Source organism: Nicotiana tabacum, chromosome 6 (assembly GCF_000715075.1).
Source record: "Nicotiana tabacum cultivar K326 chromosome 6, ASM71507v2, whole genome shotgun sequence".
Classification (NCBI taxonomy): Eukaryota; Viridiplantae; Streptophyta; class Magnoliopsida; order Solanales; family Solanaceae; genus Nicotiana; species Nicotiana tabacum.
Genome location: NC_134085.1, coordinates 205,769,743 through 205,841,586, shown reverse-complemented (window position 1 = coordinate 205,841,586; position 71,844 = coordinate 205,769,743). Strand labels below are relative to the sequence as shown.

General features: G+C 37.4%; 4 protein-coding genes across 6 annotated transcripts in view; all 4 read left to right on the top strand.

Annotated features, from left to right (window-relative positions):
* The window catches only part of LOC107792658 (uncharacterized), a 4,252-nt gene extending 1,753 nt beyond the window's left edge, over positions 1-2,499 (top strand). For both annotated transcript variants that reach the window (XM_016614893.2, XM_016614894.2), the window contains exons 3-5: positions 55-198; positions 490-563; positions 637-2,499. In XM_016614893.2, the coding sequence (XP_016470379.1) occupies positions 55-198; positions 490-563; positions 637-772 (354 nt within the window). In that variant the 3' untranslated portion in view covers positions 773-2,499. The remainder of the gene's footprint in view (positions 1-54; positions 199-489; positions 564-636) is intronic.
* Positions 2,500-16,562: 14,063 nt separating this feature from the next.
* LOC107792661 (nudix hydrolase 18, mitochondrial) lies at positions 16,563-18,644 on the top strand. The gene is made up of 4 exons (XM_016614899.2): positions 16,563-16,948; positions 17,165-17,285; positions 17,399-17,617; positions 17,730-18,644. The coding sequence occupies exons 1-4, from the start codon at positions 16,863-16,865 to the stop codon at positions 18,168-18,170; spliced, it is 867 nt and encodes a 288-aa protein (XP_016470385.1). The 5' UTR covers positions 16,563-16,862; the 3' UTR covers positions 18,171-18,644.
* A 9,535-nt stretch (positions 18,645-28,179) lies between these two features.
* LOC107792659 (uncharacterized) lies at positions 28,180-30,813 on the top strand. Of its 2 annotated transcripts, XM_016614896.2 has the most exons (8): positions 28,180-28,419; positions 28,495-28,714; positions 28,816-29,008; positions 29,423-29,493; positions 29,581-29,658; positions 29,938-30,025; positions 30,163-30,218; positions 30,502-30,813. In XM_016614896.2, exons 1-8 carry the CDS (start codon positions 28,354-28,356, stop codon positions 30,573-30,575), a joined length of 846 nt encoding a protein of 281 aa, XP_016470382.1. In that variant the 5' UTR covers positions 28,180-28,353; the 3' UTR covers positions 30,576-30,813. The 2 variants fall into 2 exon arrangements, with proteins under 2 accessions (XP_016470382.1, XP_016470383.1); XM_016614897.2 differs by lacking the exons at positions 29,938-30,025; positions 30,163-30,218.
* Positions 30,814-32,399: 1,586 nt separating this feature from the next.
* On the top strand, positions 32,400-41,947 carry LOC107792662 (uncharacterized). Its single transcript, XM_075256533.1, has 11 exons — positions 32,400-32,874; positions 33,086-33,154; positions 33,344-33,439; positions 33,570-33,694; positions 36,153-36,348; positions 37,705-37,880; positions 38,649-38,778; positions 39,118-39,278; positions 40,221-40,297; positions 41,332-41,383; positions 41,709-41,947. Exons 1-11 carry the CDS (start codon positions 32,578-32,580, stop codon positions 41,932-41,934), a joined length of 1,605 nt encoding a protein of 534 aa, XP_075112634.1. The 5' UTR covers positions 32,400-32,577; the 3' UTR covers positions 41,935-41,947.
* Positions 41,948-71,844: the final 29,897 nt, after the last annotated feature.

Sequence of the window (71,844 nt, the reverse complement as noted above, 5' to 3'; positions counted from 1 at the left end):
TTTAAAGCATTTTAACATCATATTTGTCCTGATAGCAGTTAACTTTGCTGTTAGGAGGAGGATAATGAAACCACACAGACTGGTAGTGAAATTGCAAAGGCTACAGAAGAAGAAACTGCTGCTGCCACACTGGCATCTGAACAGATGGAGCTGGAGATTGCTAATATTCTGGAAAAGATCAACCGTTTCACTAACCTGGTATGATTTAAATTCTTAATTGCACATAACTAGGCAAATAACTAGGACAGTGACATAGCATAGAAAGAAGAGATGGTTGAAACCCCAGCCTAATGAAGCAAATGATGGACTTATATGTCGTTAATAACAAAGTTTGGTATTTGAGTTTGAAACCCCAGCCTAATGAAGCAAATGATGGACTTATATGTCGTTAATAACAAAGTTTGGTATTTGAGTTTGGCTCATACTCTTTGATATAGCTGTGAATGTCTATATTGGTTGACACACAATTCTTGTTATCACCCTGAGAAGGTCTCTGAACTGCTGGAATCAGGGAAGTCCATGCTGAAGGAACTGAGTAATGAGTTTGAAGAGCGGATTATTTTGTAAGTGCGGAGGTAGAAAATTAACTAATTAGGACAAGGTTGGTTACAAATGCTGAAGCATATTTATTTGCAGAGTACACAAGGAACAAATGGAAAAGTGGCAAGAAGAGATTAAGGAACTGCGCTTGCTTGATACTTCAAATGAGGAGGCTGATGCTCTTTTGGGAAATGCTAAATACCTACTTCAGAATGTCCAGGGTGAATCCTGAGCTATCTGCATTATGCTAAAGCTTCTCAATAGGCAAGCCGTTCACGTTATGCTGGGTAATTGACATTTGTTTTTGCATTGCTAGTGGTTTTGTCACCTAGATTGGTACTTATGTTCTTACTAAAAGAACAATAACAGAGCCTTACATGATCGACAAGAGGAGAAAAAGAATTCATTTGAAGAACCGTACATTTAGTTGCTAACTGATGTAAAGCTACTTAACACTTCCCCTATGACAAACTTCTATAGTTTTCTGACTGAGAAGTCTACAAAAAGTATTGCAAATTGGAAAAGGTGAGCTTTTGATGCACATATCCATTGAATTTCTCAATACTCTTCATTTTGTTATTTTGCTCTCCAATCTATAGTTTCTTTTTGATATATCTGCTGTGAGCCTGCTCCATAAGTTGTTCATAGCAAGCTGATTTTCTTCTTAATGTTTCTTCCCATCTATTACTTTAATCACCTTATTTAATCCAAGGCATTATATGATCCAAGGCCTTATATTTAATCACCTTATTTAATCACCTTATATGATCCAAGGCCGAAGCTCTCTTTAAATCGCCTTATTTCATTTTATATGATCCAAGGACCAAGCTCTCTTAGAGATTTGTAAATATCAACCTTAATTCAATTACTTTTATGGAATAGCACATATAAATTATTTTCATCATGCTCTCAGATAGAAAGCAGAGTGGGGTTAGGAAGTTGGGAGCTTCCGTATAAACTACAAAGTGCACTTTTTCTATTTGAGGCCTAAAAACTAGTTACATCAGTAGGAACACAAGGAGAAAAAACCATATGCAGTAGTAGATATATATATATATAATTCTCTGCTTTCAGCGAGAACCTAAAATTGTCACTTGTCAGTTCCAATTTTCATTCCATTTGCTTTAATTCTTTGCAAAAAGTTGTCAAACATGGATAAGACTGATCCAACCATCTAATCAAAATTAGAGAAAACACGAGAAGAAGAAACGGATTAAACATGGAAGCAATTGAATAAAGAGGAAAACTGAGATAAACTCTTCTAAAAGGATCACAACCATCTAATATCTTCACTGAAGTCATATTTACATAGAAACAAAACCTAAAGCCCTCTCAAAAGGGAGAGGAATAGAGATGATAGAACCTAAGTCTATGTCGGCCTCTAGAAAATGAAAAACACCATGTTTGAGTCGATACTTCTAAGAGTCGCCTACGGAGATGGGTTGGCCGGAGATTAGTCCAAGGCGTGATCTAGAGTGTTGCCTGGTCATGACCTCCCTTGCTAGAACTGGCCAGTCAATTACGTTTCTCTCAGACTCTTCCTCCTTAATCTTCTTCACTTGGCTGTGCATAAGATGATGACAATCAGCCTCTTGGTTTTGCTCCAAGAATCCGTCTTCTTTCTTTGCCATGCTGTTGTTCTTCTTCTCCATATGAACCCACAAAAATAGGTTGTCTTCAGTCTTCCTCACATAACAATCACTGAAATGGTTGCCTATATATAAATTTAGATTTGGTGAGTTTGGCACCCAACCGCAACTCCCAAGAGTTTCTTTCTTTCTTTATATATTCTTTTCATTTTGTGGTGGGGACGCGGGGTTGGGAAGTTTGTTCGTGATTCAGAGTCTTAGGAAGGGAGGGAAGTGAATCAAGAGGTTGGTGGAAATTGAAAAGTTCTTTGTCAGATTGGATAGATACAGAGTTTGAGACTTAATGAGAATGGAGACAACTGTTTAAGACCATATCCATATACATGAATTTCTGACCGAAAATCAAGTAACTCCAACCTTACGCGTTAGGTAATACCACACGTACACGTACACGTGAAATATTAGATTACATCATTCGCATCACGAGGAAGGTAACGATTAGCTATTTAGCTTTCATGCCTTATGACTCTTTCCTTTCAGACAATAGAACATTAACCTCTATTCTAGAAGTCAAAAGATACATGCACTAAGTTGATAACACATGTTTGAGGTTAAATGGTACATGAATATTGATAAGATAATGGATTTAATTTTTATATAAATGTAAAAATTTACACAGTTTAGTGCGTTACTTATTTCTTTTCTTAGATTATTAGCTTAATTGTTATTATACACAGGTAGCTTTAGTTAAATTTTTATGTAACTTGATAGTTAAAAATTTATTATACTTCTCCTTTAAAAAACATTATGTAAATCCTATGATAATTATGTATGGGTCAAAATCTGATCAAAGGAATTTTGCTTAAGGAAAAGCAACCAAGAAGCAATCGAGTCGAAGTCGCGTATAGGAAATGATATGCCGGCAAGTGATTTGGCTATGGTCGAGGTCGAGCACTCAATTCGGTCTGAATTGCCAATTCAACACTTAGATATTCTATGGGATATTCCAGGAATTTAGGTACTCCGGTTAAGGACCGCTGGGTAAGGAAAGTGTTGGGTATAAATATCATGAGAAAGTGTGACACAAGGGGGGCAACACATACGCACACAACGAGATTTACATTCCTAAAAGGATAAGGATGCTCCAAAACCTCAAGCTCCTGACCGAAAAAGAAGATGAGAGCTTAGAATCTCGATATGTATCTTTAATTCTAGTTTATCAAACGGACGGAGGGCGGTCTTGTTTGAACATGGTGATTCTTTTCCTTTATGTATTTCTCATTATCATTTGATATTATTGGAGCAATTATCTGTTTCTTACAGTGGGAGAGTCAATCGTTGTTGTAATCAAAATTTGTATTTAGTTGTGCTTGTTCATTCCTATCATTTATCTCAGATCTGAAATTAATTATCTTTGGCTAAATATTGCCCAAGTCTTTTTATTGAAATGGTTTAACTAAGAAGGCTTAACACTTTTTAGTCAAACAATTTGGCGCCGTCTGTGGGGAATTTTTCTAGCCAAAATTTTAGTTTCCTCTAGATCTAATGTCAGTCAGAGTTCCACTTCCCGGTTGTCGTCGCCTCGCCCTATCATTACAAACACCAACTTGAGAAATCTGTAGGCAAGCTTTTGAAATAACCGAACCAACCAAGGACAGATCTTTGCATGAAATCAAAGTTATATTTGATATCTATACGAATGCCACGTCTTGCTGTAGTAATGGGTTTGGTACGTCGTAAGTATGAGTTGTCAAATTAGGATTATGGACACTACGCACTAAGCTCGCCTACAATCTTACTGGCTATATTTACGTTAGACGCTAATCTATACTTTATGCACACTGCCCCCTCTCTTGGGAAGGGACGATAGTCTATTGTGTAATTCTTTGAAATAACAAGTTTGTCCTGCCCGTATATACGGAGTATAACTTATGTTTCCCTCATTCTTGTGCACCTGGGATTAGATTGGACCGGGACTCGAGCTCGAGATCCCAAAGGGCGAAGTAAGTTGTCAGCCCATAAAATGCCCAAACTTGACTAACAGCGAAGCTAAGCGCGAGGCTGAGACCAAATCCAAAGCCAGCATCTGAGTACGGGGCGAAACGAGTCGTTCTACAGTGCCCCTCTCTCCACGCCAACCAATCGGGTCAAGGTAACAAACGATTCAATTTGGATTTAACTTGTTATTTTTCTTTTGTGATGAGGATATGAACATGAACGTTCTCCTAGATGCGCGAACAAGGAACAAATGCCATCAAAACAACGTACCATGAAAACATTCCGTACCATACCATCCTGCAGGCAACGGTCGAGTAAAGCTCCCCCCTCCCCAACAAGTTGGTGCTTAACGCCATAAAGAGAAAGACCTGTGTAGACTAGGACCGGGTCACCGGCTCGAAAAACATGCGAATCTCTCCAACATGCAGATAGAACATAAGTGCATAAAACTCACCTACGCGCTCGCCAAATCAACTATGCAACTGTACAACTATCTAAAATTTGATCTCGTCCATATATCAAAACGTCCCGAAGCTTGAGCAAAACATTCATCGCCCCGCCCGTCAACTACTCCTCTAAGCCGAGCAATGAAGGGACTAGACAGACTGGGACTCCTCGAATGTATGCACGTATCGAATAGAAACATGTAATATTCTCCAATGAATAAACAAAACTGTATGACATTCCTACACGACACAAAATTTGCACATCACGCCAACGCAAAGGCAATATGTATTCAACCTCATTCGAATCATTCTACATTCGACCTCGCTCGAATTAGCAGGTCAAATTCAACCTCGCTCGAATTAACTTACATTCGACCTCATTCGAATCGTCCTACATTCGACCTCGCTCGAATTAACTTGACAAAATTCGACTTCGTTCGAATTAACTTACATTCGACCTCGTTTGAATCGTTCTACATTCGACCTCACTCGAATTAAAAAGACAAAATTCGACCTCGCTCGAATTAAAAAGACAAAATTTGACCTCGCTCGAATTAACAAAACAAAATTCGACCTCGCTCAAATTAGCATGTTAAATATGACCTCACACGAGTTAACTACCAAAAGTCAGGGACTTATTGCGAGAAAATCCAAGAAATTCGAAAAGAAAAAAGAAGGAAAGGCCAAGGTCATACAATCAAGGACAAACCAACTATTTTATTCAAAGAAAAAATAGCGTCTAATAAAGGACCAAAAAGGGGCCCCCACCTAACCAAATAAAAAAAACTAAATACAGGAGGAGAAATTAAATACAAGAGCTTCATTCAGCATTATCCCCGTCCACGCCACCATCTCTCTCTCTGTCTGGTTCATCAGCTTCACCTCCACCATCACCCTCTCTATCAGAATGTTCCTCACCAAATGGAAGCCCATCCTCAGCCTTATCAGCTCCACCAACCTCTGGTGTCGCGGGATCATAACCACAGGCAAGCCGGGACTCACGCGTTTTAGCTCGAGCCTCTTTGAAAGCGACCTCAGAGACATTCCCCGCTGCCAACAAGCCCTTATATATATCCCGCTGAGCCTCATCGTGAACCCATATCTCGTACAAAGGGCGAGGAACGTAGACAGAGGCAGGCGCAGGAGGAGTCGAGGCGAACAATTGCGCCTTCTCCGCCTCGAGAGCCGTAATTTGATCACCCAGCCCAAGACGTCCCTCTCAAGCTCACCAATCTGCTTATCAAGTCGTGCCTCCCTCAAAACGCCCGTCTCCATTTCAGTGGCACGTTCAGACCTGAGAACGCGGATAGTACCTTCCAGCGCTGCGGCCTTCACCAAGGCTGCTACTCGGGCTCCTTCAACCCTCTCCAGCTCGGTCGTCTTACCTTCCAATTCGGTCACCTTTTTCCAACAATTCAACACTTAAGCCGGCGACCCTAATGTCACTCTGCTCAAGCTCCACCCCTAGGGCCACTACCTTCGCCTGAAGATCAACACACTCAGCTGCAACACCCTTGCCCACCTCGATCTCTCTTCCTTAGCCCTAAGCAGCCCCTCGAGTTCGCTGCATCTGCTCATGGACTGCATCAGATCCTCGTCCTTTCATTCCAACTCCTCCCAAAGGGACTGAGGGTTGCCTCCCGCCCTGAGCATGCATCTCGCGGCACTTGTCACAGAATAAGTGGTATTTTGAAACCATCTTCTGAAAAACGGCAGCCCGCCTCTCCTTGCAGCGGATACTCCTCGTCTCCAAAATAAAGGTCTGAAAAAAAAGAGAACGGAAAGAGAAAATTAGCAAGAGTAGGAGGCGTAAAGCGAAGAAAGCGATAGACTCACCCTCAAATCCATTCCGACTATGCCCTGTGATAGGCCGGCATCACTGATTTCCTGAAGGGACCTGCTTTCAGTAGCAGAACAAAAAAGGGAAAATTGAGGCACCAGGCTCACCGTGTCCTCCAACAAGTCACACTCGGGGGCAATCTCGATCACACGAGAGGAATCATCCGTCCCTGCCTCCACCCGAGGGAATCCCGCCTCAAACATGCTTATGTCCTCGAGGTCAATATTCGAACCGAATTTGTAGTCATCTACGACTACGCCATTTGCCCTCTCGCTGGATGAAGAGGGAGCACGGGCCTGATGCGAAACCGATGGACCACATGGAACAATCGCAGCGGCCTCCGAGTTTTGCCCTTCTACCATGGTAGATTCTCCCACGCCAGAAACGGGCACCACCTCCACGCCTAAAGGTAATACGGTCTCCTCATCTAAATTGGCATCACCGGCAGACTCAGGCATTGCCAACACGGGTTCGCTCCTCGAAGGCCCCCTGGCCCTGGATACCCCATCGGCCCTTATTCTTCGCCTTTTTAACGAAGCCTCTTCGTCGTCGTCCTGAGATGACTCGTCCACCAAATGAATCACGGGAAGCGGGGCCTTAGCCTGACGACCATCTTTACGGCGGCCAAGCACGGGAGGGGCCGTAGTCTGTAAAGCAGCGGCAGTCTGAGCAATCTCACGTGCAGCCGCAATCGGTGCAGGTCCGGTCGAGACACTCGACTGGCGGAAAGCAGGTACTGGAGCCCTCGCCCTCCTCGTTCCCCGTCGACCTACTAAAGAAGGAAGCTTAAATCAAAGAGGAAAACACAACAAAGGGAAAAACAACTTAAAGCAAGACGAGATGGCTCACCAACGGAAGGTCTACGCCCGAATCTCTCGTGGAACGGCGATTATGCACGAATCTCCATTGTGTAGGGCAAAACCTGGCTCACACACTCACGAATATCAGCGACTAGCGTGGGAAGTGCCTTCTCGGTTGTGAAATAGAAGGAAAAAAAAACAATCAATTCACCGAAAGGGGACAACGAGAAGCCACTTTCTAAAAAATATATATATATCTACAAAAAGACATTTACGGGCAAAATTCCACTCCTTCGAAAATCCGTTAGGATTCGACACCACATGTTCCGTCCTCACAAAGAAGAAGTTCTCCTAAAAACGACAATTGGTCTTGTCGTCCATCTTCACCACCAATCCCTTGGTCCCGCGGTGACGAAGATGTATCATAGTACTCCTGTAAAAACTAGGTACGAAGAGGTGAAACAAGTGGCTAAGAGAAACCCCCCGGTCAGCCAGTTCCGCGTACTTGGTGAGCATGAGGAAAAGTTTGTATATATATGGGGAGAGATGATCCGGGCACACTCCGTAATAATGGCAAAAGTCTTCATCCAGGTAAGGAAGGGGAAGTGAGTAACCAATGACAAATGGGTACGTATAAACGCGCAGTACCCCGGGTGATGTACCTGCACGAAGTCATTATCCGCAGGAACGAGTTCAACATGATCAGGAATCCTCCACTTGGCCTTAGGCGCAGCAAGTTCCGCAATGTCCATTACGGAAACAATAGGCTTAGGATCGGCGTCGAGTAAATGCTTGAAATCAATCCTGGCTTTCCCGGAGCGTGGAATTATCTCATCTACGTTGAGAAAATTCTCATCTTCCACAGTGGTCGTCCCTTCTTCATGGGAGGGCACATCGTTTACAATGCAACGTCACCGGCGACTCTATCGGAAGTAGAAGGTGCACTAGCCATATTTCTTCGGTTATGTAGGTAATAGGAGTTAAGATAGAGGGAGTAACAGTGGCAAGGAACTTCGAAAGAAGAAAGATGGAAACATAAGAATCTGAGGAAGGAGGAAAGAGAATCCTAGAGTCTTTTGAATAATATGTAGAAAACACAACAAACCCCAAATGAAAAGTTCTCTCCTCTATTTATAAAGATACAAACATCCTGAGCGGGAAAACCAAACGCCACCACGTTAATTCCAAAGCAGAGGAAGCACGGGAAACGACGTAACGTATAAGGAACGTGCGCCATAATGACGCATGACAGATTGACGTCATTTCAAACTGGCAGAGCGGTCAGGTACGACTCCCCAAGCATCACATCGCCATCTCTCTATGAAGGGTCACCCTTCGGCCAATGTGCTCAGATTTCTCAAAAGGTGCAACTGGCGAAGTTCGCCCACCAAGCTCGCCCAAAGGCAACCTCAATGGGCGGAGGGATTAACTGTATAGGTCAAAATCTGATCAAAGGAATTCTACATAAGGAAGAGCAACTGAGCCGAAGTCGCGTATAGGAAATGATATACCGACAAGTGATTTGGCTATGGTCGAGGTCGAGCACTCAATTCGGTCTGAACGGCCAATTCAACACTTAGATATTCTAGAGAAATATTCTATAGGATAATCCAAGAACTTAGGTACTCCGGTTAAGGACCGTTGGGTAAGGAAAGTGTTGGGTATAAATATCATGAGAAAGTGTGACACAAGGGGGGGTAGCACATACGCATACAACGAGATTTACATTCTAAAAGGATAAGGATGCTCCCAAACCTCAAGCTCCTGACCGAAAAAGAAGATGAGAGCTTAGAATCTCGATATGCATCTTTAATTCTAGTTTATCAAACAGACGGAGGGCGATTTTGTTTGAACATGGTGACTCTTTTCCTTTATGTATTCCTCATTATCATTTGATATTATTGGAGCAATTATCTATTTCTTACATTGGGAGAGTCAATTGATGTTGCATTCAAAATTTGTGTTTAGTTGTGCTTGTTCATTCCTATCATTTATCTCTGTCACACCCTTTTTCTACCCCTCCAAAAGATAATGTGTGTTATGGATTGTGGGTTAAAAAGTTTTTTTCAATTAAAGTGACAAATTTGAAATAGGGATTATTTTGTTATTCAGAGTCGCCACTTGGATTGATTTTTGGGTGTTCCAAGTCACCTTTTATTTGATCCCTATTCAAAGGAAAGTTTGACTCTTTTATTATTGATTTGCGAAAACAAAGTACGGGTAAGGAACTCTGTTAACCGGGGAGAAGGTGTAAGGCATTCCCCGAGTCCCGTGGTTCTAGCACGGTCTCTTTATTGACTATATTTGGCTTATACTATTTTTTGGATAACTTGTGTTTTATTGGTTCTCATCTTTTATTTATGTCCGCTTTATGGCTTGATTAAAATTATGAAGAAAAAAAAAGTTATCTTGAAATAAGTTACGCGTTCTAATACTTATTTTGTTACATATCACAATTATGCCACAGAGACCATACACATAGTCATGATATTTAATTATTTAAAGCGCACCTAAATAAACTAACGCACTTGAAGTATTTTCCTAAACTAATTTAAGATTATTGTAAGGCCAAAAGTTATGGAATTGTTTGTGAAAAAAGTGTATGATTTTAGATATTTGAATAAATAAATTATCATATACCATTACCCTACATCCCAACAATTGAAGCCTAAACTTATTAGTGTCCAAATCTTCCAAACTTTTAGCAAGTTTAAATACTATATTTTCAGAAACATGATTAAACATATAACATTTAAGGATTGATTTACATTATTATTTATAAAGTTTAAAGATAAATAAATAAAATCACATAAAATAAGATAAAAAAAGGGAAGAATAAACCTTTTAATGCAAGATTTCCAATTAAATGAGTCTCCAAGAATATGTACAATTACTCAGACGAACGCCGAACAAGCATAAGCAAAGATGATCATCAAAGCCGGTGAACAAAGCTCCAACGGAATCCTCGACCTCGACTGTTAACACCACTCTTTGGCGTGTAAAAAGGAATGTTTTGAAGTATTTTTTGTTGGGTTTTGGGGTGTTGAATTGCTGGAAATTTTCGAAAGAAAGAGGAAGAAAGAATAACACGAGTAGAAATTGTCGTAGCGTAGAAGAAGAAAAAAATTTGTTTCTCTCAATTCACCCCTCTCTTTTCTCTCCTTTCTCCCTCTTCTTCTTAGAATTTCTCTTCTATTTATAGCAAAAATTTCGAAATTTTTCAGTTTTTTTTTATAAAAAAAATATTTTATTATTTTTTAATTAAAAGAAATCCCACCTTTATTTACTTTTATTTTTTAAATTCCAACTTTAATTACTTTTATCTTATTTAAATCTCACTTTTTTTACTTTTAAAAGAGGATTCCACTTACTTTACTTTTCTTAAAAAAACAATCCACTTTCTTTTGCTTTTCTTATAAAAATTCTACTTTCTTTTACTTTAATTTTTTTTTAATTTTCAGGTACCTTTTTATTTATTTTTTAATTCCAACTTTCTTTACTTTTTATTTTTTAAAAAATTTCACAAAACTTTACTTTTAATTTTCCACTTTCGTTTACTTTTTAAAAGAGAATTCCACCCACTTTTACTTTTATTTTTTTTTATTCCATATTTCCCTTTTTCTTATTTTTTATATCTCACCCGAAAATTAAAAAAAAAATATTTTTTGGGATTTTTTTTTATTATTTTAAAAATAAAAAAATAAAATAAAATAATAGTAATAGTAATAATTCACCTTTTAAATTTTTGTATTTTTACCCTATAATAAAAAGTGTAACAAAGCTAAAAATTGTAGGTTAAAACCCCTAAAATATTTACATAGAAGAAGTGACAAAAAATTAAATATTGTCAAAAATTAGGTGCTCACAATCTCAGATCTGAAATTAATTATCTTCGGCTAAACTTTGCCCCAAGTCTTTTTATTGAAATGGTTTAACTAAGAAGGCTTAACAGTTTTAGTCAAACATTTTATGCTAAGTGTTACACATAAAATATGAAAATTACTAAGCTAATTGTTTGACCAAAAAATATTAAACTTTTTGATTAAATCAATTAATGATGAGAAGGGAAAAATCTTAGTCAAGCATAATCAAGTTCAAATCTAAAAAATGTATATCGAGATAATGAATGAAAAATAGGAATGGTTTAGATTTCTTGATATTACAATCCCATCTTTGATAAGAAGAAAGAAATATCAATTTTCATCCTTCACAAGAGGAAATTGTAAGAAAAAGAGTTGAGAGGAAAAGTCCCGCTCCCTTTTTCCGAGAATCCCCCTTCTATATATAGTTCTTGGAACTTTACTGTATTTTTTGATCAACGTACACTCACGCGACGGTCTTTTCGTCGTTATTCGAGTATCGTTTTTACTTGACATACACTGTCGATGATTGAACTGAGGTTGGTCATGGTGCTTTTCACCATTTCGCCGCTTAGGCGAGGTCCCATGTTGGTCGACCATTGTGGTCAGATTTTGACCCATACACTAACTATAATACTCCGTATTCTCTTTTATTTGGTGAAAGGCACCCTAATCCTTTGGACTGGATGATGCTCAGATTTCTTTCCCTTTCTCATCTATAATTTCAAAATGCATGTACCGTTTACTTCATATGTGAACGTGGAAAAGAACCTTAAAAGGTGAAAAGAACAAAAAAGTAGTCTATGTTTTACTTTGATTTATGTACTTATAATGAGGTAATACGTGTATTTGGCTGGTGACATGGCTCTAAGATGGATTTGAGACGTTTATGCGGTTGGGTTTGCTGCGGCTTGTGGGCGAGCTCTTTTCAATTGCGTCAAGCTTCCATTATTGTGAGTTGTGACCGGTAATTATCGGCCGATAGTATGTGAATGCAGACGACAATTGACTTTTTCAATTATCTCATTTTTTAAAAATTTCGTTTACTTTAACCAAATTAACTGCCCACTCCGTCCCAATTAACGTGGGGCATGAGTTTTAAAAAAGAAAAAACATTTGAAATTTATAGTTTAAAACAAGTCATAAATATTTATGTAGCTATAAATCATTTTATTATGGATAAAATGAGAAATTTTTAAAATTAAATTATTTTTAAATAAAAAAATGACATTCTTTTTGGATAGGCTAAAATATTTGGACAGAGAAATCAAGTAGGAAATTTTACATGCTATAATTAAATAATGCACCCTATTTATTATAAACCAGAATACTTTGAAAATATTATTATTTATAGGTTCTTTTTATATTTTATAGCAAAATACAAATATATATAACTGATCCCTCAACGTTTCCACCAATCCTCTCTCTCTTCTCCCTCAACTCTCTCTCCTTATTCCCTCTCTCGACAAGGCAGCCGTCCAAATCTGGCGTTAGATCCAGGTCCAGGCAATGGTGGCGACTTCGTGATTTCAGATCTAGTAGTGGGCGGTGATGGGTCTGGTTTGATAGTTGTGATTTGCGAAGATGACTTAGGGTGGTGATGTATGGAGAAAGACGGATTTTCTATCTTCTAGGAGTGGACCAAAATAGAAGCCCATCTTGAATTCATTAGGGAGAAATTCAAAAATAGCCAGATTTACAAGTGGTCATTCAATACTGGAAATTCATATACAGGTGCTCCAATCTCCAGTATATTATGCTGGATCGGTCCCTGTTGCAGTAAAATAGTGACTATTTTTCAATGACTTTACAAATACTGGCTATTTTTAAATAATCAGTCCGAAAACTGGTTAGCTTGTGCTATTTTAACAATTCCTTTAGCATGTGTACCACAACAGAAGCCCAAAGTCCTTTTGACGGCGCAGTTTTTCTAGGCTACATTCGCCAAAAGACAAAAACAGAACGATTAGTAAGTTTAGTTGGGCTTCTACTAGTCGTATGTTCTAGAAACAAAACAGATCATAATCGGCAGAGGCCGATTTGTAGGCATTTACACGGGCACGTGAACCCATGGTCTTTCCGTCAAACTAGATATTTTATATATATATTTTTAGAATTGATCTAGTATTATCGGCTGGCATCCATGCTCCAAAGAGGCTAAATGGTGCACTTGGTTAAATGTTGAGTTATTTACCTAGAGGATTAGGGATCAAATCCCACTTAATACTTCTTTGTTTCTCCTTTTAAGTGGTGCACCCATGTTATTAAAATCCTAAATCCGCCTCCGATAATCGGCGCAAATGATTTAACAATGGGTAACTGTTGACTTAGGTCCTCTAAGAAAATGTGGGCCGAATAGTGGCAAGGTCAATATTTAATTGATTGAGTGCACTTCCCTTTCTCTTAATTCACTTCGAGAAGAGAGGGAGTTATCAACCTTTCCAGAAAGTGTGAAACACACAATTAAAAAGTCAGAGAAATTCGAATAGAGCCCTTTTCAAAAGGAAAATTCGATTAGAAAATGGTTAGCACCCCCATAATTCGCATCTAAGAAGTCAGAAGAAATTCGAAGAGAGCCCTTTCCAAAAGAGAGATTCGATTGTAAAGCAGTGATTAACATCACCATCAAATTCCACATGAGATAGCTTTTATTATTGATATTAACGAATCCAAAGCTGAGCATTGATTCTTTATGGATTGATACTACACCAAGGGTAGAAAAAACGACACATCATGTGCCAACTGCAAAGCTGATGAAATATCAAAAACCCTTTACGGCTTTACCTATTCAGTCTTCACTATTCCCTACATACATGAGTCATGATAATCAGTGGCGGAGCTAGAGTACTTATAGTTTCAGTCGAATCCAGTAGCTTTAATCCAACTTTTATATTTCACTTAAGCAATACGTTGAATATGTACAGATTGTATTGTTAATTAATAGTAACTTAATTTGTATGCTTCAAATCCTTTTGACAAGTTGCTTGTGACTTAAAAGAGGAAGCTAAGTCCACAAGAGACACCTTTTGGCCTTTATGTTGGCGGTCTTGTCCTTTCAAGCTAAGTCAGCATCGTGTTCTTGTTTATTATGCAGTCAAGTTGTCTTCTGTGTCCAACTTGCTATACGTTATTTGCGTGTTTTTAGTTATGGTCTTATCCTCACGCTTTGCATGCAATAAACCAATTTTCTGTGTGCCCAACGTGTTAATTTTATCTCCTTTACTACTTAATTTCATCATTGGCTACGTACTCAAAGTTATCAACAAGGTAATTTCTGACTTAAAATGTCGTTTTCCCCCTAGTTTAATTAGGATACTTAAATGCCGTGTAAAAGAAAACCATGGGACCATCTTTGATATGTAATGGAAAGAATTGAAGCTACTGCTTCAAATTGCACACTTGGATTTTCTACTATTCCCAAAATTGAATGGCAGTAGGCTCAAAAGGTGACCCTTTACTAACTGTAACTGATTGCTATGCAATATTTTGGGGTCAACGTCTAAGGGATTATTTGTGTTTGGATAAAAAAAATTAGTGATGAAAATTTTTCTGCATTTAAGGGCATGACTTAGTGGTCAATAAAAAGTCATTCGTACATGAAATTTTTAATATTATAGTATCCACATCAGATAAAAATTCATTAGTACAAGATTTTATTTCCAAAATAAAACTTTGTATAATTGATACAACATTTGATTTCTCGTATTAATTTGTGCACTACTGGTATTAACAAATTAAACTTATATTGGAAAAATAAATACTAGTAATTTTTTATGCGAATAAAGATAGAATTGCTCGTAAGTTAGACAGTTTTTATAAAACAAATCTACATATTTTTATTCACCATATAACATGTCCAACATTTTTGTGTCATAATCACTTGCATAACTACTAGTGCTTTAATTTGTCAACCAAACAAATCCCCTATTAAATCCTATCAGGGGATACTTTGTTCATGTCTCTCCCTCACCCCGACCTCTTTCCTCTAAAACGATCTCCTATATCCACTTATACTCTGAACTTATTCTAAAATCTGTGTTTTGCTTACAAAATTCTATGTTATTTTTTGTTGATCTCTCATAATTAAAATAACATTTGTAATATACTACAAAATCAAATTTATCTTTATTTGAAAGAAGTCTTGTCTGTTTATTTATTTATTAGTTATCTACATTTTAGTACTCTAACATATTTATTCGATTGTTGCGGTGTACCTTCCTTCCTAGATGCAATGATCGATTTGCTAAATTCACTGTTCTTTCTTTCACAGAATAGTACTCTCTTTTCCCATGCCAAATTTGGCAAGTGTTTAAACTTCCTCAAATTGCAACAACACATGAGTGGAAGGTGGGAACATCGACAAGACCAAAACTTAACAGTAAACCTGCTTGTACAGCTGCGACAAGCATTAAATCCAAATAATTTAGACATGGATATGAATAATTTGAGTATTACCTAATTATTACCTATGAATTTGTTTCACGAAAACAATCCAATGACCGGATTAACGTACAAAACTTTATATCACTAGTTAGTAATTTTAACTATTACGGAGGACAAAATTTTCAATTTTTTATACACTTTCAGTGTTTACGTTAAATAGTACTATGGTGTTTGAAGATAATAATAGTTAACATGAGATGAAAATGTATATTAATTAACTATAATTAAGCTATAAAGTTTATGTATAAATATAATTATTTATTTAGTGCAAATATCGAGTGCGAGTTATTATCGCTTCTCATTCTAACCTAGAAATAGTGATATAGTCACACTATTCCAAGGGTAGTCAAGTGAACACTCTTCGCTGGAAAATGATACTATGTATATAGATTGAATATTATTTTATATTGGTATTGATATATATTTTGATCACCCTTAACAAAATTAATGAGACAGTCCAGTGGTTTATGATTTTCAAAGTAAGGGGTTGTTCACGGGTTTGAATCCTTGTCTAAATTATGCACTACAACCCTCTCAACTCTTTTTTTCCTCTACTTTAATGCTTACTTTATTAGTAAAATACTGCTCTCATCTTTTTTCAATATTATTTTTTATTTATAAAATTATAGTTTTATTACAAGAATTTTTATTATTTAAATAAATATTACATAGTTTGATTTAATAACTTCGGTGCTAAAAATATCCTACCAAGCCAAAACCGTGTTTAGGCCGAGGCGAGTTTGAACCCAGCAGTATTTTGGCTAGTCACAAATACCGAGTGCGACCCAAGTTGAGAGTTGAGACCCTTCTCTTTATTACAACGAGTTTGATAGAAAGCGACTCCTCACGCGTCAGCATATTTTACAGAGGGGTTGGGGACCTACTTTTAGTCTACAACCCACAACAACCATAATAAAATTTTACTATTGATTTACTAACACGACCTTCTCAGAAAATTACAAAAAGCATAAAATAATGATTGACCCACGCCCAAACAGGCCCCCATTAGGAAAATTCTATAAATCACTTTCTTTCCCTTGCCTATTAAAAGGAGTGGACACACAGAGTTGTAGCAGAGCTTCCCATATATTATCCACACGCATAGAAAATACTAAAATCCGTCTCTTCTCTTTGTATTTTTAGCTTCTTGAAATTATTAAGGAAACTGATCTAATCCCAGAAAATAGCTGCTCCTTTTCCTGTTTTATAAACTAGATACAGACTAATTCCAATTGGGTTTTCTTTTTCTTTTTCTCTCTCACCTTAACGACCCTAATTTGCACTCCGAGATTTATAGTTATATTGGTATATATATTCCATCTCCTTTTTTGTGGAGTTCTTTTGCTATGGCAATGACAAAGACCTTGTCTATGATCTCACGAACTGGTAGAGATTTGCAGAGATATAATGATGGCTGTCGTCAAGTTGTTGGGTGTGTATTCTTTTTTATTATTATAGTTTTTTCTCTTAATCCTTCATTTTCTTGGCTTAAATTGAAGAAAGTTGAAAACTTTTTATGTGGGGTTGCTTTGAATTCTTAAATTTGATACAAAAAAGAATTTTTCAAATCAATTTCTTGGTATGTTGAATTATCTTTGATCAAATTGTCATTGATCTGACTTTTCTGTCAATTTTACCAATGGTGCAGATGCATTCCGTACAGATACAGAAAAACCAACCAATCATCTACAGTTCAAGGGACCCAAATTGATGATTTGGAATTTTTATTGATCAGCTCACAGAAAAGTCCAAGATGGATGTTTCCTAAGGTACAGTTTCCATCCAATTGTCTGTTGTTTTTGTTTCCCATGTTTGGATTATTGATAATATTTTTTAATCATTCAGAAATTTGACATTCTTTGTTTTGTAAATGAAATTACAGGGTGGTTGGGAAACTGATGAGGCATTAGAAGATGCAGCTTTAAGAGAGACTTTTGAGGAATCTGGGGTTATTGGTGAGGTTGAGGTTCAAGAATTTTTAGGTACTTGGAGTTTCAAGAGCAAAAGCCAAGGCACATTTCATGAGGGACACATGTTTCCTTTGCTTGTCACTGATGAACTTGATGATTGGCCTGAGAAAACTGTCCGAAAACGCCTATGGGTATGTCTCAAATCTGCCTATCTAATAAGCTACTGTGATCTTGAATCACTTCGATTCGTATACCTTTTAGTAGGATGATGTATTCTGATCTTATGTTTGATTCCATTTGCAGTTGAAATTTAGTGAAGCAAGGGAAGTATGTTGGCATTCATGGATGAAGGAAGCTTTAGATGTCTTTGCTTCTAAGCTTACAAAGAGAAACAAAGAAGAAGAAGAGCCTCAAACATGCGCTTTCGATGAATTGTCCTATGAACAGACAGTTGGTGCTGTATCTGACCCAATGTTTTGTGTAGAACCAAGAATCAGCATAGAAGCTAATGATTTGACCTGTGAAGAGCTAAGAATTAGCCTTGTAGGTAAGCTAAAGTTCAATCAAGAATCAAGAACAAAGCCCTTGTTCGATGAAATTAGTAATGTAGCAAACTCAATGTTCAGTGAAGAAGCAACAATGAGCACCAAAGCCAAGCAGATGTTCAATGAAGAAATGGGAAATGGTCATGTAACTCCAATGTTTGGTGAAGGTAAAAGAATAAGCATTGCTGCTTTCAGCTAGCGAACAAATGAAGGAGAAACCTCAAGACTTTTAAGAACCATGGACGCCTATTCAGCAGAATTCTCGACAAGGTGGGAGCCAAGAATCAGCATAAAATAAAGGAGAAAGAAAGAGCCTTGGAACCTTGTTAAGAGAAATTTTGGTGGCTTAGAGTGCAGGAATTGGCGTTGTAGCGCACAATCTGCAAAAGAAAGGAAGAATAGCCTTTTGATGCAGTTACAAGCAGCAGTATTATGGAACTGATATATGCTATGCTTGATTGAGAGAAGACAACATGAGATCTTTCAGGATAGAGAGATTTAGAGGTTAATTCCAAAAGTTTCTAACTTCATTCTTTAATTCTTTCATACTCATTCATTCTTTGTTAGCTTTTTCTTACTTAAGTCGAATAAATGTACATCAACAATTGTTTGATTGTGTGTAAAGAACACCAGAATTGAAAGAAAGACTGTGTCTTTCGTTTGGCATTAAAAATTCTTCTCTAGTTTGTTGGCATAACCCTGTTCATTCAATTATTGAACTATATAATAATGGATGTGAAGTTCTTGACTTGTCTGTGTTCTGGAATTTGGACAAATTCATTACTGTTGGCATGGATAGGTGAAGAACTTGAATTTTCGACTCTTCTACCAACCATAAGTTTTAAACTCTAGAAAGACTAACTCTTCAAAATATTATTGCCGACATGAATAATGAAGCCGATTGCAGTTGACTGTATGATAAAAAAAAACAAGGAAGTTGCCATGAAATAGAGAAACATGGTTGCATGTTTAGAATTATTTTCTTGGAATTATTTGATTTTATTAAATGGTGTTCCGACAAGTTGCTGGGAGTTCACGAGGAGGACATACCCATCATGCAGGAAAAAATCTCGTTAAAAATTAGTAACTCAAGATATGGTTGATGAAGTACACTAATAAATAAGAGAAATATGGTCCCCTCATTTCACTTCATCTGCCACTCACCTGAAATTATGTGATTTTGTTAATGTCTGAGTTCTTTATCTTGCACCATGGTAGTCAAGAGTAAGCGCAGAGATGGATTCAAGATTTGAATTATATGGGTTCAGATTCACAATTCTATCATATCTCATCTAATTTACTGAGTTCAAAATTTACTATTTGTATATATTTAATAATTTTTTGAATAAAAATATAGGGTATGAGCAAAAGCTATGTGTTCAGTTGAAGTAACCGGACTAAAAGGCAAGATGAAGAGGTCTTTTGGTCTTACCACACGACTTTGATCTAGTGGTAAGAGTACAATGTGTAGCGTGTGGTTCGACACATATCACACTTTTGAACTTTACCGTAAACAAAAGCATGATATTTTAGTGGAAAAAGGTTTTAAAAAAAACAAACAAACAAAAAGACAGGCCTATTATTCACCAAGTTTTGAACCTTAAAGGGTACTAGTAGCAACGTCAAAATGTTTAATGTGTACATTTAGAGGTCGTTTGATAGCTGGTTAGGAGAAAAATGATCCATATATTGGGGGCAACATAACTTATACAATGTTCGGTAGCCTTTAGTTATTTTTTACAAAATTCAGCAACTAATATCGTGTTTGGTTGTCATTTTACAATTCTACATAAATAATACATGTATAAGTTATGAGCCAATCTGTGTATTATTTTACGCGAGGTAGAAGATAGATTAACTAATGCATGTATTAGTAATACATGTATAAAATATTGAAATGACAAATTTACCCCTATCACTTTACTCATAAAAACCTCCTTCGACAGATTGATCTGCATCAAACCCTTTGGAGAGCACTGATGCCACACTACTAGGCTCTTCCTCTTCTTAGTAAATAAGTATTTAATTTTAAAATTTATATAATGTGTATCAATTTATAATACAACAAACCAAATATTCAAAAAAATAATCTTTGCGTAACTAATTCATGCATAACTAATCCCTATATTACTTATTCATGCATAACTAATCATGCTCTTCTTCTCTCCATTTTGAGTATCTCTTTTGTGTCAATTTTAAATTCCTATAGCTGATTTTATTTGATTACAGGCTCGATTAGCCAGTGTTGGACTTTCAAAAACCATAGCAGAGCTTCGAAATATCACTGGTAAACCACAAACAGAGAAGAAAAAACATAACAAAACTGACTACTTCTCCACCGCTGTGCGTCGTTCCAAACGACTAAAAGGAGGTAACGAACCCAAGGTTGAGAAGAGTAGGGCTGAAGAGACTAATAAGCCGAAGAGGCCTACAACTGCTTTCTTCATTTTCATGGAAGAGTTCAGAGAGCAGTACAAAGAAAAGTATCCAAACAACAAATCTGTTGCTGCTGTGGGTAAAGCTGCTGGAGAGAAGTGGAAATCCTTTTCAGATGCAGAGAAAGCTCCATATCAAGCAAAGATAGAGGAAATGATGGCTGAATACCAAAACAAGATGCAGGCTTATAACATTAACAAAAAACAACAGGTTGCGGATGTTTCTGCATTACCAAGAGCATTAAGATTAATAACAGATTGAAGTAATATTATTAGCAGATGATGATGTGAAGAAAATGGGTGTAGGATATTATTTTAAGGCTGCTGATGTTTCTGCATTACCAAAATGCATTTTAGTATTTCTTTCCTGGTTTATTTTGGGGTTTAATTAGTTGGGAAAGAGAAAGAAAATAGGTGAGCTAGTTTAAGGGTTCCAGTTGTAGACTATTTTGTTGGTGCTTAATGATAATTCAACTTGGACTTGTCCACCAGCAATTAGCAAAGCCAAAAAGTGTGTTACTTATGTCTATTGTCTCTCTTTATTTATTTATTTATTTATTTTGTTGTCGTGCTAACATATATAGTCTTGGAACAATAGTAAAGTTGTGTTCGTGTAACCTATAGGTTACGGGTTCGAGCTGTGAAAGTAACCATTAATATTTGCATTAAGGTAGACTGTCTACATCACTCCCCTTCAAAAATGGCCCTTCTCCAAACCTTGCGTGAACTTGAAATACCTTGTGCATCGAGCTACCCTAAGGATATATAGATAGGAGAGTGAGTGTGGATTTTTCCCTAAGATAATGCTTTTAGGGAAATTGGGACTTTCGGAAGAAAGGGATGTTGAAGATAATTTTAGAGAAATAGCTTTTCCGGCTAGAAATTAGAGTGGTTTTGTGAGATAATTAACTCTGCCAACATGAATAATTTTATTGTTCTAAACAAACAAAAGTGATTTTACTAGGTAATTGTCATAGCTTGGGTGATCATACAAGCAATTAACTCCTGCTCCATATTATGGCGGAAGAATCGAAGTCTTGAAGCAATGATAGAATTGTCTTTGTATGACTTATAAGTCACGAGTTTGAGTCGTGGAAGCAACCATTAATGCTTGCATTAGGCTAGACCGTCTATATCACACCCTAGAGGTGCAACCTTTCCCCAGATCTTGCGTTAAGTGTGGGATGCTTTATGCACCATGTTACCCTTTTTTTCATATGAGTGGAAAATAATGAAGCCTATTGCAACTTTCTATATGATAATTAACATACAATGCAGTTGCCATTATGAAAGAGAAAAACATAATTGCATTGTTGAGTTATTTTGTTGGAAAACATAAACCTTAAGCGATAATAAATCAGACAACAAAGAGAAATATACCAAAAGAGACACAAACATTTAACGTGGTTTGGTCAACTAGGCCTATGTCTACGGCGGAGATGAGCAATCCACTATATAAAAAAAATACAAATATCGAGAGAACAACCCCACGAAGAGGCAAACACAAATGACACACTAACATTTGTCCCGTAAAATTCTCCCCCTGAACACGACTCTCAAACCCCATATGGCTACATTATGGATGCTACTGAATTAGAATGATGGATCCTCAATTTATAGAAGTCGAAATCTTTTCCTACAAGAAAAAGAACTAGCCAAATATAAGAGAATTATAATTTCCTTCTACAAAAAGGAAAACCTAATTAAGGTAAACATATTGTCATTTTCTTCCACAAATAGAAAAATCAAATATGATAAGAAAATTATGGCAAACACCTAACACAATAATCATACTATTATATCAAATTGAAGTTCCGACATTTTGTTTGGAGTGCACGAGGAGGACATACCCATCATGCCAAACAATCTCTTAAAAAATTAGTAACTCGAGATATGGTTGATGGCATGAAATTGCTTGTACTATAAATAAGAGAAACAGCAGTCCCCTCGTTTCACTTCATATGTTCCTCACCTGAAATGCAATGATTTTGCTAATATTTGAAATAGTTTATCTTGCCTGATTTTGGGGTGCTAGGAAATATAATTTGTAGCATTAGAAGCGAATTCATGATCTAACCTAGGAATAGTAAATTTTGTATGGCTTTGATCTTATAATATGGGGAAAGTTTATTTTGTGAGTCATACGACAAATTTGACAAGTGGAATACTAGGTCCCACATTTGTTAGTGAAGAAGAAAAAAAAGAGGAAAAGGGAAAAAAAATCAAAAAGAAAGTGAGATCCACAAATAAATATTGTCCCTAAATTAAGAATAATTAGTTATATAATGGCCAATAAAGAAATAACACGTCTATAATTTTGAGGTGTTTGTAAGGGTGGACATCGGTCGGTTCGATTCAGTAGTAAATGTTATCGGCTTGACATATTGGTTATCGAGTTATAAATATGCTAAATCGATAACCGAATTGATAAGATATCGGTTATCGATCGTTATCGCTTCGGTTATCGGTTTACCCGATAAGATAACTCAATCTAGATTCTAAAGGGAAGAAGTAATGAAGGATAATGTATAGTGTATAAGAATATAATAAACTTGCAACTCTCTCAAAGAATATGATAAACCTTACAAGGGAAGAAGTAATGAAGGATAATGTATAGTGTATAAGAATATAATAAACTTGCAACCCTCTCAAAGAATATGATAAACCTTACAACATTGTTTCTCTATGTGCTGAATGACAAATTTTGGGAGAGTTAAAACAATAGACGGAGAATTGGGAGAACTGGAAAATTTATATACCTAAGGGTAAAATTGTTTTTTATAAAGTTTATTGGGTTAATGGTTAAATTGTTAATAAAATTGGGCAAACAAGACCCGAACCAATAACTCAATAGTAAAATAACACTAAACCATTACTGAACCGTTAAACCAATAACCCAATACCTGTGAGCACGTGATTTTGCCTCATATGAATTACTCCAAAAGAATACTCAAAATTATGTTTTTTCTTTAATTATGTGTTATTCTAGGAATTATTGTGCAATTTTCCTGATTGTTTGCATATCTTTGTGAGCATATTTAATTTTATTAATGCATTAAAAAATACAAAAAAAATATAGCATCTGCACTTAGGATTTGATTTTACATTTTTGGTTAATTAAGTAAAATGTTGTTTTACAAAAATGAAAAATTCACAAAAATAACGTATTTTTGCATTTTAGTGTTTAATGTCAAAATTTTGCGATTTTCTTTTAATTTGGTATTAATTATGTGTGATAATTATTATTTAGAGATAATTAGTATTTTAAGATAATTTGGGTTTTTATAGCTTAATTTAGGATTTTTAAGTTTTAAATTTTGAAAAAGAAATTAGAAAGAAAATTTAAAAGAAAAAGAAAATAAGAGAGAAAATCTGGTTTTGGGCCAATTTGGCCAAAAGGTCCCAAGCCCAAACAAAACCCGTCCAAACCTACCCCAAACCAGCCCAGACCCGTCTTCCCCAACCCGGTCCGTCTCCAGCCTCAACCAAACGACGTTGTTTCAAGCGTTTCAATCTGGACCGTTGAATCAACCTAATCGAACGGTCCAAAGCCTTCCTTATTACCTGCCCCTGACCCGCCCCTGAACCGGTCTAGCCCCAGTCAAATAAAACGACCCCGTTTTGTTTAAAAGCTTTGATCGAAGCCGTTGGATTTCAATCATCTAACGACTCAAATTAAATCACCCATTTTAATATACCCAAAACCTTACCCCCACCCCTCAGAACCTCTCAACCTCTTCCTCTCTAACCAAACCCTATAGACGCCGCCACCGTACCCTCACCGCCTTAGGGTGGCGGCGCCGGCTCCGTTCACCTCCAAAATTACACCCCGGAACCACCACAACCCTCTCTTTCCAAATCCCCGATCTGTTTCCCTCGAATCTTGCCAGAACCTCTCGAATCTCAAATCTAAGATCGAGCCCTAAAAGTTTAAAATCGGTTTCCCATGAACCTAATAACATGCATCGATCCAGACCTCTAATCTTCATCATTGGAAGGATTGATTCACTACAAAACCGATGCTGCTCATTTGTTCTTGACAAAGAACAAATGATTGGCATCGGTTTCGGATGAATCAGAGTATCGAGTGTAATTTCAAGTTTAGCCGGTAAGTTCCCTTCATTATTTCTGTTCGTTTAGTGTTTGTTTCATCTTCATCTCTTCTTCTTTTCTACTTTGTGTATCTTAGATGTCTGACTTTGGGTTGAAATTATAATAGTATCTTCCTATTAGGTTAATTTGTTTGTTCATTCATTTCTGTCCATTTTTAGCTTTTATTTTAATAAAAAAAAAGGATTGTGCCCTAATTTTGGTTTATCCGTTCTGTCTAGTTTTAGGTTTGTATCCAGCTTCTGTTTTAGTTGTTTAAGCTCATGAGTTTGCTATTGAATCAGTAGGTTTCCATTTTTCAATTTATATTTATATTATTCTAACAGGCAACATATTAGTATCCTCGTGATGTTTTGATTCCTTGTTAAAATGATTATGTTAAATGTGTCAAAGGTCGATCAAATAGGCTCTTCATTGTTCTTTTCTTGCTAATGTCAGTTCAGATTGTTCATATGAAGGGTTATTGTTGACTCTGTTTCAATGCTAAACCTATTTAGGTTTCAAAAACTGATGCCCTTTGGTTCTGGTTGCCTAGCAATTCTGTAAATGTTCAGAACTTTAAGAGATTCTAATTGAATAATTAGGAACTTAAGGGGTAGTCTAGGAATTATTCAATAAAGGAGATTGTTTACCTAACGTAGGAAGCTTCTCAATAGTGGTAGAGTAGAAATTGCATTACTGAATTAATTAAAAACACTAAGTTAGTGGATAGTTAAGAAATAAAAAAGTAGAATTGATAATGGGAATGACACTAATTGAATGCTTATTTAAAGGCTGAAAATCAGAGAACAAGGAGAGAAGCAGAACATTCTGAGAGACAGGGAGATAGTCACTGAGTTCATATACACAACAATCTAATACTCTGAAAGACTAAAAAAGAAGAAGATAGAGTACACACACACACTGAGTTCAAAAACAAGGAGGTCCTGAAATACCGAAAGAGTTAAAAGAGCATTTTGAGAACTCTAAAGAATAAAACTGTTTCATTGAGGTACTGGTGATTTCTAAAGTTTCCTTAGGACTGAAACAATTTCTGGATAGTTGATAGTTGAAATGAGCTGAAATCAAATCTGGTTCAAGTTTTCTAGTTCATTACTTGGATTGAAACTGTTTTTCTGGGTTGTTTTATTCACTTTCTGGGTTTGAAACTGGTTGAAAACTGTTGCTGATTGCCTGGTGCTATTACATCTGATCCCTCACCTTTTATTTCCTTTCGTTACCAGGTATTTCTCAAACCATTGTCAACAAGTGATTAGGAACATGTATTTCGAGTTGAAGCCTAACTAAATACAAGTTGCTGAGTTTCCTTTCATTTGCTTTTTCTTCTTTAAATGTTCTGTAATAGACCTTGTATTATACATGATAGCTCGGTATGCTGTAGAGATGAATCTATGCTCTTTAAGAGTTTGAGGTATTGATTTCTCTTCTTCTTTTGATTCAAGCGAATGGTGTTAATTTCCTAGACTTCGCTACTGTCGATATTGAGAAAGAGTTAAATGAGTTTAAATTCAAGATTTTGAATTTAACTTAGAATTGAATTCAAACATGAATATCTGGATAGTTGAAGTCAAGCATGTGCTCTTAGTAGCCTTTGAAACTGCTTTGTGTCTCAATTACTGTGTAGGGATGAGGGTTAACAGGTTTATTGTTGTTGCAAATGGTAGCTTGTTGATTGGAATAGACTCGATATCGAGTCGTGATCTTCAACCTTGAGTTTTACAAGGTTTGGGTTCACTATTCTGGGCTATGTGTAAAAAAGAACAAGTGTGCCAATGTTATCTGGGCTTATGTCTTGAGCCCAACATCGTATTTAATTGTTGTTGCTGGATTCACTTTTTCACAGCAGATTTGGCCTGAATTGCATGAGAAATTAACGTCCAGAATTCTATTTAATCAATTCATGTCCACGTAGCTAAAATCCAAGAGTTAAAAAAAATGTTATTTCAAGCTTTTGTTTCAGATAGTTTCGATTGATTTGTGATTAATTAACTTTTGTACCAAATTGTTTGATTCCCACGATTGGGCCTAACGTTTAGCCCAATTGAATGAGAGATTCCAAGTAATTTGGACTGCCCTTTTTGCCCGTCTATTCTCTGGGGCGCGATTCGATCTGTGAGTCCAACTTTCTTCGAAGTAGCATTTGTGCAAACAAAGGTTCCAAGTTATATTTTGTTGAAGTTAATTAAGCTCTCCTTGATTTGAGGCGCGCCATATTAGATAATGCAAACAGTATATGACCTTCAAAAACTAAGTTTAGAAATACTTTTGATAGAATAATCGAGGTATACCGTGCCAAATAAAATCTCAAAATGCATTACCCTTGCTTAGATAACATTTTAATCCTTAGAATTCGAAGCGTACCATTTAGCGAATTTCCATGGCCCCACAAAGTTGAAAACGCGTAGTTGCTTTAGGCGCGCTATTTAATAATTTACTTTCCTAAACTTGGGTGCGCATTTATGTGACCCAAATCCAAATCTCAACGTTAGCTGAAATGTGTTGCGAACTGCGGGTATATTTATGTGAGTGGTTTGAAACATATTTTAAATGACATTGCAATCTTCCTTTAATTAATTAAATAAAAGCGGTTTAAAGTAAAAATACACATAGGTTTATAATGGTTTTAAAATCAGATAATTGGACCATTGATAACAGTTTAGCGACCGTGCTAGAACCACAGAACTCGGGAATGCCTAACACCTTCCCTCGGGTTAATAGAATTTCTTACCCGGATTTCTGGTTCGCGGACTGTTAAACAGAGTCATTTTTTTCCTCGATTCGGGATTTTAAACCGGTGACTTGGGACACCATAAATTATCTCAAGTGGCGACTCTGAATTTTAATAAATATCATCCTGTTTCGATTGTCACTTAAATTGAAAAAAACTCCCTTACACCCTTGGGGTTGTAGGTAAAAAGGAGGTGTGACAATACCGATAACTCAATAAGAGTTTTTCGGTTCGAGCTATCAGTTTTACCCAATATAAGCTTAGCCCTAGGGTCGGGGTGCCACAACAGACAACCGTTATGACTTGGGGTATTTCTGTTCACTTTGGTAACAATAGAGGGTGTATTTAGACGGACATTATAAAAGAGGGTAAATTTATATACTATTTTTGTTCACTTTGACGGACAGTATAGAAAGGAGGGTAAATTTTGACTATTTTTGTTCACTTTGGTAACAGTAGGGAGTGTATTTATAGCTTATTTGGCCAAGCTTCTTTTGAGGCAAAAGCACTTTTTTTTGGTCAAAAATGCTTTTTTTTTCTTCTAAAATTAAGGTGTTTGGCCAAGCTTTTGAAAAGAAAAAAAGTACTTTGAGAAGTAGAAGCAGTTTTGGAGAAGCAGAAAAAAGTAGCTTCTCTCCAAAAATACTTTTCTGAAAAGCACTTTTGAGAAAAATACACTTAGAAGCAGTTTTTTAAAACTTGGCCAAACACTAATTATTGCTCAGAAGTATTTTTCAAACACAAACTGCTTCTCACCGAAAGTACTTTTGAGAAAAAGCACTTCTCAAAATAAGCTGATTTTTGCAGCTTGGCCAAACGAGCTATTAGACGGAAAGTATAAGGTTAGGGAAATGTATACTATTTAGCAAAGTACATGGGTAAATCCGGCCTTTTTTCTTGTATAAAACGTCCCGTTTTCTTAATTCAAGACTTGAGGGGGTCTTTTTACACAATTCTAAAATGTTTTGTACAATATCAACGGTCGTTTTCCCATTTCAATTTTCAAAAAAGTTCAGATCTTGCCAAGGTATCCGTTAGAACTGAGAAAGCCTGCAATCTCGAAGAAGAAAGAGGAAGGAAATCGCCGTTTGAAACCCTAAAGTGCCATAATGGGAAGGCTTGGAATGAAAACTGACTATGAAGAACTGCGAAATGCCCGGATCTTGGAAAACCAGGTCTCTTCTCTTTCAATTTGAGTGTCTAATTTCTATCAATGCGAATTCCTATAGCTGATTTTCTTTTGATTATAGGCTCGATTGGCCGGTCTTGGACTTCAAAAAACCATCACAGAGCTTCGAAGTATCACTTCTAAACCTCAATCGGAGAAGAAAAAATATAACAAAGTTGACTATTTCTCTACTCCTTTGCGCCGTTCCGATCGATTGAAAGGCAACACCCCTCCCGAATCAGAATTGCGCCGTTCGGGTCGCTTGAATGAGAAGTCCTGCTACTCTGCTCCACCAGCAAAAAGTCCGTTTTTATGTCTCTTTTCTCCTTTTTTTGAGAGTGATTTTGGATTTTGACATGAGAATGATGTATCCTTTTTGTATTTTGTTTTGTAATGCTTTTAGGGAAATTGGGGCTTTTTGAAGAAGGAGATGTTGAAGAAGATAATGAGAAGAGACCTGCTAATGCACCTCTCCTGAGAGTGAAAGATGGCTTAATACCGCACCTTACACCGGAAGCTTTGTCTCGGCGTTGTACCAGCAAAGATAGGGGAACTATATATGACCCTATTTTTGGTATTTGCTGTCACTTTTGCAGGTCTTATACTCGTTTTCTAATACCCTTGCCGATTTTTTAGCCTTTCATTTTGTAAAAATTATCCGCACAATTAAAGTTACTTATAAAGTAATGATAGATAAATCTCTGCTATAAACATGAATTTGCGAACCTGATAAAAATGTTGTGGAACCTGCTATAATAAGTTAAAATACTGATAGTGTATCCTTCTGCAAATCCGAGTTTTTGTTACTCAATGTGCAATGAATTGAGGGACTTCCCCGCTCTTTTGTTTAATTTTTTCTAGGAAGCGTGAATTTGAACTTGAATTTACATCTATGTCAGCTCAACTTGTTCTTATGTACCATATGTCAGCTCAACTTGTCCTTATGTACCATAAAACTGCTAATCTATAACACGTGAATCAGTTCAAAATGATGATTTGCGATAATGCAGGCAAAAGAAATTGTGTGGTGAAGAAGACTGTAAACGATGTGGTGATTTGGACACAGATCAACCTTGCTTAGGTTAGTCTTACGAATTATTTTGTGCTTTGTGATACTACTAGTTTATATACAGACTGATGAATTGTAAAAAATTTCCGATATATACAGGCAAGACAGATTGTTCAATTTGTCATTCTACCAATGGTGTTCTTTGCCGAGGTTGTCTTAAGGTTCGATATGGTGAAGGTGGGGCAATAGCTATGCATTTTTAGGCACTAAAGGTTATGCAATCATATGGTTTTAAGCTGAAGATCACTCATGTTGTACTGTGACCACTTAAAATGGATTTGCTGTAACTCTAGGGCACTCTGACCACTTAAAATGGATTTGCTGCAACTCTAGGGCACTAATACTATTCTGTTCTATTAAATAGAAGGCCCACCATTGGAAACTTTGTGACACTGATCTTTGTTTTCTTACTTATGAATGTTGATTAAGTACTAAATCTGTGCAAATATGTGTTAGAACTGGAGGAGGTGAGAGCAAATAAAGGATGGGTATGCCCTCATTGCACTGAAGAAAAGGGCATCAATCCATATTGGATATGTAACAGGTAGTTTTGGTGGTTATATAGAACAGGAGTAGGTGCTTATGAAGTTACATTCTTTTGATACTGATACTGGCAAATTTCATTTGGTTTTTCTTGCTCGTGGATCAATTCTTTGCTTATGTGTATTTATGTTTTTCTAGCTCATTGTGCCTAAAGAAGAGAAAGATGGCTCCAACTGGGATTGCCATATTCAGAGGTTTGTATAATCACTAGTTTCTGTTCTATTTTCTCTTTTCATCTTCTTGTGCTGAACGTCTATCGGAAACAGTCTCTCTACTTCCCAGGGTAGGGTAGCGTCTGCGTACACACTACCTGTGGGATTATACTGGATTGTTGTTGTTGTTGTTGTTGTTGTTGTTGTTGTATGATCACTAGTTTAATTGAGGTTTTGTTTGCTCATCATTTCTGTTGTTTTAGTGTGCACTGAGAATTTTTCTAATTCTTGTGTATTTTACATTGTTGGATCTTGGACAAAACAGCTAGAGAGATGGGATACAAATCAGTGGCGCATCTGTTAATGGATCAGCTTCAGCAAACAGTGAAGGGGAAATGATATGTTTTATAGTGAATGTTTGCAAACGCTTATTAGATTATAAGAGCTACATAGGCAGTAGAATTAACTTCTGAAATCTGAATGTAAAGATGATGAATGTTATGAAGACCAATCATCGATCGTAATTGCTCGGATCCTCATTTTCAAACCTGCTATGCAACTTTTCGTTTGAACTATATCTAAAGATGAGATGGTGCTAGTCCTTTTCTCATGAAATGAAATGTTTTGTTGAAAGTCATTTCTACTGTTGACTACTGGAATGAACTCAAGAACTGCCTATGACACGTCTTCTTTGATTGTCTCCTATCCCTCAGTCTTGTGCCTTTGATATGAGGCCTTCATCTGCAGAAAAAATTGAAAGCGCTTTTTCTTGTGCCTCAGTCTTGTGCCTTTGATATGAGGCCTTCATCTGCAGAAAAAATTGAAAGCGCTTTTTCTTTTCCGTCAAACGCCTCAAATTAGAAAAAAAAACAAAAGTTCGCCAAATAGATTACTAGTCTTCTTAAAAATTGAAAAACTCACGTCCAAACGTAGGGGTGTGCATTCGAATCGGTCTATCGATAAATCGAATCGATTATTTGTTATCGATTTCGGTTTCGATTTCGAAATTTTCCTTATCGAGTTATCGATTTCGATTTTGTCCTCTTCGATTATCGATTTATCGATAAACCGATAAGATATAATTTTTTTTTTTACTCTTATTCTATAATACCCTTTCCTTTCCCCCAAGTCCCGAACCCTATTATTTCATCTACCACATTTAAGGAATGATCATATTTAAACCTCAAGGGAATGAAGTTCAAATTAATGGAAAATAGAATTAGCCGTGATGTTGTATTTTTTTTATACCGTTGGAGTGTTGGTGACATACATTTGATTCTTTACTTTAGTTTCGTTGCATATGCTTGTTGACACAATTTTATGTTATAAACGGTGTTCGTCTTATTTTAGCTTCTTTTTGTCCATATTAGTTAGGCGTATTTATAGCAATATACTTTCCGTGGAATCCCGTAAATTTTCTTATTGGTGTAATCGATAACCGAATCGATAAACCCCAAAAATCGATAAATCGAAATCGAAAAAATCAAAACCTTATTGAAACGATAACGATAAGCATATGTACAAATCGATAATCGATAAGTAATTATCGATAAGGGTCAAAATCAAATCGATAAATCGAATGCACACCCCTATCCAACGACGATTAATAAAAAAAATTATTCTCAATTTGGAGTTAATAATTGGATAGTCATTTTATGCGTTACATGTTTGTTCTACACATCAGTATGACAAAAGACTCACATATAGTCTATTAACAACTTGTTTGGATGGTTGTTACAGTTGTATTGTATTGTATTGTATTATTACTTTAAATATAATATTTGTTTTCATTGTTACTTAAATTTTATGGTCTCATATCGTTAAATTCGTCATAACATAATGATGAAAAATGCTTCTTAATGGAACGACCGATTTGGGGGTCGCGTCGTTACCTTATTTTTTGTCACATCTTGCCCTTCTTTATTATTAAATAATCTTATTTTATCTTTTACACTTCCTTTTATGTAATAGTTTTACCCCGTACCTTACTTTTTCTTTATAATCTATAATATTACAAGCTTATTTTTCATATTGTTGGTGCATGACATCGTGAAATGACGATAAACAATACAATCTATCCAAACATTATATATGCATCAAAATGATACAATACAATACGATACATTATAAAAAGATACATAACAACCATCCAAACAAACTATAATACGGTGATAAGACCTTGTAGAGTACCCAAACAATATAGAGCTTGGAATGTAAAAATCAAATGCAATGAGAAAATTAAGAAAGAGATTGAAAAGGAGAGAAAAAAGAAGAAAACCCTTTGTCCCTTCGAGAGAGGTTTTACATTCTCTTGCCAAATCAAAAAAGCTACTCCATTCTTCTCTATTTGTTCCTTCCCCAGAACCAGACCCGACCTCTTACCTCTAGATTCCGGCCGGCGATGCCGGCTATCCATAACCCTAACTGGTTCTGCACTGCGTCTAATATTAACCCAAACTGCTCTCTCTCGAGCTTCAACTTCCCTAAAACCCTCACATTTTCGAGCTTCATATCTCCACCTCTCAAATTCGTCTCTATTAAGCCTAATTTGTTCCCCGTTAACCGGAAACGGCGGCGCTTTGTTAGTGTTACAGCTGCTGCGAAGTCGACCAGTTCCGACCCCTATTCAGTTCTTAATGTCAGTAGAAATGCAACGCTCAAAGAAATCAAAGCATCTTATCGCAAGCTTGCTCGCAAGGTATAACTCCTCTGTTAACTTATTATTACATTAAATGTTTGTTATGTATGTATAAGTTTGGTTTGGCTATTCATATGTTAGTTGTTAATTGTTATTATCACCTTCCTTGTTGCTTAAACATACTTTGTGCTTGAATGTCTTTGATAAACACATTTCTGTCTTGTGGCATTTTCTGCTTCTTGAATATGAACACTTCTTTGCTTGGGAACAGTATCATCCTGATGTGAATAGAAGTCCTGGAGCTGAAGAAAAGTTTAAAGAGATTAGTGCTGCATACGAGGTAACATCCTGCTCCCTTCCCCCACCACTTCAATTTCTTCTCTGTTTGCAAATTTTATGTTGAACTGATTATTTACTGAGATTGTGAAAAACGCTTGTTAAAATGATGCGAGGTATCCAACTTGGTTAAGATTTACTTCTGGTCTTTTCTTTCATTGTTTTCGATTTGATTACAAAAGTGTATTATTAGGTATTATCAGATGATGAGAAGAGGTCTTCATATGACCGTTTTGGCGAGGCAGGGTTGCGAGGAGAGTATAATGTGCCTGGTAGTGGTGCGCAGGGGGTAAGATCATATAAAAACAATTTATTTCTGCTACTTTTGGCAATGTTAAAAGTACTGGCCTTTATTTATGTTTTCATATTCTTCTTCATGATGACTGGTTTCTGTTCCCGCGTGGTTATCTGATCTTTAGGTGGACCCTTTTGAAGTATTTTCTGAGTATTTTGGAGAGTCAAGTGGTTTTTTTGGAGGAAGTGGTGGATCAGGAGGCTTCAGCTTCGATTTTAGGAATATGGGGAGGCAGGATCTTGATATTCAGTGAGTCTCCATGGGCTTTTGCTTCTGAAACTATGTATATCTTAATATCTTGGTCTTGGTGATATTTGGATATGTCTCATGCAGAAAAAATACAGTTTTCTGATTATCATTCCCATTGCAGTTATATCTTTCACTGGGTAGCTTCATTCTCCCCCCTCCCCCCCCTCCACACAAAACAAAAAAACCAACCAAGCAAGAGGATGAGTTTCTACTACTTCTTTATAGTAACATTCATTGTTGAGGAGAGTTTTTAGCTCTTATATATTGCTGGGTGAAGGTTTGTTTAAGTTTCATGGCTTTACCTGCATCAGTGAAATGAAGCAAGAATATTGAGGAAAAGAAAACAGAATAACTTCTCCATCAGCTTTGGTTTGATATTATGTTCGAAGTAATTGAGGACGAGAGGAAAGAGTTTGATTTGTTCTTCCTTCGTAGTCTGTCTTTTTTGTGAGAATGCACGGAGAAAAGTCTATTATTGAATAACAATGATACATTGAGTCCTATATATATTATACATATTCTACTCTTATGGGACTAGGACATATTCTATTCCTACTACATATGGGACTAGGACACATTCTACTCTTATTACATATGTGACTAGGACTATTTACACATAACTATCTAACACTCCTCCTCAAGCCGGTGCTTACAAATCATATGTACCGAGCTTATTACATATGTAACTAATACGAGGACCAGTGAGGGACTTGGTGAAAATATCTGCACTAGACTCCCCCTGAGCAACAAAACCAGATAATTGCTGATAAACAAAAGTTGGCCGAAAAGTCTTGGAAAAAATTTGAAACTAGTGAGACTAAGCCGAATTCCACATTACAAAATAGGTTCTAAAACACCATCAGAAAACATTAACTTTTCCGAAAATTACTGTTCACGCCGGAAAAATAGAAGTTGTCAGAATTTGGTGTAATTTATATGTATAGGCGTGGAATCACTGGACAAGTAAGTTGTCCTGAAGAAGTTTTGTCAAAAAGTGGCCGGAATGGCTCACACGCTGGAAAAGTTACTGTATCTCGACGGAACCCTAGTTCTGGCAGCGGGTGGAGGCGCGTGAAGGACTTTCTGCCGGAGCGATTGACTTAAGTTTTGTCGCTTGACTTTTCCGAACAAGATGGTTGTGTTGGTTTTTGCACAACACTGACCTATGAAGAGATAACGCAAATTAATCTTGAGTCGTCAACCAGAAAGACGCACGGTGACTTACTCTTCTGTTCCGATGGGACTGGAATTTCTGGGGTTTGGTCGCACAAGGGTTTCGGATCTGATGGTGGTACTGGTATATGCACAATACCACTGTAGTAGTAATCAGTGTTATTAAAAGCGCTCGCTTCTCGCTTTAAGCGATGAAGCAACACGAGGCGCAGGGCTAGCGCTTTTCTGCTAAAAAGGCGACTCACATTCAAAAAGCGTGCGCTTTTCTCGCTGAAGCGAGAAGCGAGCCGGTAAAAAAAGTGAGAAAAAGCGTGCTTAAGCGAGCAGAAGGCATCAGCTAGGGTTTTTTTTAAAAAAATTGGCAAATAAACATACGCTCTTCAACGACTTCTTCTCCAGCGACGACCACCGCTGCTCCAACGACTTCTTCTCCAGATCTCGGTAAGTTTCTTCAACGACTTCTTCTTCTTCAACGACTTCTTCTTCTTCTTTCAATTTTTTTCACTTTTTAAGCGCTGATTTTGTGCCCTAAACGACTTTTCTTCTTCTGTTCTACTTTGTGCTCTGTTTTCTGCTTTATCATCTGCTTTATGCTCTGTTTTCTGCAATTTATAAGTGAATTAACTGTTATTTTTTTATTTTTTTTGGTTGTTGACTGTAGTAAATTTAATTTGATTAATATCTATTATTTGCTTCTTGATTCAAGAATTGAAACATTTGCTTAATATGTTATTTTTAACGAGTTCTTAGCCATTTATCTATGTCTATTTTTTATTTATTTATTTATGTGTTAAATTGCGCTTCACATGAAAAAAGTGTGCGCTTCGCTTCTCGCTTCTCGCTTCGGTGAAGCGAGGCCTCGTCGCTTTTTTGCGCTTAACGCTTTCCAAAACACTGATAGTAATGAACCCTGGGAACAAGACGAAGTTGCCGGAAAATTGCACGGCGACGAGATCTTTCTTCCCGGATGTTGCTAGAATGACGCACAACGACAATTTTCTCACTGAAGCTCTGATACCATGTGAGAATGCACAGGAGAAAAGTCTATTATTGGATAATAATGATACAATAAGTCCTATATATTATACATATTCTACTCTTATGGGACTAGGACATATTCAATTCCTACTACATATGGGACTAGGACATATTCAATTCCTACTACATATGGGACTAGGACATATTCTACTCCTATTACATATGGGACTAGGACTATTTACACATAACTATCTAACATTTTTCATTAGCTGAATATCTGGTAATGAATTTATTTCTTGTTTCCCAGTTATGACCTTGATTTGAGCTTTGAAGAGTCTATATTTGGAGGGCAGCGAGACATCGAAGTACCTTCTCTCGATGCATGTGATAGTTGTGGCGGGACTGGTGCTAAATCTAGCAGTTGTGTTAAAGTCTGTTCTGACTGTGGCGGAAAAGGAGGAGTGGTGAAAACACAGAAAACACCTTTTGGAATAATGTCTCAGGTAATTTCACATGCTTGCATGAGAAATTACTAATTGTTGCATGCTATGGGAAATCACTTATTTTGTTATTCATCTTCTTTTCATGTTACAATCTAAACTGATTTCTTGTTGGATATTCTATTTCTTGATGGCCTTTTTTTTGCTCTAAAATAACATTTGACTGAAAAGTTTGCAAGCTTGTATTTTTTGATGATTAATGGACATAGGTGTTATCATTGAAGGATTTCTCGGCATAAATATTATATACTTTTATTTGATGTTCTCTACCGCTCCCTTTGTGCCAGAAGCACAGTCCTACTTCCTTTTTAGCTCATCCCAGAATAGTGTCCACTTATCATGGGAAGAAAAATCCAAAACTCCCTTTGACCATTTTCTTAATCTACTTTTTACCTGGCACAATCATTAAAATGATGGTTCAAATTGTGCACCCAAGGTTGTGGCCTAGTATTAAAGAAGTGGGTGCGAACCTTGGAGACCAAGGTTCAAATCTCATCAGAGACAAACAACACTAGGCGATTTCTTCCCGTCTGAAGCCTTGGTGGGTAGAGTTACTTGGTATGTGTTGTGGGAGGTGGTAAGTGCCTGTTGACTTCTGTATTTTGGGAGTATAGGATAAAGGAAAGTTGTATTAAGAGTAAAAGAGGGTCCCATATAATTTTTGTATTTATAAAAATGTATTAAAACTTTCTTTTTAGATGGATTGGGCATTCTTTTGGAACAAAGCAAAACAAAAGTAAGAAAGTTAAAATGGGACAGAGGACATTTTCTAGAACCCGAAAAGCTTTACGAGACTCTCTTTTGTTCCTCTCCATATAATTCTCTCCATTATTTGCTCTTCAATAATCTCAATAGGAGCGGACATGTCTCCATATACTAAATCATTAATACCTTCAGGAGATGATTAAATTTGGAGGAGGTATCACTACATACTTTGCTGAACCTTTTATTTTTTTCATTTTACATGATATGATTCAAAATTTCAAATATATCAGCAATCAACTGGTACATATTATTATCATCTCATATACTATTTTGAACTTTATCGCCACTGGATATCGTGGCCAGTTTGATGACCATTTCAGATTAACTGATATGATGCTACTGTCTTTCACCTATGGGCAAGTGATCTATACTACGGTTTCGAGATAGTGGAACTTTCAAAGAAGATAAGATTTTGCTCTGCTCACTATGCTTATTTATTCTGCTGAATGATTGTTTTTAAGCAAAAAAAAAAAAAAAAGGAAATTCTCTCTGCACATCTGACCTGTGTGTTATTTTGAACAACTTGCTGCTGTCTATATTTTAGTCTGCTGGTCCTTCTTGACTTGCTTTCTAGATACTGATTCATGTTTTCAGGTATCTATGTGCTCGAATTGTGGAGGTAATGGAAGGATAGTAACTGATCATTGTCGAAAATGTGGTGGCCGTGGTCAAGTACAATCAAAACGAAGTATCAAAGTGGTTGTTCCACCTGGAGTTCATGATGGAGCCACAATGCAAGTTCGAGGAGAGGGTAACATTGACAAGAAAAGGTCACCCCTTAACTAAAGCTCCTAAGTTCATGTGATTAAGTAGCTTTCCCCTATTTTCATGTAAAAACTTAATGCTTTGACCAAAATTGTCAAGTCACTAGAAAATCTGCAGTATATGCAATTTGAACTTTCAGTTTACTTGAACAAATACATCCTATCGTGATTATAAGAAACAGGTTCCTCTGAGTCTAAGAGCATGTTTTATTTGCCTGCTCTGCTTTAGCTGTTGCTGGTGCTGCTTGTTATTAATTATTTATATGGTGTTAATGTCATGCTTCTCAATCTTCAATATTCTGATGTATGTCCAGTCTTTTGATACTATGTGGATACTTTCTAGACTGTGAATGCTCCTCTTTCTGATTTGCTGTTAGTGTCTTCTGTTTCATTCTGTGTTGTGAAACAAGTGCAATATATCATAAGAGTGAAGAAGATTTTGAGGAAATCTGAGTCACAACTTGAAGCATGCCTCATTAATAGCTATAAACTTCTTTAAGCAAAAGTAATTCCGAAAAGTCCAAAGGAACATGGGCTAAGGATCTAGCTTAGTTGTTTTGCTTATTGATATGCCCAAACTTCTTAAGGTTTTTCCTCTCACCTAGGTTAGAAAGTGTAACTTAACCGTTTTCTGTTCTCTCTCTTTTTCTGTTTCTCGTCGCTAAATTTTTATGGTTCTTTTGGGGGAGTGGGGTGGGTGTTCGAGAATAGACATCAATGTGCTTTTCTCTTTTTCGCTATCATCCTCACAGCTTAATTTGGTCTTCTTCGCAGTAGTATAGCTGGTGACCTCTATTTGATCATCCACGTCAGACAAAAACGTGAAATTTGGAGGGACGGTCTTAACCTGTACTCAAAAGTAGATGTTGATTTTACTGAGGCCATTCTGGGGACAGTTAAGAAGGTAATAGAAGCATTACGAAAAGCTAATTGTTTTTTTTCCTCCCCTAAAAAGGCACTGTATAAAGGCAATTAAGTTTTGAAAGGATGGCTAGCAACTTTTTATTCTCCTTTCAGCCGTTCCCCATATCTGTTGCCTGCCCTGCTCTCCCCTTCCCTTAACCCAAGCAACTTCCCGTCATGGCATTGTGTGTTTCTGGGCATTTTAATATGCTTTGAAGTGCTTGTAGATGGTTCCTTGTAGATATAATAGCGATATTACTTCTTAAAAGAATCACATCCTGGGATATGGCCTTATGGATGTCTTTCTTTTCCTCATAGACTCTTGTTTGGACTCCTATAGGTGACAACTGTAGATGGTATGAAAGATCTTCAGATTCCTCCTGGATGTCAACCTGGAGAAAAGATTAAAATGTCAAAAATGGGAGTGCCAGACATGAATAGATCTTCAGTGAGAGGAGATCATCTTTTTCTGATAAATGTTCAGATCCCGAAGAATCTCAGGTTTGAATTTGTTCATATAAGCTTTCAGATACACCCATAGTTCAATTAATCAGTTTGGATGGGATAAGATGCCACATCTATTTAACTGTAAAGGGCTTCTTAATCCGCAGAATTCTCTTTTGTGCCAATTTTTTCTGTGAATTTTGACTAAAGTTCTTTGCTAAAACCTCATCAACACAAGGTCCTGTATGAGCCATCAACTTTCTTATGTGATTAATCAACATAAGAAGCAGAATGTTGAAGTTGGAATAAACCTGAAATGTTCCTTTTCGAAGTTAATTGAAAAGCAGTTTATCTTATGAGACAAAATATATGCCTTAGCTTCTTCCTTTAGAATTTAGCTTCTTCCTTTAGAATTACATTGTCTATATATGTTTAGTCTGATCTTACAATTCAGGATCTATCATACCAAAACAAAAAGGTAGGAAAGGCGTTTTGATTTGTCGCCTTACCTCTTTGGAAGTCCTTAATTTATCTTCCGCCCAATGTTGCCTCTTTCACTAGCATCTTACATGAACGTGCATTGTTTGTGATCTGTTTCTTTCCTTGTCACCAAAAATATCTTGTAGGCAACCTAAAAAGCTCTTCGTGTCTTGCTTGTATTTTCTTTAAAAGAAAAACAAGAATTATTCATTTTAACATAGGTCTGCTAGATAAGTCGGGGCTGACAAAGTCGATACTTTCTACTCTTAGATTTAGTGTAGCTGTTTTGTTTAATTACTATATGTGTGGTATAGTAATTGGGTAGGATACCATCGATTCTGCCTAAGATAATTGACTTCAAGCGGATCTGAAAGGGAACCGGGTTCATGTGGTCAACCTCTTTTTATAAAGTACTGTAAAGTCTGAGTTGAATAATTTTCTATGTTTGCTTGTTTCATCTAAAATTGTTCACTGATATGTGTCATGTTCAATAATCTGTGTTCTCTTCTCCTATGTCAGTGATGCAGAACGCACCTTAGTTGAGAAGTTGGCTTCACTTAGAGCAACATCCAAGCAGTATTCAGTCTCATCTGGTGGTATATCTTCTTATTCTTTCTTCTTTCTTTTAAAGAGTCCAAAATCTTTGTTTGATGAGATGAGGAATTTCAGTCAGAGAACCATATCAGAAAAATAAAGAAGAAAAATTCACTCAGAGAAGCGTGTCAAAGGCAGAATCACAGTTGGCAAATTTGAGCACCTGTACATGGCATGACCCAAATAAGGGTTATGTTAGAAACAATTACGACTATTCGTAGTGATAAAGTTATGGACATTGGGTCTAACAAAACCCCAAAATCTAGTTCATCAGGTGAGGATTGCCAAGCCATATAAGAAGACCAAGTCCCCCATCCCTTAGCCGATGTGGGAGACTCAACCCCCCCGTACGCCCAGGCCTGCCAACTAGAGCGTGGACAATATAATATAGGGGCCCAACATCGGTGAAACAAAGAATTGGATGGGTCCGGCTCTGATACCATGATAAAGATATGGATTGGGCCTAACTTAACCTCAAAAGCTAGCTCATGAGGTGAGGATTGCCTAAGCCATATAAGAAGACTAAGTTCCCCATCTCTTAGCCGATGTGGGAGACTCAACATGTATAAGGAGGGATCCAAAGAATTGAACATGCTAGAAGAATTGTAGTACTAGCAACGTCTGGTTCTAGCGAAGCCTTTAGCTCTCATCCACTCTCTTTTTAATTTTATTTATTACTGGGTTTGCCAAATACACCTCATCCACTCCCTCCAAAAGTAGACCATTGTCTAGGTCTACCATTTGAACCTAAAAATAGGGAACCCTGCTAGATTGAACCCTTCAGATATAATTTCAGATGTGTGATATCAAAAAGCAAACTTAGCCTCATTTCTTTAACGCACTCAAGTATGCAATGTGTCAAAGCATGCCATCAACCCTTGCCTTTTATTTTGTTTGATGCAGTTAAGTTAGTGAAGTTATTTGTTTCTAGTATGTCACATTAACCATGTTCACTAAGTTTCTTCATTCTTTTCCTTTTAACTTTTATTAATAGGGATACCAAGAAATAATCTGGATGGGAATCTTGCTTTTGTAGGTGATAGTAAAGGCGCTGCACGTTTGTGGAAACCGATCAAAGACTTTCTGAGGTGCATTATATACTGCAATCATATATCATCTTAAGACTATGAGATGTCAACTTATTTTTAAAAAAATTATTAGTTTGTCCTTATTACACTGCTGATTTGATATTATCACAACTTGACCGGTATTTATGAATCGGCATACATGAAAATAAAGCAGAAAAAGTAAAAGCAACTAGATGAGAATCAAGTCCAATCGAAACTATAGAAGCTCGAGAAGGAATACCAAAACCTATTCCACTCTCGGAGTTTTATGGAGTATTTGGATACTGATAACTTACCGTTGTGTGTATTTTAATTTGTTTACTTATGGTCATTCGTCCACTTGTAGGATGGGGCGATCTGGTCGAAGATTTGCATCAATTGGCACGGACACAATAGTTTTTTGGAGTTTGAACAGATCATTACCTAGTTTTCCTCAAATAACATCACTTTTTGCTGTTTTCATTGGAACATGTATTTTTGCATTGGTTAAAGTTTGTTGTTATAAAATTTTGCAGCCGAAACAATCAGCGAAACTAAAGTTTCTTCTTCACAGGGAAATTAAAGAGCAATAGTTGTGTTTTGTTGTGAAATTTTGCAGTTGAAGCCAATTTTTTTTCTTCACAGGGAAATTAAAGAGCAAATAGTTGTGATATCGTGCTGCTTGTCTCATGCAATACATGAATTTGACATGATGGGGACAAGTTCATTTTATCTATCATGCATTTTTCGCTGTTTCATTTGTCCTCCTTTAGTATTTATTATGTGTATTGCTCCTTGTCGTAGTGAACTAGGCAAGTCAATTACTGGTCGGATTGCTAATTGGTTTGCATATCAGGTTATTGAATTCCCATGAAATTTGAGATATAGATGGCATTGATGCTTGCCTGTTATGTGATGCAAATGATCAATATTGCTAGATTTGTGAGTTTTGAGATGGCTTAAATTCTAATCTAGAAAGCAATTAGGAGTACGTTATACCAATGTTGCGTGGACTTTTTAAAATGTTGCCGCGTCCCTTGGATCCTTAAAAAACGCACTACTTTTGGAGGATTTGGTATGCATCTGGCCTCATTGTCGGAGAGTCTTTGTTTAAGGCAGAATTAATGGAAGCTATAGCAACTGTTCCAAAAGGATTTGTTTTAGTTTTTACTGCTTCTCTGTACTTGTGCATCAGAAATGCTCGTTTATCAATCAGGAAAAATAGGAAAAAGGTAACGTTGTAAAAGGACTATGGATTATGATGTGCTTAAACATAATTAATTAGCTCTTAATAAATTGCTAATCTAGGAACTTGTTTTAGTGGATAGTGCATAAAGGGCTTGCATGTACTTATGTGCACTTTTCAGTTGAATTCCGAAGGATAAGGAAAATTGGAGAAGTTTTATTTTGTGTCTTACACAACTTACACTAGTTGTATGAAGCTTCTTTTTGTCTCACAAATTTGTGGAACGCAATCTTATACTTCTGGGTTTATAGAAATCTGGGTCCACAAAACTGTGAGACAAAAAGGTTGTCTCATACAACTAGTGTAAGTTGTACGAGACACAAAATAAAATTTTCCGGAAAATTGTGTGGTGTGGCAGACAGTGAAAAGAAACAAAGGCTGCGACTCCAACTCAAAAATAAAACCTTATTATAAAGTTTAACCTTAACAGCTTGTCCATTTAAATAAAAAGAAACGAAGTAATGATAATAAGGGAAAAAAGAGAAAAAGCAATAACAGCTTGACACAGCTGTCTGTACGAAGGTGAAGCAGTTGTAATGGTTGGCAAATTTATTCTCATAATATATACTCTCGATAAAGTTTGTCATCCTAATTTATTCTCACCTAAGCTTTATTCCTCATTAATAGCTTTAGTACTATCCACCTCTATCTTTGGTTGGTAACTAGAGATGCTTCATTTAATCCAAATATCCAATCAATTTCTTTTTCCTAAGAATTCACATAACAAGTGTTCCTTCCCATTATATATTATTAGCTTTATCAAATAACTTAGTACTATTAATTTTGTCGTTTGTAACAACTAACAACTCCTTAGAAAATGTTTTATACATAGTGTTTGGAAGTATTTGTTGATGTTATAGAGCTGTTGATATAGTAACACTCTGGTTTGTGTCAACTTTATTCTACACCTGCATCATGTTATTATGAAAATTTGATGTATATAATTCATGTCTAACTATAATCATGCTGTCATGCCATCCCAAAAAATGAAGATGGCCCCATCCTAGCTCACTCTCCCCACCAAAAAAAGAAAAGAAAAAAAAAAAAAGAAAAAGATACAGAAGGTGCTGTTATAAGTAAGAAAAGAAAGAAAAAAATGAAGGATATAGTGGCTAAGATACTCTCACATTTTGTAACCACATCAGTATTCCTCGTTAATGTCATCAATTTGCGAGAAATGTGAAAAAATAAAGAAAAAATATGAATAAATTAGTTAATTCCCTTATCTTTCATCTCTTTTCCTCTTTTTTTTGGGAGAAGCAAAGAGAAGTCTATCTCACCACCAGTGGCGGAGGCAGGATCTCCACGAAGGGGGTTCAAAAAAAAAATTGTATCTAGTGGGAATTGAACTCATGACCTTATGTAGATTTTGAACCCCTTTGACCACTAAACTACACTTTTGGATTGTGTTAAGGGGGTTCAAAACTTAATATATAGAGGTAAAAAACAGATTTTGCCTTATATATACAGTGTATTTTTTCGGCGAAGGGGGTTCGGGTGAACCCCCTTGCGCCCCCCTAAATCCGCCCCTGCTCACCACCATCGTTGTTGTAAAATAGTAAGTATTCATTCACCTTTAAATGAAAATAGTGAGTTCGAGTCCCGAAAATAAAATCAGCTTGGCTTGAGTAGACTGCCGAAGGTTTATCGGAAATAGCCGTTCTACTTACAAGGAAGGGTAAGAATGCATACACATTATTCTCTTCAAAGTCTAAACTCCATTTGTGAGTTAGACTGAGTTTGTTATGGTTATTTATGTTGTTGCACTGAGCACTAAATGGAGAACCAAAAATAAAATAGAGTAATAAATAAAAAAGTGTCTATCTCTCCAATCATGTGAGGACGCAAAAGAAATATTCTTGCACTTTGGGTTCAGATACTTACTTTGCTAGAGGATAAGAATGTCCTTACATATACTTAATATTTCAATAAATTAGCTATACTGCTTTTGATCAATTAACCCAAAAAACCAAAGTTTAAATATAAACTTATAAAGACGCAATTAAGAATGACTTTTGACGTAGTAATGAGTAAATTCTAAGTATGTATCAATCTTCATTTCAATTAAATAACCTCAAAATTTAGCAAACAGTCCCTCAAACGGTCACGCCGCTCACCCTCATTTTACTGCCATTAATGAAGTTGACTGTCCTTTCCTAAGAAATCTAGAGTGTTTATGTTAAGAGCCCGTTTGGATTGGATTTTAAAAAAGTAGCTTTTAAGTACAAGTATTAAAAGTACTTTTTACGTGCTGTGCTGGAGCTGGTTTTATAAATAATCAATTACATGTCTGAATAAAAGTATTGGAGCTGAAAAAAGCTATTGAAGTGTTTAATAAACAAGTGTTAGTAAGCATTATTTCTGTTAAAATTACTGAAATATCCTTAAAGCTGTTAAATCTATAAAGAAGCTTATTACTATAATAGTTTATCCAAAATAATTTAAATACATAATAATTAATATTTTAATTCACTTTCAATTTAAAAAACTAAAAGTAGTATGAAGAAAGCAAACGAAAATTAAGCCAATTTCAGTACGAAGAAAGCAAACGAAAATAATAATTAATATTTTCAAGAAAATTAGTAAAAAACAACAAAAAATGAGAAGCAAACAAATCGTTACTTGAGAACGGGGGAAGCAGAAACTAAAATAAAGGTCCTCTGAGATAGCAGACGAAATAGCTGCATCTTTTGGCGAAGTGAAAGAGATAATATCAGATACACAACCTTCTGGTAGCAAACCAAAGAGGAGAATGGAAAAGAAAAAGAGTAAAATGAAGAAATTAGATGTTGCAATATGGCTTTTAAGTCAATTTAGAAAAAGTTGGTTTTGACATTTTTAAACTAGATTTTAACTTTTTTAAGCCCCTTTTTTGCTGATAAACACTTCTACAAGTTAAGAAGTGCGCCCATCCAAACATGCTCTTAGTCTGAGAATCAGTTTGACCCAATTGTCAAAAACAACTTATTTTAAAAAATAATATTATTCGAAAGTGTTTTTCGAATTTGCAAATTAACAGTTTTGTGTTTGGCCCAATTTACTTGAGTAGTACTTTTTGTAAGCAAATGTATGTGGCCAATTTTTTCAAAAAATTACTTTTGAATCTCAAATTACAAAAAATGACAATAAAGATTCAGTTTGCAATTAGTTTAAAAAGAGAAATGAATCTAAATATTTATTATATAGAAATTCAACTAAAATATAAAACATAAAGTAACAATATAAATTAATGATTTTAAGCAATATAAAATATAGTTATTCCAAAGCAATAATATTGGATACATGGTATTACCTATTATTTATAGGATTTTTAAATATATAAAAATACATCATTCAATATAAATTAAAAATCTAGTTTTATAAATCACTATATAAAAAAGAGATCTATTTATAATAGAAAAATATTCCAAAGAGGAATAGGAAAAAGAGAATTAAAAAATAATGGAAATAAAAAAAGAGAAGAGTAGAAAGGAAAAAAAGGCAAAAAAATTTAATTTATGGGATAGTGTGAAAAATATAAATTCATTTCAGGGATATTTTTGTCTTCAATAAATTATTTTTTTGCTTCTGCTTTTTGGAAGAAGTTAGAATTTATAACCTCTCCCCAAAAATAGAAAAATTGTTGTTGCTCTGATGAATTTGTTAATGGCATGCAACTCAAGTAGAGAAATCAGAGATGAAGAATCGAGAGAGAATTTTAGAGAGAAGAAATTTGCTCTGTTCTTCAGTATAATGCTCAAAATGAACGAATAGTGAATAATTCAATGTCATGCAACTCAAGTAGAGATATCAGAGATGAAGAACCGAGAGAGAATTTTAGAGAGAAGAAATTCAACTCAAGTAGAGAAATCAGAGATGAAGAACCGAGAGAGAATTTTAGAGAGAAGAAATTTGCTCTATTCTTCAGTACAATGCTCAAAATGAACGAATAGTGAATAATAAAATCTAAGGCTACTGTATATAACTAACCTAACCAATTAATGGTACCAACTGTACTGCCAGTTGTACTAACTATAGTTATTAAGTTAACTAACTACTACTAACTTCATCCTACATCCTTTACACCCCTCCTCAAGCTAGGATAGGGGAAGATGTTCAGAAGTTCTAGCTTGGACATCAACTATGTATGTTGTAGTCGACCAAGGCCTTTAGTAAGAAGATCAACTGCTTGTTCTTTTGTAGCACAATAGTAAGTAGAGATGAGGCTCTGTTGAATCTTCTCACGGATGAAATGGTAATAAATATCGATATGCTTCGTGCGCTCATGGAAGACAGGATTGGCAGCAATTGCAAGAGCTCACTTGCTATCACAATAGACAGGTACAAGGGACCGATGCTCAACTCCCAGCTCCTTGAGTAAACCAAGAACCCACACAACTTCAGCAATAGTAGAAGCAAGGTTGCGATATTCAGATTCAGCTGAACTTCTAGAAATAGTAGTTTGTTTCTTAGATTTCCAAGAAATTAGAGAATCACCAAGCTTGGCAAAATAACCTGTAAGTGCTGCTTCCATATGGGAAGCTTTAGGGTTGTGCATGAATTGGTTGAGACTCTGAAAAGCAAATGAAATGTTCGGCCTTGTGATGGTCAAATAAAGCAGCTTACCTAACAACCTTTGATAGAGCCCATGATCAGTTAGTAGCACATCATCGGATGATCCTATATGATTATTGATAAGTAGGGATTTAACGAGTTTCATGCTCTTTCTTGCCTATGCTTTGATTATAAATCGTTACAAAATAGTCCCAAAAGGCTCATAAGTTGTGCTTGATTGCAGGTTTGATCGACAAAGTGACGAAATGTCAAAGATCAACTCAAAAGGAGTGAAACCTGCTCAAGTATCAAAGATAAAGTAAACTGAGGGAAAACAGGCCTAGTGCGGACCACACAAAGTCGAATGCGGCCGCACTAGGTGATTCAGAGAGATGGCAAAACCAGGCTTCAGGCAACACGGCCGCAGTACACATTGCGCGGTCCGCGGTGAAGGTTCCGCGGCCGTACTGCCTTTTTGTGCGGTCCACGGAAGAGAGATGACAAAAACCAGGATTCAGGCAACGCCACCGCAGTACACATTACACGGTCCGCGGTAAAGGTTCTGCGACCGCACTACCTTTTTGTGCGGTTCGCGAAAGAGATATTCAGAGAGAAGGAAAATGCAAATGCGGTCCGCGGTCATGGTTGTGCGGACCGCGACAGCTGCCTCCGCGGCCGCAGTCCATTCTACGCGGTCTGCGGAGCCCAAGTCAGAGAGCCCAAAATTGAAGTCCAAGAGCCTCGCGCGACCGCAGTCCATTTTATGCGGCCCGCGCTGACCCCGCAGGGGTATTTTTGTCCAGTTTTTTCAGCCTAGTATAAATAGAACATTTTACCATTTTTAGGTCATCAGATATATCCAGAACTTAGCTGCACTCGTGGGAACTTCATCTATAGCCATTTTTGGCATCTTAGCTTCAAATTAACGATAGATTCTTGTATTTTAATTTAGCATTTAATTAATATGCCTTGTTCTTCATCTATTTCTCTATTTTCTCCTTCAAGCATGAGTAGCTAAACTCATTAGCTAGGGTTGTGGCTCAACCATAGTGTGGGTAATTGATGGGTGTTGCCATCTATTGTTAGATTAACTATGGGTGTTTGTTATTTGGGTCAAATTTTATGGTTTAATCTATGAATTGGTGGTTGCAAACACTGGTTTGTGCTAAGTTGACTTGGCTCATCTTGAGAAAGAGAGCCTAAGTCTCTAAAATTGACCCAACAAGGAATTGAGATGGACTCAAGAGAATTGATAGTCTCAATTAAAGAGTGAAGCCTCGAGAGAGTAATTACCCAACTTGAACCCTAGTTGCTTGAGCTAATTTGCCTACCTATTTGGTCTCGAGAGAGTCAATTGGGCAAAATCACTCTCTCTACCGAGAGGTGTGAGAGTGGGTAAAATTGTGCAATGGTTATAACATAAGCCCCAATTATGTCAATCAAACCTTAGTAATATCTACCCATCAATTATCCACCTAGGTAATGTCATGACCCTAGTGTCCTTCTTCCCATTAGATACAACTTAGCAATTATCTCGTAGCATAATCTAGTTTCAATTAATAGTTTGATAATAGTAGATTATAATAAAAAAAACCCAAAAATGTATGGAAGTGACATTAGAAACAAATACACAACTCTAGTCTAGATAGATACTCGACCCCATTCCTAGCTCCCTGTGGAAATCGATCCCGACCCTCATATCGGATAAAAGCTATTACGACCCTCTCTTCCTATCTTTTAGTAGTGTGGAGTTGGCAGCGATCCCTTTTTGGCGCCGTTGCCGGGGAGCTAACAATTTTGGCTATCTATTTAGTTAGTTTTGGGTATTGTTCTTCTTTCCTTCTTTGTTACTTACTGGTTTGTGTCATTACTCAGGTACCAACATGGCTTTAAACAACGCTAATGATCCTTTTGGAAACATGATAGCGGGGGAGGAGGTAGATGATCTTGAGCAAGATGAGGTGCTTCTTGTACCTCAAGGTCGGAGAGTCCGGAATGCCAATGCTAATCCAAATGACAATATTCCAGACCCTCCCCCGGTTCCTCCAAGAATGGCTCCTAGAGTATTACCAAACCGGGCTACGCAAGTGCTATTGTCCCACCCCGAATCCGGGCGGGCAACCTTCAGATAACCAATGTGATGTTGACCTTACTTGAGCAGTGTGGGTACTTCACGGGCGCTGCAAATTAAAATGCCTACAAACATCTCAAAGGGTTTGTAGATACATGCTGGGGGAGCAAACAGACGAATGTGTCTGAGGATACATTGAGATTGAGACTTTTCCCGTTCTCACTTTGGGGAAAGGCATTGGATTGGCTCGAAAGACTCCCCAACCATTCCATCACAACTTGGGATGAGTTTGCGAATACGTTTATTGCCAAATTCTTCTCTCCTAGTCATATGGCGGAACTTCGAGATGAAATATTAGCCTTCAAGCAAGAGCCAACGGAACCTTTGCATGAGATTTGGGAGCGGTATAGAACGATGGTGAATGAGTGCCCAAATAATGATATGACCGAGGCCATGATCCAATAAACCTTCTACCGAGGCATAAATACTACAAATCAATGCATTGTTAACCAATTGGGCAGGGGTAATTTTATTAAACTTTCTTATGAGGAGGAATGTGATGTACTTGATGAAATGGCGGACACTTCTTCAGCATGACAGAGTAGAGCAAATGTGCCTCAAGGTGACCCTACGGTTATCTATTTGCACAAGGAATTACATGATCAGGGGCAAGTGATAGCTGAACTTACCATTACGATGAATCAATTGGCTAAGGAACAGTTGCAACAAGTTCAGAATCCTCGCCAAATTAATGCCATGAAGGGTGTTAGTATGCTTGTCAACAAGGAAGGCAAAGGAGGCAACAAAATCAAGGAAATTCTGATCAATTTGTTGATGAATATGATGGGTGTCAAAAATGATGGTTATGATGATCAAAGTGAAGAGGTACAATATGTCAACAACTATCAAGGCAATAAAGGCAACTCTTCAAACCAACAATGGCGACCCCAAGGAAATTGGGGCAATCAACAACAAAGTGGTGGCAATTGGAACAACAACCAAAACAACAATTGGGGTAATCAGAACAATAACCGAGGCAACTGGAATGGAAATAACAACAACTGGGGCAACAACAACAATCAAGGCAAGTGGAACAACAATGGAAACCAAGTCAACCGGGGGCAAGGCTTTCAAAGGCCCCCAATGTACCAACAATCGAACAATCCACCCCCTTTCCCTTCTCTAGGTCCTAGTTCCTCTGGTAATGATATGGGTAGAATTGAAATGATGTTCGAGCAGATGATGAAGAGGAATGCGGATTCGGATGCACAGTTAGCTTCTTACAACACCTCTATCCGAAACTTGGAGGTGCAATTAGGCCAAATCTCTCAGTCATTGAATACTCGCCCGAAGGGTGCTCTACCAAGTGATACGGTAGTGAACCCGAATGGTGGAAATAACAATCATGTGATGAGGGTTACAACAAGAAGTGGGAGAGGCGGTGATGTGAATGCCTTAAAGCAAAAGCAAGTTGTGGATGAAGATGTTGAGTTGCGGGATGATGATGTACCTTTGATTGTTGAAGATGTGGTTGAAGAGAATGTGAACAATGATGTGAGGATTGATATTGGTGAGGCAAAGGTAGAAACCCAAGATGCCGTGAACCCGTATAGGGAACACGTGATTGACATGCCCGAGCCGGTTGTGCCAAAAGCCAAGGCTCCTATGCCAAGACCACCTCCACCTTATCCTCAAAGGCTCGCAAAGCAGAAGATCCTGGTGCTTTCACCATTCCTTGCACCATTGGAAGTGCGGATTATGCCAAAGCTCTTCGTAACTTGGGAGCTAGTATCAATTTGATGCGCTACTTGATTTTCAAAACTTTGGGTATCAGGCAACCTAGGCCAACTTCAATGAGACTTCAAATGGCAGATCGATCGATGAAGCGACCTTTGGGCATTATTGATGATGTGCTTGTCCTGGTGGACAAATTCATATTGCTGGCCGACTTTATGAGTTTGGATTGTGAGATGGACTATGTGGTTCCTATTATCTTGGGCAGACCTTTCCTTGCAATGGGGAAGTCATTGGTTGATATTGAAGCGGGTGAGCTCAATTTCCGAGTGGGAGATGAAAAGGTCGTTTTCCACGTTTGAAAATCTATGAAGCAGTCCAATAGCACCGAGGTTTGCTCATTTGTAGACCTTGTCACAACAGTGATTGTGGATGATACCAGTGCTATGATCAACGTGGAAGATCCTCTTGAAGCAGTGCTCTTGAACATGGATGTCAATGATGATGCTAGTAGAGTGGATGTGTCAATGCCCTACAAGGGATGGGCTCTTATTCTTATGAGCCGCGGAAGCTATCTTTGGATCTTGAAAATCGGAAAACTCCACCAACAAAGCCATCAATTGAGGAGCCACCGGTGTTGGAGTTGAATCCACTTCCTCCACACCTCAGGTATGAATTCTTGGGTTCAAATTCTACTTTACCAATTATTCTTTCTTCTTGCCTTACTAACATGCAAGTTGAGGCCGCTTTGGCGGTGCTTCAAAAGCGAAAAAGGGCAATTGGATGGACTCTAGATGACATTCGGGGAATAAGCCCCGCATTTTGCATGAACAAAATCATCTTGGAGGAGGATGCAAAGCCGTCCTTGGAGCATAAAAGAAGATTAAATGAGGAGATGCAAGAAGTGGTGAAGAAAGAGGTTATCAAGTGGTTAGACGGCGGTGTGGTTTATCCTATTTCTGACAGTTCTTGGACTTTTTTGGTGCAATGTGTGCCGAAGAAGGGTGATATGACTGTGGTGACCAATGACAACAATGAACTCATCCCTACTCACACGGTCACCGGGTGGAGAGTATGTATGGATTACCGGAAGCTAAACAAGGTGACCCAAAAAGATCATTTCACATTGCCATTCCTTGACCAAATGCTAGATCGTCTTGTGGGGCGTGCTTTCTATTGCTTCTTGGATTGTTACTCGAGGTACAATCAAATTTTAATTGCCCCAGAGGACCAAGAGAAGACAATTTTTACATATCCTTACGACACATTCACTTTCTCTCGAATGTCGTTCGGATTGTGTAATGCTCCAGCAACCTTCTAACGTTGCATGATGACTATTTTCACTGACATGGTGGAAGATATCTTGGAGGTTTTCATGGATGATTTCAGCGTGGTTGGGGATTCTTTTGATGAGTGTCTAAAAAATTTGGATAGAGTATTGTCCCGGTGTGAAGACACAAACCTCGTACTCAATTGGGAAAAATGTCATTTCATGGTTGAAGAGGGTATAGTGTTGGGTCACAAAATCTCAAAGCGAGGAATTGAGGTTGACAAAGCCAAGATAGAGGTGATTTCAAGGATTCCTCCCCCTATTTCTGTCAAAAGGGTGAGGAATTGTCTTGGGCACGCGGGTTTTTACCGGAGGTTCATAAAAGATTTTTCCAAAGTGGTACACCCTTTGTGCAAGTTGCTAGATAAAGATGCAAAGTTCTTGTTCGATGAGAGTTGTATGCAAGCATTCGAGCTTCTCAAGCTCAAGTTGACTTCTACCCCCACCATTACCGCACCAAATTGGAGCTTGCCTTTCGAGCTCATGTGTGATGCTAGTGACGTTGCGGTTGGGGCTATTTTGGGCCAAAGAATCAACAAAATGTTTCATCCGATGTACTACGCAAGCAATACCATGAATGAGGCTCAAAGGAACTATACAGTCACCGAGAAAGAGTTGTTGGCTATTATGTTTGCTATGGAAAAATTTTGACCTTACCTTATGGGAGCCAAAGTTATAGTGCACACCGATCATGTTGCCCTTAGGTATTTGATGACCAAGAAAGACTCCAAGGCAAGATTGATGAGATGGGTGTTACTTCTTCTAGAGTTTGATCTAGAAATTGTTGACCCGAAAGGTAGTGAGAATCAAGTGGCAGACCACTTGTCCCGTTTGGAGGAGGAGGGGAGGCCTTGTGACGGCCTTGAAATCAATGATTCATTTCCCGACGAACAACTCCTTGCGGTGTCAATGAAGGGTATACCATGGTTTACCGATGTTGCCAATTACCTTGCTACCGGAATAATCAAAAGTGAGCTCTCTTCTAGCCAAAGGAAGAAGCTCAAGCGGGATAGTTTGGATTTCTATTGGGATGAGCCATACTTGTTCAAGATTTGCACGGATGGTGTGATTCGTAGATGTGTCCCGGAGGAAGAACAATTAAGTATCTTAGAGGCTTTCCATTCTTCACCCTATGGTGGCCATCATGGTGGGGTGAGGACCGCCTCAAAAATTCTTAGTTGTGGATTCTATTGGCCCACTGTGTTCAAAGATGCGGACAATATGGTGATGAGTGCCAAAGAGCGGGCAGAATTTCAAAAAGAGATGAGATGCCTCTCAATATGATTCAAGAAGTGGATATCTTTGATGTTTGGGGCATCGATTTCATGTGTCCATTTGTTAGCTATTGTGGGAATGCTTACATTCTCGTGGCAGTTAACTATGTCTCAAAATGGGTTGAAATCGTGGCTTTGCCTAATAATGAAGCCCAGAGTGTTGTGGCATTTCTTAAAAAGAGTATCTTCACAAGGTTTGGCACTCCTCGTGCGATTATTAGTGATAGGGGGTCTCACTTTTGCAACAAGGCTTTCGACACGTTGCTTTCCAAGTACGGTGTCAATCATAAGGTTTCTACCCCCTATCATCCTCAAGCTAGTGCTCAAGTGGAAGTCTCCAACAGAGAAATTAAGAGCATCTTGTCAAAAACTGTCAATGCTAATAGGACCGATTGGTCGAAAAAGTTAGATGACGCTCTATGGGCTTATCGGACGGCTTACAAAACTCTGATTGGTATGTCTCCATATCGGTTGGTATTTGGAAAAGTTTGTCATCTTCCGGTTGAGTTAGAGCACAAGGCCATGTGGGCTTTGAGGAAGTTGAATTTGGAATGGGATGTTGCGGCAAATCTTCATGTTGAACAACTCAATGAGTTCGATGAGTTTAGATTCCATGCCTACTCAAGTTCATCCTTGTATAAGGACAAAATGAAGTACCTTCACGAAAAATATGCTCGGGGTAAGGAGTTCAAGGTTGGAGATATGGTTCTCTTGTTCAATTCCCGGTTATGTCTGTTTTCGGGTAAGCTCAAGTCAAAGTGGAGTGGGCCATTTGAACTTGTGTTTGTGACCCCATTTGGTGCTCTTGATCTAAGGAACAAAAATGGTGAAGTTTTCAGAGTTAATGGACACCGAGTCAAGCATTATCTTGGAAAATTTGATGACAGCCACGTGGTAACACTTCTTCATCTAAAGTGATTTAATGGTAACATGCGTCATGCCGTGACATTAAATCAGGCGCTTCTTGGGAGGCAACCCATGTCTTTTTATTCTTGTTTTCTTTGATTTTCTTTGTAGTGTAGAATTGATTTTTGAGCTAATTGGTTGTGAGATGTTGCAGGGATTGTGTTGATACAGTGCAAACATTTTGAAATAATTGAATAGTCTCTGAAGTTGCTAGTGCGGCCGTATTGCACTTTGTGCGGTCCACACTGGTGAAGGCCAAGTAAGGTACTCTCTGAAGATTGCCACCGCGGCTGCATTCCATTTAGTGCGGACCGCGGTGGACCTCTGTGGCCGCGGTTTATTTTGTGCGGACCGTGGATGTTGCCTTCTCAAGCTTCTTCTGAAAAAACCCAGCGCGGTCCGCGGTCCGTTTTGTCAGCCGCACTGGTAAGTATAATCGGGTCCCATATGTTTTTCTATAAATAGACCATAGGGGTCACTGGTTACCCTTTTCGAAAAATTGATTCTCAGATACCTAAAAATTACTGTTCATCTTCCCTCTTCTTCGCACTAGCTTGTTTGCATTGTGTTTCTTCACTTCTTCTCAATATCTGGTAACAATTCAACCACTTCTTGTTATTTTAAGTATTTAATTTTATTTTATGTCATTTTCTATTAACTGTGTAGACTTCTTCTCCCTCCCTGTAGTTCTTCAATTTTGATGTTAGTTTAGTTTAACTGTTAAGTTTTGTGTGCCTGAGGAGTATTATTAACTGGGTAAATTGAGTAGGGACAAAGTTAAGTGAAAACTTGAACATAAAGGCAAAACCCATGAACCATAACTCAGTTCCTTGACTAAGCACCCTTCGCGGTCCTTTTGTACGGTCCGCAGTGCTTTGATGCGGTCCGCGGTACCACTTTGTGTGGACTATAGTGCTTATGTTCTGAAAGATTGACTTGTTGCCCAACGCGGCCCGCACTACATATTGTGTTGTCCACGCTGGCCCACCGCGGCCGCGATGCCACTTTGTGCGGACCGCAGTGGTGAGATTCAGAGGATGTATTTTTATCCCTTACCCCTAATGCGGACCGCAATTGCTTTTATGCGGTCCGCGGTGCCTTCAGTGCGGCCACACTTCTTTTTGTGCGGTCTGCGATTCACTGTGTTTGCAACATCTTCTGCAACTTTTGGGCTTCTATTCTGCAATTCATTTTACATAACTGATTCACTGCCTGTGTTGATACTAACAAAGCTAGATGTTTGTACTTGTAGACAATGGTTAAACAATGAGGCAAAATCTCGAAACAACCTGGACGAGGTGATTCTTCCCGGGGAGGGAAGCAAAGGATGGTAAAACTCACTCTACAGGCTAGAAAAAACATCAAAGACATGAGTAAGGCCATAAAAGTGGCTGACAGAGCTATTGACAACTTGGGGAGTGAGTACGAGCCTTCCCAGGAGATCTCTTCGGATTCAGTCCCATTATACATCTCGTATCTGGAGAGGGCCATACATATATACACTCTTCCCTCTTCCCCCGATGCTCAAGCTTCAATCAACATTTCTTATGGGTCGTTTGAGGGCTCAGCAGCAGGTAGTGGGGATGAATACTCTACCTCTCCCACAACTTCAATATCTGGAAAGGGTGCTAGAGGTGATGAGGGAGATGGGGAGTTACTTGGGGGTGGTATGCCTCAGGTTGTGGGTATTGACTGACTAGAAATGCCGCTGTTTGGGAAGATACATTCGTCAGCCAGGTGGCGTTCCACAAGTTTAGGGAATGGTGGCCAGTACGAAAGTTGATTCTTGAGAGGATCTTCATTGAAAGAGACCTTCTACCCCTATACCACAATGTACATAGATAGTTTCGAGCTCGAATGGGTTGCGAGCACTTTAAAGATAATTGTGTGAAGGCGAATGAGCACATGGAAGAGTTTTATAGCAATGTGGCCCACATCTTGGAGGGCACTAAAGTGACCAAAGTGCGAAACAAAAATATGGTATTTACCGAGAAGGCACTAAATGAATACCTGGGGTTCAATGAAAAAGATGGGTCCCTTTACAATGAAAAGTTGGCAATGGGCGAGGAGGTTAGTCCGTGGTTAGATTCATACCTGACAATCCCCGGTATGGTTTCAGAGTGGTTGCAAGTAGGGGCCAAAATACTTCGGAGGACCTTCAACTTTGAGGCTAGGGGTGGTTGACTTTTGTGTGCAGTCGGCTCGATCCCACTACCCATGATCAGACTATTCCACTTGCCCGGGCTATTCTTGTTACATCTATTATGGCGGGATACCCAATCAACATGGGCAATATGATGTACTGCGTCATTTCTGCAGTGGCGGTTGATCATGACCGGAACTACCCTTTTCCCATCACCCTCACTATGTATTTCCGGGACCTAGAGGTGGAGAAGAGACCTTTTGACATCAAGGTCAAACCCGTGGCTCCATTTTCGTGGTATAGTTTGAAGGAGTCAGACAAACCCAAGGATAAGAATTACAAGCCGCCTGCTTCTGCCCCAACTGGCCAGTCTAAAGAGCCGGTTGCGGTAGAGCCCTCCACTGAGCCTGCCTCCACAGTTGCTGACATGCCTCCCAGACCTTCCACTACTACTGGCCCCTCTACTTCAGCTAGCCCGGGGATTCCATCTTCTCAGGCCCATCCTATCACCGCCCACCAGCTGAGCCAGACACTTCATAGCTTGAACAACTGGATGGCGACTGCTTTGTCCAAGTTGTCTACATTGACCTACACCATTGCGACTTAGTCGGCACCACAGTTAGTGCAGGTGCCTCAGTATATCGAGGATTCACTTAAGGAGATTCTTGCCAACCAGCAGAAGATCCTTGATTCTCAGGATACCTTGGATAAGACAGTGGATTCACATGGCAAGGCCCTGAAGGAGCTTGCCAGGGAGCACAAGAAGCTGCACAAAACACGGGCTTCCAAGGAGTCTGTGAAGGAGCTTAGAGCGGATGTAGATAGACTAATGGCAGACCAGCTGCCTTTAGATTTACTATTTGAGGACCCAGCTCTAGCAGCAGTTCCAGTAGCAGAGCCACAACAAGAGCAGACACAGAGGCTTCCTAAGAAGAAGAGGTAGCTCCATAGTGCAGATGAGGCGATCATCCAGTTGGCGAACCCACCAGAGGCTTCCTCTAGTTAGCCACAGGATGTTCCTGATATTCAGCCCATCCAGGTCCAGGCCCCAGTCCCAGCAGCTGAGCAGTAGGAGATCGGGAACCAGTCTGAATATATACATTATTGTATATATTCATCCCCCATTGTATATTCAAATCCCCTATTGTACATATTCATTATATCTTCTTTTTTTGTAAAAATTCCTCATTTTTAGCTTCTTAGATAGGCCTGTAGCTTTCTGTTTCGTTTTTGGCGCTTCAATAAGCCTTTGGTTTTCTTAATGCCACGGTTCTTTCCAAAGGTAGAGTATTGTGTGAACCAGGTGGCTCTTCCCGATGATGGATAGTGTGACAACCTTCTTAAGGGTCTGAGTCCGTTTTTGTTTTTATTTTTGGTAGCTTATAGTTAAGGGTACCTTAAGCAAAGCTTCACTTGGGCCTAACACATTTGCCTTTGATCCCATGATCAAAGATAAGTTGTTGTGTTTAGGATGGTGAAATTCGTGACTTTGAGACTCTTGTGGTGACCAAACAATCATCATATGGTCTTTCGGGACTATTGTGTGCTCAATCGTGTCTAAGGTTGTTGTGGGCCCCCGACTCTATGTCTTTAGCAATCCTTGAGCTTGTGTGGTGAGAAATCGAACTGTGAGTCCAAGTCCTAACCCGATGGTCTAGAACCTGCCCTGGATGTCTGTTGAGGCGAAATCTTGAGTGAAATTTGGCTTGAGAAGTGATTATAGGCTCTCTTTGATCCAAATGATAGTTGAACAATTCCATAGCCCACCAATGATATAATCCCTAGTTAACCCTTTTGAGCCTTAAACCTTTTTCTTTCAAGAACTAATACTATAAACCTATATCCGTTCTAAAATATACTCTCTTTTGGCACCCGATCTTCCCTTGAGCAATGACAAAAGTCTAAGTTTGGGGGGGGAGAGGCAAGAGAGGGAACAAAGTGGTAAAAGGTACAAAAGCGAAGAAAAGGAAGGCAATGAAAAAGAAAAGAAAAAGACAAAAGGAAAGCCCAATGTGAAAAAGAATAAAAAGGGATTCAAGAAAAAAACAAAAGAGAAAAAAAAAGGGTGGGGAAAAAGTTGAAAAAAGGAGAAACGTTTTGAAGTACACAAGAAAGAGTGACATTATGTCTCTCTAACCCCTTAAAAAAAGTGAGATACTCAAAGAGTCAAGAGAATTGGGCCAAATGAATCAAAAGTAGTGCTTAAGGGAAGATGGAACCCATTTAAACCAAAAACTTTTCCTACCCTGAAACAAAAGCCTTCACATTGACGCCTCAAAATCCCTGTGAGCACGTAATCTTTGCCCTACATGAAAATAACTCGTAAAAAAAAGACTAAAATATTTTTTAAGGAATTTTAGAAGTTTTTCTTTATTTAGTTGCATTTCATGCATTTTTAATATTTTTAAAATCATAAAAAAATCATACAAAATTGTCACATTTTAATTTCATGCCATTTTAGGTTCAATTTGCATGTAGGAATTTATTTTATTTAAAAAAAAATCACAAAAATAATCATTTTTACATATTTAGATTTTAGCCTTTAAAATTAGCATTTTTCTTTAGTTTTAAGTTAATTAATTGTTTTAATGTTAAAAATAAATAAAGAATTTTAATTTCTACAAAATAGATTGATTTAGGATTTTAATTAATTGGATTTTAAAATCGAAGAAAAGAAAAGGAAAACAAAGAAAGGGAAAAGGGTCATTTTGAATTTCAAAATCGGACTGGGCCAGCTTTGGAACAACCCATTTGATTTAAATTCCTAGCCCATTTTAAAGGCCCAGACCATTGACCCATTAACTATTTCCTCTCTTTATACCATAATCCCTCACATAAAAGGGGAGCTACGGCAAAAAGAGATCAGAGCATACCCCTTAAGAACGACGCTCCTCTCCTCTAAAAATGAAAAGAGAATCAGACCTTCAAAAAAAAAAATGCACCTGCTACTTCTTCAACACTATAATTCTCTGAAAATTTTAGCATCCTTTCTTCATTTTATACATTGAATTCTCAGCGGAAACATTGCATTTCTTCTCATTCACACAAATTTGAGCAGTCAATAGCAACTGAAATTAGAGGTCCAGATTTAAAAAAAAAAAGAAAAAGAAGAAACAGAGACCGGTCTGTTTCAATAGCTTTAGTTCCCTTGCATTTTCTAGATTCTTCAAAGGATTATCACGGTGTGGCCTCTCGCTTGTTTGCTGCTGTTTCTCGTTGAATTTCTAGGATCCGAATCTGTGTATTTGTTGATTATTCAACTGTTATTAAGAAAATTTGGCCTAACAGGTACCTTCTTATTACTCTTACCTTGTTCTATTTCTTGGCCGTGGTTGAATGAGAGCTTGTTAGTAATGATGGGTTCGACTATTTTTGCCTATTAAACCTTCTTTGTTAGATTCCATAAAACTTTGAACATGATATAGTAACTCTATTTTGGTGTTTCTTTTCCAATTCAATTAGGAGTTTTCTGATTCACATTTCTGTCCACCGTTGATAAGTCTGCAAAAAGAAACAAACAAATACTACTATTTGTATCGGCATGCTAAATCTATTAGAATAATAGTGACTTTGCTAGCATTCTAGATCTCTTTTTTATGTACTAGTTTCAAGTTAATTTATTTTGGTGATTTTGTTTAAAAATCAGTGGCTATAAGACAATACATCAAATACACTATGTAGCTAATGAACCGTTTTTTAATACTCAAATTTCGATGCTGTTAGATGCACCGCAAAATGAAGTGTTGAATTGGAATATAAGGAATGATCAGATAAATTCGTCTTTGTGTCTTCCACTCATGAATATTCAATGTTGTCGACGTGGTTGAGAACAAGATTCACCTATTGTAGTTACTTAATTTTGTTGATTTATGCTTCTTGGAATAAATTCAACTTTTTCATAATGCAAATTTTGCTTCATTGGAGTTTAATAGCAGAACAAGACAAGTTTGTAAGAACATTTAGTATTTGGAGCATATGGCTCATTTATGTGAAACTTTAATCCAAGTTCCATGAATTTGGTTTTCACGCTGGAATCAAAACATAGGATATGAACAATTATGAACACGCTCTAGTTGCTTTAGGCGCGACTAATAAATCATCGTGGCCATGGGTACGGTTCCCGTGACATGGTCATGATGCGAATCCAATTCGGGGGTGAATTTCATGTGACCCTATTATAACAATTTCGAATAATAAAACCTTTTGAAATAATTTGAGGCATGCCAGGCCAAATAAAATCCTAAATTCATGGCCCTCACTTAATTAATTTTAATCCTTTAGAAATCGAGGTGTGCCATTTAGTTGAATTTTCCATGGCCCTCGCAAACTTGAAAGTGCGTAGTTGTTTTAAGCGCGTAATTTAATTTAATTTTCTTTAACTCGGGTGTGCATTTCATGTGACCCAAATCCAAATCTCAACAACGTTAAATAAAATATGTCGTGGACCGCGGGTGCATTTCATGTGGCGTGGTTCAAAGACGTGTTTTAAATAACGTTGAATCTTCCTAAAAAATAATTAAAAAGCGGCTAATAATTTAAATTTATACCATAGTCTAAAACATGTATTAAAATCAGATAATGGGCCAATTTTAATAGTTTAAGCGACCGTGCTAGAACCACGGAATCCGGGGGTGCCTAACACCTTCCCTCGGGTTAATAGAATTTCTGGTTCGCAGACTTCAAAAGGAAAGTCGAATTTTCCTCGATTTGGGATTTTTAAAATAAACTGGTGACTTGGGACACCAAAAACAAACCATCCCAAGTGGCAACTCTGAACAAAGATGAATAATTAATCCCATTTCGAATAATGTCACTTAAAATGGAAAAACTCCCTTGTACTACCTTCAGGTGTGTAAAAAGGAGGTGTGACAACTCTGGCAACTTTGCTGGGTATCAAAACCCAGAACTACGATTAAAAGTTCAATAATTAGAGCTTAGAATAACTGTTATATTTGATTTTTATTTATTATCTAATTTTATTATATGTTTGAGCCTAATGTGCTAAATGTCGCTTTTTACCGCTTTGATAATATTTGAACTGTATATAAACTATTACGAAACCTTTTTCTTCTCATCTTCGGGGATGTGCACGTTGGCGTGACTCCTTTTCTGTTAGTGTCATACCTTAAATTAGAAAGAGGCTCGGACAAGTTACAAAGCCGGATGGCCTTTTGGTTCCCGGTACGTAGCCCCCTCCTCGGTTCGGGTTGTTCGCTCGGGTACACCAAGTCTAGAACAATATACCCAGGTTTTAAACCTAGAATAATGCAACCTCATGCCGGATTCCTAGTAGGAATGTTTGTTTGCATCACGTGCATTTGACTTTGGGGACTCAACACAGGGGTTGGGTCCGTTTAGGACAGGTGTACCCAAATTAAAAGACCATCCTGATGCATCTTACGTGCTACTTGCGTATCTGTCTGTTTCGGTTTGCATGTTGACTTGCATCTAGAATAGGGAAAGAAAATGAAAAAGGAGAAAAAAAGAAAATCAAAGAAAAAAAAAAGAAAGAAGGAAAAAGAAAAGAGAGTGAGAGGTAAGTATTTGAAATATCTTGAAACTCTACCGAAATTTTGAAAAAAAAAGAAAAGTCATTTCAAAATAAGTCATATTTTTCTGTTCCGCCAAAAATAGGCGAACTACGCGGATCTGATTCTCACCGGATATGAGATACGTAGGCAAACCTCATCGATTCCCGCCCATAATTTTCAAAAAATACAAAAATATTTTCCATTACTTGCTTCTTTAGAAAGCCTTTCTTTTAGACCCTAATTGTTTTTTAAAAAAAATATACAAAAATATTTTCTTTTAATTTCTTCTAAAAATCCAAAAATATTTTCATTCTTCTTTCAAAATTGAAAAGAAAATATTTTCTTTTTTTTAGAAGCATTTCTTTCATAAATTCAAAATAAAATTCCAAAAAATATATTTTTTATTCTTTAGAAGTTTTTCTTTCGAAATTCCAGGAAAAAATCAAAAAAAAAATCTTTCTTTGCAAAAATGCTGAAGAAAAATCAAAATCCAAAAATATTCCATTTCTTCTTTATAAGTCTTTCTTTCGAAAAAATAAAATAAAAAATTCAAAAAAAAAGATAGTTTATTTACTTTATTCATGATCTTCCCGAACTACGCAAGATCTGATTCATGTTCCCACATGATACGTAGGCAACCCATATCAGGTTCGATCACTATTAAAAAGAAGTGATAAAAATGAAGAATTGAAAAAATATTGATAATAATAAGGACCGACTAAGTCCATTCTAACATGTTTTGTTTTGAATTGTGAAGAAAGTTGAGGTGGTCGGTTTGTGGTAAGCTGAAAATACAAGATCCAAGGAAAAGTGATAACTGACATCGAAGCTGTTACAAGTACTCAAGAGACTCAGGGTCAGAGGGTTCAACAAGAGTCTGCTATGATTGAGAAAAATAGAATACTGAAACAACAAATGACCAAAATGTGTCAAGCATGGGCCAGTGGTCAAGGACAACCTCGTCATGAGTCACAATTTGCTACACAGAAAGAGCAGTACCACTCTCCTGAGTACCACTCGTACTCGTTTGATCTTCCTGCAAACATTGAGAAGCCTACCCGAAAAATGGTACAGGAAGAAATGACCCAAAGAGTGAAAAACATAGAACAACGGTTGAAAAACATGCAAGGGTTGATAGGTCAAAAGAGTGCTGCCTTCAAAGTTCTATGTATGTTCCCCGATGTCCACTTGCCGCCTAGTTTCAAGACTCCCAAATTTGAAAAGTATAATGGACATGGAGATCCCATAGCCCACCTGAAAAGATATTGCAATCAACTAAGAGGTGTGGAAGAAATGAAGAATTGTTGATGGCTTATTTTGTGGAAAGCCTTACGGGAGCAGCCTCCAAATAGTTTATGGATCAAGACACATCTCGCTGGTATGTCTGGGATGACATGACACATGCCTTTGTCAAACAGTTCCAATACAACATCGACATCGCCCCAGACCGCATTTCCCTTTCAAACCTGAAGAAGAAACCAACTGAAAGTTTCAAGGAATATGCCATCAAATGGAGAGAACAAGCAGCCAGAGTTAATCCACCCATGGACGACCATGAGCTAATCACTGTCTTTCTTCAAACTCAAGAGCCAGATTATTTTCAAAATATGATGTCTGCAGTGGGTAAATCCTTCTCGGAAGCAATCAAAATGGGGGAAATGGTTGAGAATGGTTTTAAGACAGGCAAAATTATAAGTGAAGCAGTTCTCAAAGCCGCAACTCAGGCTGTCCAGATCAAATCTGATAAATTTAGTGACACTAATGAGAAGTTTGAAGAAATTATGATGACATCAGGGTCGAGAAGAGGTCCTATGAGAGTGTCTCGAAGGTATGACCAACCTCGTCTGTTTTCCGATAGCTCCCCTGAGCATTACTATCCCCCTCAGAACCCACAACACTATGTTGTTCCACCTTAGTATGTTGCCTAGCCACCAAAACACCCCAGAAGGCGAGCACGAGCATCACAAAATCTCTACCGGCTCCACAAAACTTTCAAGTGCCCTATAACCCACATCCCTGCCAGGGGTATAGAAGGGGACAAACATTGAAAGATAATTTTACACTAAAAGGAGAGTCCTATGCAAGCTTATTTGAGAAGTTAAAGAATCATGACATGATTGCACCCATTCCTCCAAATCGTGTGGACCCACGTGTAAGGAACTTAGACCCATAAAGGTGTGAATACCATTCCAATGCCCAGTGGCACAATGTTAAAAGTTGTCGAGATTTGAAAAGAGAAATACAAAGGATGATACAGGAAAACCTGATTGTGATCCAAGGCAGTGACATCCAGAATATCGCGCAGAATCTTTTACCTGCACATCATGATGCACACTTTGTGGGGATGATGCCTGGTGACATGGAGTTTGAGAATCCTCTCGAGAGCTTGCTAACTGAATTTAATGATGTTGAAATTGGAGAAGGCTATGCTTATTCTGATGAGCAAATTTGTGGCTAAATGTCAAGCCTAACAATTGAAAAGTCATTCCCTCTTCACTAGGAAGGAATCTTGGTAGCTTGTTTTGATGTTTTTTCTATTATCTGGGTTATTTCAGGGTTATGATCCAGATTTTATTTTGTTTTATTGAGTCAAACCTTTTTATCCCTCCATTCTGTCTGTGTGAGTCTTGTCCGTTTGTTCTGTTGCTATTTTCATTATTTGGGTTATTTTAGGGTTGTAACTCGTATTTTAGGTTGTTTGTTTAGTTGTAAAACACTTTCGTCCTTTACTCAATAAAATACAGTTTGTCCTTTTGAGTCATTCTGTTCCTAGTTCTTTTGTCGCTAGTTCTAATGACATAACATGCACGTAAAAATTTTGGCCAGATCTTAGGAACTGATTTAATCTGGAATTGGATAACTAAAAAAAATACATTTGAGGATGAATAAAGAGTTGGAATACTTTGGAACTAATGTCGAGTAAAATTCACTTTCAAATCATTGTGAAGATCGGGCTTGAGGATGTTTAATCAATTAAAGTTTGTTGGAAAGTTTGTCACTAAGGGATGAAAAAATGTCTTGTGGCCACGGCACACCAAGAAGACAAACATGTTCGTCAATGTTGTGATCGCGAAAAGATACCATGTTTGACGTTCTCGAGGTTGGGAGATCCTTTTTCTGCTACCCAAACACTTTATATCATTTGCTACCCCTTTTGAGCCTGTGTTATTTTTCTTTGACTATCCTCTTTTGGAATCAAGTTTAGAGTCAAAAAAAAAAGAAAAAAGAAAAAAAAATCCATGTCCCAAGAGTACAAACTGGGGCAATTCTTAGAAAGTTCAAAAAAAAAAAGAATTGTCAAAGGTCCATGCCCTAAAAAATAGAAGTTGGGGCAAGCAAAAAAAAAGAAAAAAAGAAAAAAAAGAAGAAAAAAAAGGAAAAAGGAAAAGAGAAAACAGAAAGAGAGAAGAAAAATAGTTTATGTCTGATGTTTGAACTACGTTAGACCTGATTCCTTTAAAATAAGGATACGTAGGCAGCCTCACGGTTCGGTCCAACCAAATAAGAATTTAGAAGAAAAAGAAAAAATAGAAAAATCCAAAATCCCCAGCATCTGAAACTGGGGCAAAGATTTCATTTCATTTTTTTGAAAGAGTCGATTCCAAGAGTTGTAAGTCTACAACCCCTCATTTGAGTTTATTTTGAGCCTTCATGCCGACCTTTCTTTCCAACCCTATCCAAAAACCTTCCAAATAAAGACCTCTCAATATGCCTTCAAGAATGCCAAGAGACGCATGCAATGAGCAATAGTTATCACACGACGTAGAACATTGTCGAGTTGCTCACAAAAAGAGGAAAAGAAAAAAAAAGAAAAATGAGAGAGACTTATTAGTGAAAACCCTCACGGGCATGTTGTTAATATCAACATGGATTGAGGATTCATGCAAAAGGCTTCCCCAAAAGACTCTTGTCAGCTTGCTTGGCGCAAACAAAGGTAACTTGTGATTCCCTCAGACAGACAAATTGCTCAAAAGCTGGAAGTCCTTCAATATATCAGAAAAGGTCATCTAAGAAAGAATCTTCAGTTGGGATAAGGCTGATTGAGCCACAAATACAAATGGTACCGGGTGTGAAACAATCAGGGTTAATGCAGAGCAAAAGTCTCTTGAGACCGAGTCAAGCTGATTGAGCAAAATCCAAGCTTCCCAAAACTCAAGGCCACAAACCGACCACCATTTTTAAAACTAACAAATTTTTCTTTATGTGGAACAGGAAACAAAGCAGTGCAGGGAAAGTGGTTAAAAAAAGAAAAAAACAAAAAAAACAAAAAGAAAAAGAAAAGACGAGAAGAGCCGACAAAGGGAAGTTTCTCAAATCTTTGCATTTATTTGTCTTGCTATTGCGCATAAATCTTGCCATTGATCTTCACATTTTTCCTCCTAGGATAAAAGTCCTAGTCTGATGGATTTTCCTCCCAATATAAATCTTAGTATGATGAATCTTTCTCCTAAGATAAAAAACCTAGTCTGATGAATTTTTCTCCTAAGATAGAGGACCTAGTCTGATGAATTTTCTCCTAGGATCAAAATCTTAGTCGGATGAATCTCTCTCTTAAGATAATAAATTAGAAGACCTAGTCTGATGACTTTTCTCCTAGGATCAAAATCTTAGTCTGATGAATTTTTCTCCTAAGATAGAAGACCTAGTCTAATGAACTTCCTCCTAGGATCTAAATCTTAGTCTGATAAATCTTTCTCCTAAGATAGAAAACCTAGTCTGATGAACTTTCTCCTAGGATATAAATCTTAGTCTGATGAATCTTTCTCCTAAGATAACAAAAAAGGGAACCTAGTCTGATGAACTTTCTCCTAGGATTAACGTCTTAGTCTGATGAATCTTTCTCCTAAGATAGAAAACCTAGTCTGACAAATTTTCTCCTAGGATATTTTGGAAAATAAAGGAAGTCTGAATTTGAAAAAAGGGGGTCATTTTTATAAGTTTTCTTAAAATTATCAATATTTAGTTTTCTTGAAATCAGGGGTCCCGCCTGGAGAATGGGTCAGTTTTTACTTTAGTCAGGCTTAGTTTATAGTTTTCTGCAAGTTCAATCACGCATAGGAAATGCACATCCTAGTCTAATCTTTAGTTTAATCTCATCATTGCATCAATAGTACAAGTGGTTTATAATTTTGCTAACAACTCACAAATCTTCCTAGTGCAAACTGGGGCAGAAAAATTTCTTTTGTTTTGTCTGTTTTGTTGTAATCAGTCGTCCACCTGGAGAACAAGGGAAGACAACTCAAGTTTCTAGGGAAAGCAGTGTTGAAGGAAGACAACTCGAGTTTCAAGGGAAAGTAGTTTCGAAGGAAGACAGTTCAAGTTTCAGGGGAAAATGGTTCAAGGTGCAAGGGAAAACAGTGTCAAGTAACAAGAGAAAACAGTTCAAGTTCAGCAATCATGCGCCCACCTGGAAAAAAAGGGGTAATTCAATTCAAAATGCAATTCAGGTCAGCAACAAAAGAAGCTCGCGTCAAGAATGCGAGTCAGTAGTCCAAGATGATCAACAGAAGTTAGTCACAATCCAGATTAAAAACAAAAAAAAAACAAAAAGAAAGACAAGAAGTGAATCCAAATGCAGAAGTTAATGAAAGATGTGAGCTACTCAAGACAGGGCTGAGGTCACAAGCTCTGCATGTCCCGTCTTGGTTTGAAAAGCTGAAGAACATTGAACCAACACCTGCGGCTAACAAGCATCAAGATTCAGATCAGGGTCCGCATGAAAAACCAGCTAAGACTCAAGATCAAGCTTCAAGAGATTTATAGATATGGATCTTGTAACTCGTAGTTGGTAGGTTTAGCTAGTTTAGCTTTTTACTTTCCATTTTGGTGTAATAAGGAGCTCAACAAGCAGTAGCAGCAGCAGCAACAGTGAAATCACAACTTTCCGGTAGTCCCAGCTACCAAAACTTCCAGAACTACACTGACCTGATTCCTTTATAGCCAAGGATATGTAGGCAACCTCCGAAGCAAGGTTCGGTCAGATTTTTTCCAAAAAATGCTTCTCATGGAGTATTGAATGGGCAAAAATACCTCGTAATTGCTCATTTTATCTTTGTCCGAAAATCCTTCGTGTCTCCGAGAAAAGAGGGGCAGCTGTGAGCACGCGATTTTTGCCCTACATGAAAATAACTCCTAAAAAATAGACTAAAATAATTTTTAAGGAATTTTAGAAGTTTTTCTTTATTTAGTTACATTTTTAATATTTTTAAAATCATAAAACAAATCATAAAAAATTATTACGTTTTAATTTCATGCCATTTTAGGTTCAATTTGCATGTAGGAATTTATTTTATTTAAAAAAAATCACAAAATGGTCATTTTTACATATTTAGATTTTAGCCTTTAAAATTAGTATTTTTCTTTAGTTTTAAGTTAATTAGTTGTTTTAATGTTAAAAATAAATAAAGAATTTTAATTTCTACAAAATAGATTGATTTAGGATTTTTAAAATCGAAGAAAAGAAAAGGAAAACAAAGACAGGCAAAAGGGTCATTTTGAAGTTCAAAATCGGACTGGGCCAACTTTGGAACAACCCATTTGATTTTAATCCCTAGCCCATTTTAAAGGCCCAGACCATTAACACATTAACCCTTTCCTCTCTTTATACCCTAATCCCTCACATAAAAGGGGAGCTAAGGCAAAAAGAGATCAGAGCAGACCCCTTAAGAACGATGCTCCTCTCCTCTAAAAAAGAAAAGAGAATCAGACCTTCAAAAAACAAAAAAAAAAAAGAAAGAAAATTGCACCTTCTTCTTCTTCTTCAACACTATAATTCTCTGGAAATTTTAGGATCCTTTCTTCATTTTATACATTGAATTCTCGGCGGAAACATTGCATTTCTTCTCATTCACACAAATTTGAGCAGTCGATAGCAACTGAAATTAGAGGTCCAGATTTGAAAAAAAAAAAGAAGAAGAAGAAACAGAGACCGGTCTATTTCAAAAGCTTTAGTTCCCTTGCATTTTCTAGATTTTTCAAAGAATTATCCCGGTGTAGACTCTCGCTTGTTTGCTGCTGTTTCTCGTTGAATTTCTGGGATCCGAATCTGTGTATTTGTTGATTATTCAACTGTTATTAAGAAAATTTGGCCTAACATGTACCTTCTTATTACTCCTACCTTGTTCTATTTCTTGGTCGTGGTTGAATGAGAGCTTGTTAGTAATGATGGGTTCGACTATTTTTGCCTATTAAACCTTCTTTGTTAGTTTCCATAAAGCTTTGAACATGATATAGTGACTGTATTTTGGTGTTTCTTTTCCAATTCAATTAGGAGTTTTCTAATTCACATTTTTGTCCACCGTTGATAAGTCTGCAAAAGGAAACAAACAAATACTACTATTTGTATCGGCATGCTAAATCTATTAGAATAATAGTGACTTTGCTAGCATTCTAGATGTCTTTTTATGTACTAGTTCAAGTTAATTTATTTTGGTGATTTTGTTTAAAAATCAGTGGCTATAAGACAATACATCAAATACACTATGTAGCTAATGAACGGTTTTTTATACTCAAATTTCGATGCTGTTAGATGCACCGCAAAATGAAGTGTTGAATTGGAATATAAGGAATGATCAGATAAATTCGTCTTTGTGTCTTCCACTCCTGAATATTCAATGTTGTCGACGTGGTTGAGAACAAGATTCACCTATTGTAGTTACTTAATTTTGTTGATTTATGCTTCTTGGAATAAATTCAACTTTTTCATAATGCAAATTTTGCTTCATTGGAGTTTAATAGCAGAACAAGACAAGTTTGTAAGAACATTTAGTATTTGGAGCATATGGCTCATTTATGTGAAACTTTAATCCAAGTTCCATGAATTTGGTTTTCACGCTGGAATCAAAACATAGGATATGAACAATTATGAACACGCTCTAGTTGCTTTAGGCGCGACTAATAAATCATCGTGGCCATGGTACGGTTCCCATGACATGGTCATGATGCGAATCCAATTCGGGGGTGCATATCATGTGACCCGATTATAACAATTTCGAATAATAAAACCTTTTGAAATAATTTGAGGTGTGTCATGCCAAATAAAACCCTAAATTCATGGCCCTCACTTAATTAATTTTAATCCTTTAGAAATCGAGGTGTGCCATTTGTGAGCACGTAATTTTTGCCCTTCGAAAACTACTCGCAGAAAATTCAAAATAAAATAGTTTTGTGTTGTTTGTAATTTATTTGTATTTTGTCTGCGCATGTTTATTTCTACTTTAATTAAGAAAAATACAAAAATATGTGTTCCATGTGCATTTAGGATTTAATTATGCATTTTGAATTAATTAAACCATGTCCTATTTTTAAGAATGAAAATCACAAAATATGAATTTTTGGTAGCTTTGTCATTTTTATTGTTTAATTGTGTGATTTTTATCAATATTTGATCTTGTGTGTTAATTATTGTTAAGGATTAATTAATATCTTTTTAAAATAATCTTGGTTTTACAATTCAATTTAGGAATTTTGGTTTTTAGGAATTAAAAAGAAAATAGAAGAAAAAGAAGAAAACAAGAGAAAAATCGGACTGGGCCAATTTTAAAAGAAAGTTCAGGCCCAGTCCAAATACCCTTTTACCCGGTCCAATCCAACCAGTCTTGAAGATGGGTGGAACGACGCCGTTCGGGCATGAAGAATCTGGGCCGTTGATACAACTTTATCCAACGGTCCAGATCACCCCATCCTTACCCATTCCCTGCCCCGACCCCTCACTCGGTTCAAACCGACCCCCTACTTAAACCAAACGACGCAGTATGGGTTAATCTCCTTGATCCTGGCCGTTGATCTTAATTGATCTAATGGCCGGGATTAAATTCCCCACCTGGTATATATTCCTAAATCCTACCCCGCCCTCTAAACCAAACCCCCTACCTCTTCGTCTCTGAGCTTCAGAGACCAAACATATCCCCCGCCTCTTGCCACCGCGCACCGCCCACCGAAAATCGCCTCACGGCGGTTCCGGTGGTCCAAACGACCCCATCTTTTCACCACTGATTCCCCTCGACCTCCCCATTCTGAATCCCTAACTCTTATCCCTCGAATCCCACCCGTGTGCTTCGAATTTTAGATCGAAAATCAGGCCGGAACCCTATCTCATCCAATAGCCTCCAATTTCACACCACAACTTCCCCAAGACTTCCTCATTCCAGTCCCACACTCAGTTTGCTTCGAATCACCCCCGAGCTCCTCGAATCTTAAATCAAAGGAATCGACCCAAACCCTAATCCGTTCAAATGCCCCCAAATTCACACCCTGTGATTTCCTAGACCCCCTCACCATGAATCCCTGGTCGACTCTTTTCCAATCATCGTGGGGTAGCTCGGATTCCAGATCGAAGTTAGGCAGTCCAGGTTCCATGAGTTTTGAGCCAGGGACTGACTTTAGCCATGTTGTTTTCCTTCGAAAACACATGGTTAAAGTCCGTCTCGGCTTGAAAATGGGAAGAGCCTCGAGTTTTTTTATTGAATTGTGATTCGGGTAAGTCTTTTACACCCAGTTTTGGTTGTTCACTCTTGCAGTTCCGTTTGTTTACTTTGTCCTTTCCCATTCTATAAATTGGCATGAATTTCCCGTTTAAATCATGGTCAGTAGTCTAAGGTCCGAACTTGGGGTCAGTTTGCAAGTTGAATTTGTTAAGAACTGGTTTAATTTGTGTCTGTTTAGTTTGTTCAAGTTCAGGCTACCAATTACGTTGTCATTGTGATCCCTTAATCAGTAATGTTAGCCTGTACAATA

Excerpts from the sequence above, each read along its gene's own strand:
- LOC107792661 (XM_016614899.2), top strand. The coding sequence starts at position 16,863 with ATGGCAATGACAAAGACCTTGTCTATGATCTCACGAACTGGTAGAGAT. Across the intron at positions 16,949-17,164 it reads GGCTGTCGTCAAGTTGTTGG|ATGCATTCCGTACAGATACA; the intron begins GTGTGTATTCTT and ends CCAATGGTGCAG. Across the intron at positions 17,618-17,729 it reads CTGTCCGAAAACGCCTATGG|TTGAAATTTAGTGAAGCAAG; the intron begins GTATGTCTCAAA and ends TTCCATTTGCAG.
- LOC107792662 (XM_075256533.1), top strand. The coding sequence starts at position 32,578 with ATGCCGGCTATCCATAACCCTAACTGGTTCTGCACTGCGTCTAATATT. Across the intron at positions 32,875-33,085 it reads ATCGCAAGCTTGCTCGCAAG|TATCATCCTGATGTGAATAG; the intron begins GTATAACTCCTC and ends GCTTGGGAACAG. Across the intron at positions 38,779-39,117 it reads TTCTGGGGACAGTTAAGAAG|GTGACAACTGTAGATGGTAT; the intron begins GTAATAGAAGCA and ends GGACTCCTATAG.
- LOC107792659 (XM_016614896.2), top strand. The coding sequence starts at position 28,354 with ATGGGAAGGCTTGGAATGAAAACTGACTATGAAGAACTGCGAAATGCC. Across the intron at positions 28,420-28,494 it reads CCCGGATCTTGGAAAACCAG|GCTCGATTGGCCGGTCTTGG; the intron begins GTCTCTTCTCTT and ends TTTTGATTATAG. Across the intron at positions 29,659-29,937 it reads TAAGGTTCGATATGGTGAAG|AACTGGAGGAGGTGAGAGCA; the intron begins GTGGGGCAATAG and ends AATATGTGTTAG.